This window comes from Chiloscyllium plagiosum, unplaced genomic scaffold, assembly GCF_037043375.1.
Source record: "Chiloscyllium plagiosum isolate Xiang-an unplaced genomic scaffold, Cpla_swu_hap1 HiC_scaffold_39, whole genome shotgun sequence".
NCBI classification, from domain to species: Eukaryota; Metazoa; Chordata; class Chondrichthyes; order Orectolobiformes; family Hemiscylliidae; genus Chiloscyllium; species Chiloscyllium plagiosum.
In genome coordinates, this window is record NW_028270177.1 from 101660528 (window position 1) to 101729652 (window position 69125).

Genomic DNA, 69125 nt, shown 5'->3' on the forward strand with positions numbered 1-69125 from the left:
CTCACCCCTCTCTCTCACCCCCTCTCACACCCTTTCTCTCTTACCCGCGCTCTCTCTAACCCTTCCGACTCTCACCCCTCTCGCTCACACCCTCTCTCTCACCCACTCTCTCTCTTACCCCCTCCCCACTTTCTCTCTCTCAATCACCACTTGTCTCTCAACCCCTCTCTCTCACCCCTCTCTCACCCGCTCTCTCTTTATTACTCACACTCTCTCTTTCTCACTTAGACTCTCTCTCTTTCACTCACTCTCTCTCTTTCTCACTCCCTTTCTCTCTCACACCCCTCTCGCTCACCCTTTCTACCTCACCCCTCTCTCTTACTGCTCTCTCTAACCCCTCTCTCTCACACCCCCTCTCTATTCCCCACTCTCACTCACCCCCTTTCTCTTTCTCACCCCACTCTCTCTCCCCCACCCCAATCTTTCTCATCCTCCCTCTCTGTCTCACCCTCTCACCCTTCTCCTTCTTTCCCTCTCTCTCTCTTACCCCCTCTCTCTCACACCTCTCTCTCACCTTCTCTCTCTCACCCTCTCTTTCTCTGCCGTCTCTCTCACCCCTCTCTCTTACCCCTCTGTCTCTCTCACCCACCTGTCTCTCACCCCTCTCTCTCTCACCCTGTCTCTCTCACCCCCCTCTCTCACACCCTCTTTCTCTCACACCTCCCTCTCACACCCCTTGTCTCTCACCGCCTCTCTCACCCCTCCTCTCAGTCCCTCTCGTTCAGCCCCTCTCTCTCACAGCCCTCTCTCTCTCACCCCCTCTCTCTCACCCCTTCTACTCTTACACCCCTCTCTCTCACACCTCCTCTCTCTCTCACCCCTCTCTCTCTCAACCTTGTCTCTCTTTCCCCTCTATCTTACCCCGTCTCTCTCACGCCTCTCTCTCACCTTCTCTCTCTCACCCTCTCTTTCTCTGCCTGTCTCTCTCTCTCACCCCCCCTTCTCTCTTACCCCCCTCTCTCTCACACACCTCTCTCTCTCTCACCGCTTCTCTCTCACCCCTCTCTCTCACCCCAGTCTCTCCCACCCTGATCGCTCTCTCACACCTTCTCTCTCACATCTCTCTCTCTCAGCCCCTTCTCTCTCCCCAGTCTCTCCCACGTTGATCTCTCTCTCACACCTCTCTCTCTCACCCTCTCTCTGTTACCCCTCTCTCTTTCACTCCCCTCTCTCTCTTACGTCTCTCTCACCCTGTCTCTCTCCCCCTCTCTTACTCACCCCCTTTCTCTTTCGCACCCGCTCTCTCCCCCACCCCGATCTTTCTCATTCTCCCTCTCTCTCTCACCCTCTCACCCTTCTCTCTCTCATTCCCTCTCTCTCTCGCCCTCTCTCTCTCTCCACCCCCCTCTCTCCCACTCCCTCTCTCTCACCCCCTCACCTCCACTCTTTCTCTGACCCCCTCTCATTCTTTCCCCTCTCTCTTTCTCCCCCTCTCTCCCTTTTTCACCCACCTCTCTCTCTCTCACCCCCTTCTCTCTCTCACCCTCTCATCTCACCCTCTCTCTCACATCCCCTCATCCACTCTCTCTCTGAACCCTCTCTCCCCCTCTCTCTTTCCCCCCTCCCTTACACACCCTTTACTCTCCCCACCTCTCTGACACCCTCTCTCTCAAACCACTCTCTCACCCCCTCTCTCCCTATCCCCTCTCTCTGTCAGCCCCCTTTCTCTCTCAGCCCGTTCGTACTCTCACCCCGCTCTCTGACCCCCTCTCTCCCTACCCCCTCTCTCTCTCAGCCCCCCATTCTCTCTCAGCCCCCTTTCTCTCTCAGCCCACTCGCGCTCTCACCACGCTCTCTCTCAACCCCTCTCTCCCTATCCCCTCTCTCTCAGCCCCCTCCCTCTCTCAGCCCCCGTTCTCTCTCAGCCCACTCGCTCTCTCACCCCGCTCTCTCTCGCCCCCTCTCTCCCTACCCCCTCTCTCTCTCAGCCCCCTCTCTCTCTCAGCCCCCTTTCTCTCTCAGCACACTCGCTCTCTCACCCCGCTCTCTCTCACCCCCTCTCTGCCTACCCCCTCTCTCTCTCACCCCCTCTCTCAGCCGCCTTTCTCTCTCAGCCCACTCGCACTCTCACCCCGCTCTCTCTCACCCCCTCTCTCCCTAACCCCCATCTCTCAGGCCCTTTTCTCTCTCAGCCCGTTCACTCTCTCACCCCGCTCTCTCCCACCCCCTCTCTCCCTACCCCCTCTCTCTCAGCCCACTTTCTCTCTCAGCCCACTCGCGCTCTCACCCCGCTCTCTCTCACCCCCTCTCTCCCTACCCCCTCTCTCTCAGCCCCCTTTCTCTCTCAGCCCACTCGCTCTCTCACCCTGCTCTCTCTCACCCCCTCTCTCCATACCCCCTCTCTCTCAGCCCCCTTTCTCTCTCAGCCCGTTCAATCTCTCACCCCGCTCTCTCTCACCCCCTCTCTGCCTACCCCCTCTCTCTCTCTCACGCCCTCTCTCAGCCCCCTTTCTCTCTCAGCCCACTCGCTCTCTCACCCCGCTCTATCTCACCCCCTCTCTCCCTAACCCCCATCTCTCAGGCCCTTTTCTCTCTCAGCCCGTTCACTCTCTCACCCCGCTCTCTCCCATCCCCTCTCTCCCTACCCCCTCTCTCTCAGCTCCCTTTCTCTCTCAGCCCACTCGCGCTCTCACCCTGCTCTCTCTCACCCCCTCTCTCCCTACCCCCTCTCTCAGCCCCCTTTCTCTCTCAGCCCACTCGCTCTCTCACCCCGCTCTCTCTCACCCCCTCTCTCCCTAAACCCCATCTCTCAGGCCATTTTCTCTCTCAGCTCGTTCACTCTCTCACCCCGCTCTCTCCCACCCCCTCTCTCCCTACCCCGTCTCTCTCAGCCCCCTTTCTCTCTCAGCCCACTCGCGCTCTCACCCCGCTCTCTCTCACCCCCTCTCTCCCTACCCCCTCTCTCTCAGCCCCCTTTCTCTCTCAGCCCCCTCGCTCTCTCACCCCGCTCTCTCTCACCCCTCTCTCCCTACCCCCCCTCTCAGCCCCTTTTCTCTCTCAGCCCGTTCACTCTCTCACCCCGCTCTCTCTTATCCCCTCTCTCCATACCCCCTCTCTCTCAGCACCCTTTCTCTCTCAGCCCACTCGCTCTCTCACCCCGCTCTCTCTCTCCCCTCTCTCCCTACCCCCCTCTCTCAGCCCCTTTTCTCTCTCAGCCCGTTCACTCTCTCACCCCGCTCTCTCTCACCCCGCTCTCTCCATCCCCCCTCTCTCTCAGCCCCCTTTCTCTCTCAGCCCACCCGCTCTCTCACCCCGCTCTCTCTCACCCCCTCTCTCCCTACCCCCCTCTCGCAGCCCCCTTTCTCTCTCAGTCCGTTCACTCTCTCAACCCTCTCTCCCTCACCCCCTCTCTCTCAGCCTCCTTTCTCTCAGCGCCCTTTCTCTCTCACACCATGCTCTCTCTCTCATCTCACCCCTCTCTCACACCCTCTCTCTCTCACCCTCTTAACCTCTCACTCTCTCTCTCTGTTTCTCACACCCCCTCTCTCTCACACCCGCCTTTCTCTCTCACCCCCTTTCTCTCTCAACCACCTCTCTCTCACCCCGCTCTCTCTCTCATCTCCTCTCTCTGCCCCTCTCTCACACTCTCTCTTTTCCACTCACCCCCTCTCTCTCACCCCCTCTCTCTCACCCCCTCTCTCTCAGCCCCCTCTCACTCAGCCCACTTTCTCTCTCAACCCCCCTCACCCCACTCCCTCTCTCATCTCTCCCCTCTCTCTCACACACTCTCTCTCTCACCCCTCACTCTCTCTCTCACCCCCCTCAATCCCCCCTCTCTCTCCCCTCTCTCACACCCTCTCTCTCTCACTGCCTTCTCTCTCACCCCCCTCACCCCATCTCTCACCCCACCTCTCTCTCACACCCCTCTCTCTCTCCCTCTCCCTCCCACCCCCTCACCCCCACTCTCTCACCGACTCTCTCAAACCACCTCTCTCTCTCTCTCTCACGCCCTCTCTTCCACCCCCTCTCAGTCTCACCTCCACTCTTTCTCTCCCCCTTTGTCTCTCCCCCTTTGTCTCTCCCTCTTTCTCTCTCGACCCCCTCACATCACCCCCTCTCTCTCAATCACCCACGCGCTCTCTCTCACTCCACTCTCTCTCACACCCCCTCTCTCTCACCCCCTTCTCTCTCCCTCACCCTCTCATCTCACCCCTCTCTCACACACCTCTCATCCCCCCTCTCTCTCACCTGCTCTCTCGCTCTCTCAATCTATCTATCTCTTACCCCCCCATTCCTCTCTCTTTCACTCTCACCCCTCTCTCTTTCTCAGCATCACTATCTCACCCCTTCTCTCTCTCAACCCCCTTTCCCACTCCCCTCTCAACCCCTCACCCACATTCTCTCTCGCTCTCAAACCTCCTCTCTCTCTTACCCTTCTCTTTCTCACTCACTCGCACTCTCCCACTCAGTGTCTCTCTCTCTCTCACCCCATCTCACTCACACCGTCTCTCTCTCTCAACCCCTCTCTCTCCCACGCCCTCTCTCCCAGCCCCTCTCTATCTCACCTCCACTCTTTCTCTGACCCACTCTCACACCCCCTTTGTCTCTCCCCTTTTCTCTCTCACGCCCCTCACATCGCCCTCTCTCTCCCTCACCCTCTCTCACTCACCTGCTGTCTCTCCCACTCTACTCTGTCTCCCACCCCTCTCTCTCTCTCACCCACTCTCTCTCACCCCTCTCTCTCCCACCCACTCTCTCTCACCCTCTCTCTCTCTCATCCTTCTCTCTCTCTCTCACCCCTCTCTCTCCCATCCCCATCGCTCTCCCACCCTGTCTCTCTCGAATCCCTTTCTCTCTCACGCCCTCTCTCTCAAACCCCACCTCTCATCCCCCTCTCTCTCATCCCCCTCTCTCATCCCCCTCTCTCTCGATCCCTCTCTCTCAACCCCTCTCTCTCACTCCTCTCCCTCACTCTCTTCTCTCTCTCAACCCCTCACTCTCTCTCCCCCTCTCTCTCTCACCCCTTTCTCTCTCTCTCACCCCCTCTCTTTCTCACTCCATCTCTCTTTTACCCCTCTCTCTCCCCCCTCTCTCTCACGCCCCCTCTCTCCCCCTCTCTCCCTCTCTCGCACCCCCTCCCACCCCGTCTCGTTCACTTTCTCACCCCCACTCTCTCACTCTCTATCTCACCCTTCTCTCTCTCACCCTTCTCTCCCTCACCCCGTTCTCTCTCACCGCCCCTCTCTCTCACCGCCCTTTCTCTCACCCCCCTCTCTCTCATCCCCTCTCTCTCAGCCCCACTCTCTCACTCTCTCTCTCACCTCTCTCTCTCTCAGCCCTCTTTCTCACCCCACTCTCTCTCAACGCCCCTCTGTCTCAACCCCCTCTCTCTCTCTCACCCCCCCTCTCTCACCGCCCCTCTCTCTCGCTCCCCCTCTCTCACACTCCCTCTCTCACCCCCACTCTCTCTCACTCTCTCTCTCACCCTTCTCTATCTCACACCTCTCTCTCTCACCCCATTCTCTCTCACCGTCCCTCTCTCTCAACCCCCTCTCACACTCCCCTTGCTCTCACCCACCTCTCTCTCTCTCTCAATCCCCTCTCTCACCCCTCTCTCGCACCCTCTCTCTCTCACCCTCTTAACCTCACACTCTCTCTCTCTGTTTCTCACACCACCTCTCTCTCACACACCCACCTTTCTCTCTCACCCCCTTTCTCTCTCAACCACCTCTCTCTCACCCCGCTCTATCTCTCATCTCCTCTCTTTGCCCCTCTCACTCTCTCTTTTCCTCTCACCCCCTCTCTCTCACCCCCTCTCTCTCACCCCCTCTATCTCAGCCCCTCTCACTCAGCCCACTTTCTCTCAACCCCCCTCACACCACTCCCTCTCTCATCTCTCCCCTCTCTCTCACACACTCTCTCTCTCACCCCCTCACTCTCTCTCTCACCCCCCTCAATCCCCCCTCTCTCTCCCCTCTCTCACACCCTCTCTCTCTCACTGCCTTCTCTCTCTCACCCCCCTCACCCCATCTCTCACTCCACCTCTCTCTCACACCCCTCTCTCTCACCCTCTCCCTCCCACCCCCTCAGCCTCACTCTCTCACCTGCTCTCTCAAACCACCTCTCTCTCTCACCCTTCTCTCTCACACTCCTCTCTCTCACCCCACTCTCTCTCACCGTCCCTCTCTCTCAACCCCCTTTCACACTCCCCTTTCTCTCACCCAACTCTCTCTCACACACCCCTCTCTCACCCCGCTCTCTCACCGCCCCTCTATCTCACTGCCCCTCTCTCTCACCGCACCCCCCACACTCCCCTTTCTCTCACCCCCCTCTCTCTCTCATCCCCTATGTCTCACCCCCACTCTCTCTCTTTCACTCTCTCTCTCACCCTTCTCTCACTCCGCTCTCTCACCCCCTTTCTTTCTCACTCCCTCTCTCCACCCAATCTCTCTCACTGCCCCTCTCTCTCAACACCCCACTCACCCCTCTCTCACCCCTCTCTCTCTCACCGCCCCTCTGTCTCACCCGCTTTCTCTCGCACCCCCTCTCTCACCCCATCTGTCTCAGCCCATCTGTCTCAACACCTCCCTCTCTCATACCCCTCTCTCAACCCCCATCTCACAACCCCATCTCTCAACCTCCTCATTCTCTCCCACCTCACTCCCTCTCTCACCCTCTCACCCTCTCTCTCTGTCACCCTCTCTCTCTCGCACCCCAATCTCTCTTATTCTTATTCCCCTCTCTCTCACCTCCCTCTCTCACTCTCTCCCACACACTCACACACACCCTCCCTCTCTCCCACCCCTCTTTCTGTCTCTTTCTAATCCCCTCTCCATCCTTCTCACCCCGCTCGCTCTAACCCCCTCTCACTCTCACCGCTCTCCCTCACCCCTCTCATAACCCCCTCTCTCTCACTGGTTCTTTCTCATCCCCTCTCCCTCCTTCTCACCCCCTCTCTCTCTCCAAAACCCCTCTCTCACTTTCTCTTTCTCACTCCCCTCATCCTCCTCTCTCTCTCTCACCCGCTCTTACTCGCTCTCTCAAACCCCCTCTCTCTCGCAACCCCTCTCTCTCACCCTCTCTCTCTCACCCCCTCCTCCTCCTCTCTCTCTCTCACCCGCTCTCTCTCGCTCTCTCAAACACCCTCTCTCTCTCAACCCTTCTCTCTCACCCTCTCTCTCTCATCCCCATCCTCCTCTCTCCATCTCACCCGCTCTCTCTCGTTCTCTCAAAGCCCCTCTCTCTCTCAACCCCTCTCTCACACCCTCCCTCTCTCACGCCCCTCATCCTCCACTCTCTCACCTGCTCTCTCAAACCCCCCTCTCTCTCTAAAACCCCTCTCTCTCACCCTCTCTCGCTCACACCATCATCCTCCACTCTCTCTCACCCTCTCTCTCTCACCGCCCTCATCCTCCTCTCTCTCTCTCTCACCCGCTCTCTCTCGCTCTCTCAAACCCCCTCTCTCTCGCAATCCCTCTCTCTCACCCTCTCTCTCTCACCCCCCTCCTCCTCCTCTCTCTCTCACCCGTTCTCTCAAACCTCCTCTCTCTAAACCACTCTCTCTCATCCTCTCTTTCACCCCCTCATGATCCTCTCGCTCTCTCACACACTCTCTCTCACCCCCCATCCTCCTATCTCGATCTCACCCGCGCTCTCTCGCTCTCTCAAACCCCTCTCTCTCTCAACCCCTCTCTCACCCTCTCTCTCTCACGCCTCTCATCCTCCTCTCTCTCACCCGCTCTCTCAAGCCCCCTCTCTCTCGAAAACCCCTCTCTCTCACCCTCTCTCGCTCACACCATCCTCCTCCTCTCTCTCTCACCCTCTCTCTCTCACCCACCTCATTCTCCTCTCTCTCTCTCACCCGCACTCTCACAATCTATCAAACCCCCTCTCTCACTAAAACCCCTCTCTCTCACCCTCTCTCTCTCACCCCCCTCATCCTCCTCTCTCTCTCTCACCCGCTCTCTCTCGATCTCTCAAAACCCCTCTCTCTAAAATCCCTGCATCTCACCCTCTCTGTCTCTCACCCCCCTCATCCTCCTCTCTCTCCCTCACCTGCTCTCTCTCGCTCTCTCAAACCCCCCTCTCTCTAAAACCCCTCTCTCTCAACCTCTCTCTCTCACCCCCCTCATCCTCCTCTCTCTCTTACCCGCTCCCTCTCACCCCTCACATCCTCCCCTCTCTCTCTCACCCGCTCTCTCACGCTCTCTCAAACCCCGTCTCTCTCGATAACCCCTCTCTCGCACCCTCTCTCTCTCTCACCCCACTCATCCTCCTCTCTCTCCCTCACCCGTTCTCTCTCGCTCTCTCAAACCCCCTCTCCCTCTAAAACCCCACTCTCTCACCCTCTCTCTCTCAACCCCCTCATCCTCCTCTCTCCTCTCACCCGCTCTCTCTTGCTCTCTTAAACACCTTTTTTCACACCCTCTCTCACCCCCTCATCCTCGTCTCTCTCTCTCTCACCCGCTCTCTCTCGCTCTCTCAAATCCCCCCTCTCTCTAAAACCCCTCTCTCTCACCCTCTCTCTCTCACCCCCCCTCATCCTCCTCTCTCTCTCACCCGCTCTCTCTCACTCTCTCAAACCGTCTCTCTCTCTCAACCCCTCTCTCTCACCCTCTCTCTCTCACCCCCCTCATTCTCCTCCCTCTCTCTCACCCATTCTCTCTTGCTCTATCAAACACCTTCTCTCACACTCTCTCTTACCCCCCTCATCCTCGTCTCTCTCTCTCACCCGCTCTCATTCGCTCTCTCAAACTCCCTCTCTCTCTCAACCCCTCTCTCTCACCCTCTCTCTCTCAACCCCCTCATCCTCCTCCCGCGCTCTCACCCGCTCTCTCTTGCTCTCTCAAACCCTTTCTCTCTCTAATCCCCCTCTCTCTCACCCTCTCTCTCTCACCCCCTCATCCTCCTCTCTCTCTCTCTCACCCGCTCTCTCTCGCTCTCTCAAATCCCCTCTGTCTCTAAAATCCCTCTCTCTCAACCCCTCTCTCTCACCTCTCTCTCACACCCCCCTCATCCTCTCTCTCTCTCTCACCCGTTCTCTCTCACTCTCTCAAACACCCTCTCTCTCTAAACCCTTTCTCTCTCACCCTCTCTCTCCCAACCAACTCATCCTCCTCTCTCTCTCACCCCCTCTCTCTCACCCCCTCATCCTCCTTTCTCTCACACCCGCTCTCTCTCACTCTCTCAAACCCCCTCTCTCTAAAACCCCTCTATCTCACCCTCACTATCTCACCCCCCTCATCCTCCTCTCTCTCTCACCCGCTCTCTCTCGCTCTCTCAAACCCCCTCTCTCTCTAAAACCCCTCTCTCTCACCCTCTCTCTCTCACCCCCTCATCCTCCTCTCTCTATCTCTCACCAGCTCTCTCTCGTTCTCTCAAAGCTCCTCTCTCTCTCAACCCCTCTCTCTCACCCTCTCTCTCTCACTCCCCTCATCCTCCCCTCTCTCTCTCACCCGTGCTCTCTCGCTCTCTCAAACCCCCTCTCTCTCAACCCCTCTCTCTCACCCTCTCTCTCTCTCTCACACCCCGCTCATCCTCCTCTCTCTCTCACACGCTCTCTCTCTCGCTCTCTCAAACCCCTCTCTCTCTAAACACCCCTCTGTCAACGTCTCTCTCCCACCCCCCTCATCCTCCTCTATCTCTCTCACCCGCTCTCTCTCGATCTCTCAACTCCCTCTCTCTCTCACCCTCTCTCTCTCACCCCCCTCATTCTCCTCTCTCTCTCTCTCACCCTCTCTCTCTCACCCCCCTCATTCTCTTCTCTCTCTCTCACCCGCGCACTCTCGCTCTCTCAAACCCCCTCTCCCTCAACCCCTCTCTCTCACCCTCTCTCCCTCACCCCCTCATCCTCCTCTCTCTCTCACCCGCTCTCTCTCGCTCTCTCAAACCCCCTCTCTCTAAAACCCCTCTCTCACTCTTTCTCTCTCACCCCCTCATCGTCCTCACTCTCTCTCACCTGCTCTCTCTCGCTCTCTTAAACACCATTTCTCTCTCAACCCCTCTCTCTCACCCTCTCTTTCTCACCCCTCTCATCCTCCTCTCTCTCTCCCACCCGGTCTCTCTCGCTCTCTCAAACCCCCCTCTCTCTCTCGCAACCCCTCTCGCTCACCCTCTGTTTCTCACCCCCCTCATCCTCCTCTCTCTCTCACCCGCTCTCTCTCGCTCTCTCACACCGCCTCTCTCTCTCAACCCCTCTCTCTCACCCTCTTTCTCTCCCACCGCTCTCATACTCCTCTCTCTCTCTCACCCGCTCTGTCTCGCTCTCTCAAACACCCTCTCTCTCTCAACCCCGCTCGCTCACCCTCTCTCACCCGCCAACTCTCGCTCTCTCAAACCCCGTCTCTCTCTATAACCCCTCTTCTCTCTCTCTCTCACCCGCTCTCTCAACACCCCTCTCTCTCTCAACCCCTCTCTCTCAGCCTCTCTCTCTCATCCCCGTCATCATACTTTCTCTCTCACCCGCTCTCTCTCGCTCTCTCAAACCACCTCTCTCTCTAAACCCCTCTCTCTCACACTCTCTCTCTCACCCCCTCCTCCTCCTCTCTCTCTCTCTCACCCGCTCTCTCTCGCTCTCTGAAACCCCCTCTCTCTCTAAACCCCACTCTCTCACGCTCCCTCTCTCAACCCCTCCTCCTCCTCCTCTCTCTCTCACGCGCTCTCTCTCGCTCCCTCAAACCCCCCCTCTCTCTCAACCCCTCTTTCTCACCCTCTCTCTATCACCCCCCTTCTCCTCCTCTCTCTCTCACCCGCTCTCTCTCGCTCTCTCAACCCCCCTCTCTCTAAACCCGCTCTTTCTCACCCTCTCTCTCTCACCCCCTCATCCTCCTCCCGCTCTCTCACCCGCTCTCTCTTGCTATCTCAAACCCCTTCTCTCTCTAAACCCCCTCTCTCTCACCCTCTCTCTCTCACCCCCCCCATCCTCCTCTCTCACTCTCACCCGCTCTCTCAAACCCCTCTCTCTCTAAAACCCCTATCTCTCACCCTCTGTCTCTTACCCCCCTCATCCTCCACAATCTCTCTCACCTGCTCTCACTCACTCTCTCAAACCCCCCCTCTCTCTAAAACCCCTCTCTCACACCCTCTCTCTCTCACCCGTCTCATCCTCCTCTCTCTCTCTCACACGCTCTCTCTCGCTCTCTCCAATCCCGTCTCTCTCTATAACCCCTTTCTCTCAACCCCTCATCGTCTTCTCTCTCTCTCACCCGCTCTCCCTCGCTCTCTCAAAACCCCTCTCTCTCTCACCCCTCTCTCTCACCATCTATCTCTCACCCCCCTCCTCCTCCTCTTCTCTCTCTCTCTGTCACCCGCTCTCTCTCGCTCTCTGAAACCCCTCTCTCTCTAAACCCCTCTCTCTCACCCTCTCTCTCTCACCCCCCTCATCCTCCTCTCTCTCACTCTCACCCGCTCTCTCTCGCTGTCTCAAACCCCCCTCTCTCAACCCCTCCCTCTCACCCTCTCTTTCTCACCGCCCTCATCCTCCTCTCTCTCTCTCACCCGCTCTCTCTCGCTATCTCAAACCAACTCGCTCTCTAAAACCCCTCTCTCTCACACTCTCACTCTTACCTCCCTCATCCTCCTCTCTCTCTCTCACCCGCTCTCTCTCGCTCTCTCAAACCCCCCTCTCTCTCAACTCCTCTCTCTCACCCTCTCTCTCTCACCCCCCCATTCTCCTCCCTCTCTCTCACCCGCTCTCTCTTGCTCTCTCAAACACCTTCTCTCACACCCCCTCTCACCCCTTCATCCTCCTCTCTCTCTCTCACCCGCTCTCACTCGCTCTCTCAAACGCTCTCTCACTCACTCTCTCTCACCCCCTCATCCTCCTCCCGCTCTCTCACCCGCTCTCTCTCGCTCTCTCAAACACCTCTCTCTCTAAAACCCTCTCTCTCACCCTCTCTCTCACCCCCCCATCCTCCTCTCTCTCTATCACCCGCTCTCTCGCTCTCTCAAACTCCCTCTCTCTCTCAACCCCTCTCTCTCACCCCCCTCATCCTCTTTTCTCTCTCTCTCACCCGCTCTCTCTCGCTCTCTCAAACCCCCTCTCTCTCTCAACTCCTCTCTCTCACCCTCTCTCTCTCACCCCCCCATTCTCCTCCCTCTCTCTCACCCGCTCTCTCTTGCTCTCTCAACCACCTTCTCTCACACCCTCTCTCACCCCCTCATCCTCCTCTCTCTCACCCGCTCTCACTCGCTCTCTCAACCCCTCTCTCTCACCCTCTCTCTCTCATCCCCGTCATCATACTCTCTCTCTCACCCGCTCTCCCTCGTTCTCTTAAACCCCCTCTCTCTCTTAACCCCTCTCTCTCACCCTCTATCTCTCACCCCCCTCCTCCTCCTCTCTCTCTCTGTCACCCGCTCTCTCTCGCTCTCTGAAACCCCTCTCTCTCTAAACCCCTCTCTCTCACCCTCTCTCACTCACCCCCTCATCATCCTCTCTCTCTCTCTCACCCGCTCTCTCTCGCTGTCTCAAACCCCCCTCTCTCTCAACCCCTCTCTCTCACCCTCTCTTTCTCACCCCCTCATCCTCCTCTCTCTCTCTCACCCGCTCTCTCTCGCTCTCTCAAACCAACTCGCTCTCTAAAACCCCTCTCTCTCACCCTCTCACTCTTACCCCCCTCATCCTCCTCTCTCTCTCTCACCCGCTCTCTCTCGCTCTCTCAAACCCCCCTCTCTCTCTCAACTCCTCTCTCTCTCACCCTCTCTCTCTCACCCCCCCATTCTCCTCCCTCTCTCTCACCCGCTCTCTCTTGCTCTCTCAAACACCTTCTCTCACACCCTCTCTCACCCCCTCATCCTCCTCTCTCTCTCTCACCCGCTCTCACTCGCTCTCTCAAACGCTCTCTCACCCACTCTCTCTCACCCCCTCATCCTCCTCCCGCTCTCTCACCCGCTCTCTCTCGCTCTCTCAAACACCTCTCTCTCTAAAACCCCTCTCTCTCACCCTCTCTCTCTCACCCCCTCATCCTCCTCTCTGTAACTCACCCGCTCTCCCTTGCTATCTCAAACCCTTTCTCTCTCTAAACCTCCTTTCTCTCACCCTCTCTCTCTCAACGCCCTCATCCACCTCTCTCTCTCTCACCACCTCTCTCAAACTCCCTCTCTGTCTCTCAACCCCTCTCTCTCACCCCCCTCATCCTCCTCTCTCTCTCACCCGCTCTCTCGCTCTCTCAAACCCCCTCTCTCTCAACTCCTCTCTCTCACCCTCTCTCTCTCACCCCCCCATTCTCCTCCCTCTCTCTCACCCGCTCTCTCTTGCTCTCTCAACTACCTTCTCTCACACCCTCTCTCACCCCCTCATCCTCCTCTCTCTCACCCGCTCTCACTCGCTCTCTCAAACCCTCTCTCACCCACTCTCTCTCACCCCCTCATCCTCCTCCCGCTCTCTCACCCGCTCTCTCTCGCTCTCTCAAATACCTCTCTCTTTAAAACCCCTCTCTCTCCCCCTCTCTCTCACCCCCCTCATCCTCCTCTCTCTCTATCACACGCTCTTTCGCTCTCTCAAACTCCCTCTCTCTCTCAAACCCTCTCTCTCACACCCCCTCATTATCTCTCTCTATCACCCGCTCTCTCTCGCTCTCTTCAAAACCCCTCTCTCTCACCCTCTCTCTCACCTCCCTCATCCTCCTCTCTCTAACTCACCCTCTCTCTCTCAACGCCCTCATCCTTCTCCCCCTCTCTCACCTGCTCTTTCTCACTCTCTCAAACCCCCCCTCTCTCTCAACCCCTCTCTCTCACCCTCTCTCTATCACCCCCTCCTCCTACTCTCTCTCTCACTCGCTCTCTCTTGCTATCTCAAACCCCTTCTCTCTCTAAACCTCCTTTCTCTCACCCTCTCTCTCTCAACCCCCTCATCCACCTCTCTCTCTCTCACCACCTCTCTCAAACTCCCTCTCTCTCTCTCAACCCCTCTCTCTCACCCCCCTCCTCTCTCTCTCTCAGGCCCTGTCTCTCGCTCTCTGAAACCCCCTCTCTCTCTCTCAACCCCTCTCTCTCACCCTCTTTCTCTCACGCCCCTCATCCTGCTCTGTCTCACCCGCTCTCTCTCGCTCTCTCAAACCCTCTCTCTCTCCAAAACCCCTCCCCTCTCACCCTCTCTCTCTCACCCCCCTCATCCTCCTCTTTCTAACTCACCCTCTCTCTCTCAACGCCCTCATCCTTCTCCCCCTCTCTCACCCGTTCTTTCTCACTCTCTCAAACCCCCTCTCTCTCTCAACCCCTCTCTCTCACCCGCTCTCTATCACCCCCCTCTTACTCCTCTCTCTCTCTCACCCGCTCTCTCTCGCTCTCTCAAGCCCCCTCTCTCTCTAAACCCCCTCTCTCTCACTCTCTCTCTCTCACCCCCTCATCCTCTCTCTCTCTCTCACCCGCTCTCTCTCGCTCTCTCAAACCCTCTGTCTCTCCAAAACCCCTCTCTCTCACCCTCTCTCTCTCACCCACCTCATCCTCCTCTCTCTAACTCACCCTCTCTCTCTCTCACCGCCCTCATCCTTCTCCCTCTCTCTCACCCGTTCTCTCTCACTCTCTCAAACCCACTCTCTCTCGCAACCCCTCTCTCACCCCTCATCCTCCCCTCTCTCTCTCACCCATTCTCTATCGCTCTCTCAAAAAACCTCTCTCTCTAAACCCTTTCTCTCTCACCCTCTCTCTCTCAACCCCCTCATCCTCCTCTCTCTCTCTCACCCTCTCTCTCTCAACCCCCTCATCCTCCTCTCTCTCTCTCACCCTCACTATCTCACCCCCTCATCCTTCTCTCTCTCTCACCCGCTCTCTCTCGCTCTCTCAAACCCCCTCTCTCTCTAAAACCCCTCTCTCTCACCCTCTCTCTCTCACCCCCTCATCCTCCTCTCTCTATCTCTCACCAGCTCTCTCTCGTTCTCTCAAAGCTCCTCGCTCTCTCAACCCCTCTCTCACCCTCTCTCTCTCACTCCCCTCATCCTCCCCTCTCTCTCTCACCCGTGCTCTCTCGCTCTCTCAAACCCCCTCTCTCTCAACCCCTCTCTCTCACCCTCTCTCTCACTCTCTCACCCCGCTCATCCTCCTCTCTCTCTCACACGCTCTCTCTCGCTCTCTCAAACCCCTCTCTCTCTAAACACCCCTCTGTCACCCTCTCTCTCCCACCCCCCTCATCCTCCTCTCTCTCTCTCACCCGCTCTCTCTCGCTCTCTCAACCCCCTCTCTCTCTCACCCTCTCTCTCTCTCACCCCACCTCATTCTCCTCTCTCTCTCGCACCTTCTCTCTCTCACCCCCCTACACCTCTTCTCTCTCTCTCACCCGCGCTCTCTCGCTCTCTCAAACCCCCTCTCCCTCAACCCCTCTCTCTCACCCTCTCTCCATCATTCCCTCATCCTCCTCTCTCTCTCACCCGCTCTCTCTCGCTCTCTCAAACCCCCTCTCTCTAAAACCCCTCTCTCACCCCCTCATCGTCCTCACTCTCTCTCACCTGCTCTCTCTCGCTCTCTCAAACACCATTTCTCTCTCAACCCCTCTCTCTCACCCTCTCTTTCTCACCCCTCTCATCCTCCTCTCTCTCTCCCACCCGGTCTCTCTCGCTCTCTCAAACCCCCTCTCTCTCTCTCGCAACCCCTCTCGCTCACCCTCTGTTTCTCACCCCCCTCATCCTCCTCTCTCTCTCTCACCCGCTCTCTCTCTCGCTCTCTCACACCGCCTCTCTCTCTCAAATCCTCTCTCTCACCCTCTTTCTCTCCCACCGCTCTCATACTCCTCTCTCTCTCTCACCCGCTCTGTCTCGCTCTCTCAAACCCCCCCTCTCTCTCAACCCCGCTCGCTCACCCTCTCTCACCCGTCAACTCTCGCTCTCTCAAACCCCGTCTCTCTCTATAACCCCTCTTCTCTCTCTCTCTCACCCGCTCTCTCAACACCCCTCTCTCTCTCAACCCCTCTCTCTCACCCTCTCTCTCTCATTCCCGTCATCATACTCTCTCTCACCCGCTCTCTCTCGCTCTCTCAAACCACCTCTCTCTCTAAACCCCTCTCTCTCACACCCTCTCTCTCACCCCCTCCTCCTCCTCCTCTCTCTCTCACCCGCTCTCTCTCGCTCTCTGAAACCCCCTCTCTCTCTAAACCCCACTCTCTCACGCTCCCTCTCTCAACCCCCTCATCCTCCTCTCTCTCTCACACGCTCTCTCTCGCTCCCTCAAACCCCCTCTCTCTCAACCCCTCTTTCTCACCCTCTCTCTATCACGCCCCTTCTCCTCCTCTCTCTCTCACCCGCTCTCTCTCGCTCTCTCAAACCCCCTCTCTCTCTAAAATCTCTCTTTCTCACCCTCTCTCTCTCACCCCCTCATCCTCCTCCCGCTCTCTCACCCGCTCTCTCTTGCTATCTCAAACCCATTCTCTCTCTAAACCCCCTCTCTCTCACCCTCTCTCTCTCACCCCCCCATCCTCCTCTCTCACTCTCACCCGCTCTCTCAAACCCCTCTCTCTCTCTAAAACCCCTATCTCTCACCCTCTGTCTCTTACCCCCCTCATCCTCCACAATCTCTCTCACCTGCTCTCACTCACTCTCCCAAACCCCCTCTCTCTCTAAAACCGCTCTCTCACACCCTCTCTCTCTCACCCGTCTCATCCTCCTCTCTCTCTCTCACCCGCTCTCTCTCGCTCTCTCAAATCCCGTCTCTCTCTATAACCCCTTTCTCTCAACCCCTCATCGTCTTCTCTCTCTCTCACCCGCTCTCCCTCGCTCTCTCAAACCCCCTCTCTCTCTCAACCCCTCTCTCTCACCCTCTCTCTCTCACCCCCCTCCTCTTCCTCTCTCTCTCTGTCACCCGCTCTCTCTCGCTCTCTGAAATCCCTCTCTCTCTAAACCCCGCTCTCTCACCCTCTCTCTCTCACCATCATCCTCTCTCTCTCTCTCATCCGCTCTCTCTCACTGTCTCAAACCCCCCTCTCTCTCAACCCCTCTCTCTCACCCTCTCTTTCTCACCCCCCTCATCCTCCGCTCTCTCTCTCACCCGCTCTCTCTCGCTCTCTCAAACCAACTCGCTCTCTAAAACCCCTCTCTCTCACCCTCTCTCTCTTACCCCCTCATCCTCCTCTCTCTCTCAAACCCCCTCTCTCTCTCAACTCCTCTCTCTCACCCTCTCTCTCTCACCCCCCCATTCTCCTCCCTCTCTCTCACCCGCTCTCTCTTGCTCTCTCAACCACCTTCTCTCACACCCTCTCTCACCCCCTCATCCTCCTCTCTCTCACCCGCTCTCACTCGCTCTCTCAAACCCTCTCTCACCCACTCTCTCTCACCACCTCATCCTCCTCCCGCTCTCTCACCCGCTCTCTCTCGCTCTCTCAAATACCTCTCTCTTTAAAACCCCTCTCTCTCACCCTCTTTCTCACCCCCTCATCCTCCTCTCTCACTATCACACGCTCTTTCGCTCTCTCAAACTCCCTCTCTCTCTCAAACCCTCTCTCTCACACCCCCTCATCATCTCTCTCTATCACCCGCTCTCTCTCGCTCTCTTCAAAACCCCTCTCTCTCACCCTCTCTCTCTCACCTCCCTCATCCTCCTCTCTCTAACTCACCCTCTCTCTCTCAACGCCCTCATCCTTCTCCCCCTCTCTCACCTGCTCTTTCTCACTCTCTCAAACCCCCCTCTCTCTCAACCCCTCTCTCTCACCCTCTCTCTATCACCCCCCTCCTCCTCCTCTCTCTCTCACCCGCTCTCTCTTGCTATCTCAAACCCCTTCTCTCTCTAAACCTCCTTTCTCTCACCCTCTCTCTCTCAACCCCCTCATCCACCTCTCTCTCTCTCACCACCTCTCTCAAACTCCCTCTCTCTCTCTCAACCCCTCTCTCTCACCCCCCTCCTCTCTCTCTCTCACGCCCTGTCTCTCGCTCTCTGAAACCCCCTCTCTCTCTCTCAACCCCTCTCTCTCACCCTCTTTCTCTCACGCCCCTCATCCTGCTCTTTCTCACCCGCTCTCTCTCGCTCTCTCAAACCCTCTCTCTCTCCAAAACCCCTCTCTCTCACCCTCTCTCTCTCACACCCCTCATCCTCCTCTCTGTAACTCACCCGATCTCTCTTGCTATCTCAAACCCCTTCTCTCTCTAAACCTCCTTTCTCTCACCCTCTCTCTCTCAACGCCCTCATCCACCTCTCTCTCTCTCACCACCTCTCTCAAACTCCCTCTCTCTCTCTCAACCCCTCTCTCTCACCCCCTCATCCTCCTCTCTCTCTCACCCGCGCTCTCTCGCTCTCTCAAACCCCCTCTCTCTCTCAACTCCTCTCTCTCACCCTCTCTCTCTCACCCCCCCCCATTCTCCTCCCTCTCTCTCACCCGCTCTCTCTTGCTCTCTCAACCACCTTCTCTCACACCCTCTCTCACCCCCTCATCCTCCTCTCTCTCTCTCACCCGCTCTTACTCGCTCTCTCAAACCCTCTCTCACCCACTCTCTCACCCCCTCATCCTCCTCCCGCTCTCTCACCCGCTCTCTCTCGCTCTCTCAAACACCTCTCTCTTTAAAACCCCTCTCTCTCACCCTCTCTCTCACCCCCCTCATCCTCCTCTCTCTATCACCCGCTCTCTCGCTCTCTCAAACTCCCTCTCTCTCTCAACCCCTCTCTCTCACACCCCCTCATCATCTCTCTCTATCACCCGCTCTCTCTCGCTCTCTTCAAAACCCCTCTCTCTCACCCTCTCTCTCTCACCCCCCTCATCCTCCTCTCTGTAACTCACCCGCTCTGTCTTGCTATCTCAAACCCCTTCTCTCTCTAAACCTCCTTTCTCTCACCCTTTCTCTCTCTCAACGCCCTCATCCACCTCTCTCTCTAACCACCTCTCTCAAACTCCCTCTCTCTCTCTCTCAACCCCTCTCTCTCACCCCCCTCATCCTCCTCTCTCTCTCTCACCCGCGCACTCTCGCTCTCTCAAACCCCCTCTCTCTCTCAACTCCTCTCTCTCACCCTCTCTCTCTCACCCCCCCATTCTCCTCCCTCTCTCTCACCCGCTCTCTCTTGCTCTCTCAACCACCTTCTCTCACACCCTCTCTCACCCCCTCATCCTCCTCTCTCTCTCTCACCCGCTCTTACTCGCTCTCTCAAACCCTCTCTCACCCACTCTCTCTCACCCCCTCATCCTCCTCTCTCTCTATCACCCGCTCTCTCGCTCTCTCAAACTCCCTCTCTCTCTCAACCCCTCTCTCTCACACCCCCTCATCATCTCTCTCTATCACCCGCTCTCTCTCGCTCTCTTCAAAACCCCTCTCTCTCACCCTTTCTCACACCCCCTCATCCTCCTCTCTCTAACTCACCCTCTCTCTCTCACCGCCCTCATCCTTCTCCCCCTCTCTCACCTGCTCTTTCTCACTCTCTCAAACCCACCCTCTCTCTCACCTTCTCTCTATCACCCCCCTCCTCCTCCTCTCTCTCTCACCCGCTCTCTCTTGCTATCTCAAACCCCTTCTCTCTCTAAACCTCCTTTCTCTCACCCTCTCTCTCTCAACCCCCTCATCCACCTCTCTCTCTCTCACCACCTCTCTCAAACTCCCTCTCTCTCTCAACGCCTCTCTCTCACCCACCTCATCCTCCTCCTCTCTCTCTCACGCGCTGTCTCTCGCTCTCTCAAACCCCATCTCTCTCTCTCAAACCCTCTCTCTCACCCTCTTTCTCTCACGCCCCTCATCCTCCTCTTTCTCACCCGCTCTCTCTCGCTCTCTCAAACCCTCTCTCTCTCCAAAACCCCTCTCTCTCACCCTCTCTCTCTCACCCCCCTCATCCTCCTCTCTCTAACTCACCCTCTCTCTCTCAACGCCCTCATCCTTCTCCCCCTCTCTCACCCGTTCTTTCTCACTCTCTCAAACCCCCTCTCTCTCTCAACCCCTCTCTCTCACCCGCTCTCTATCACCCCCTCTTACTCCTCTCTCTCTCTCACCCGCTCTCTCTCGCTCTCTCAAACCCCCCCTCTCTCTAAACCCCCTCTCTCTCACTCTCTCTCTCTCACCCCCTCATCCTCTCTCTCTCTCTCACCCGCTCTCTCTCGCTCTCTCAAACCCTCTGTCTCTCCAAAACCCCTCTCTCTCACCCTCTCTCTCTCACCCACCTCATCCTCCTCTCTCTAACTCACCCTCTCTCTCTCTCACCGCCCTCATCCTTCTCCCTCTCTCTCACCCGTAATCTCTCTCACTCTCTCAAACCCACTCTCTCTCGCAACCCCTGTCTCACCCTCTCTCTCTCACCCCCCTCATCCTCCCCTCTCTCTCTCACCCATTCTCTATCGCTCTCTCAAAAAACCTCTCTCTCTAAACCCTTTCTCTCTCACCCTCTCTCTCTCAACCCCCTCATCCTCCTCTCTCTCTCTCACCCTCACTATCTCACCCCCTCATCCTCCTCTCTCTCTCACCCGCTCTCTCTCGCTCTCTCCATCACCCTCTCTCTCTAAAACCCCTTTCTCTCACCCTCTCTATCTCACCCCCTCATCCTCCTCTCTCTCTCACCCGCTCTCTCTCGCTCTCTCAAACCCCTCTCTCTCTAAAACCCCTCTCTCTCACCCTCTGTCTCTCACCCCCCTCATCCTCCTTTCTCTCTCTCTCTCTCTCTCTCTCTCTCTCTCTCTCTCTCTCTCCCGCTCTCTTGCGCTCTCTCAAACCCCCCTCTCTCAAAATCCCCACTCTCTTACCCTCTCTCTCTCACACGCCTCATCCTCCTCTCTCACTCTCTCAACAGCTCCCTCTCGCTCTCGCAAACCCCCTCTCTCTCAACCCCTCTTTCTCACCCGCTCTCTCTCCACCCCCTCCTCCTCTCTCTCTCTCACTCGCTCTCTCAAACCCCTCTCTCTCTAAACCCCTAGCTCTCTCACCCCCCTCATCCTCCTCTCTCTCTCTCTCACCCGCTCTCTCTCACTCTCTTAAACCCCCTCTCTCTCTAAAACCCCTCTATCTCACCCTCTCTATCTCATCCCCCTCATCATACTCTCTCTCTCACCCGCTCTTCTCGCTCTCTCAAACCACGTCGCTCTCTAAAACCCCCCTCTCTCACCCTCTCTCTCTTACCCCCCTCATCCTCCTCTCTCTCTCTCTCACCCGCTCTCCCTCGCTCTCTCAAACCCCCTCTCTCTAAAACCCCTTTCTCACACCCTCTCTATCTCACCCCCTCATCCTCCTCTCTCTCTCTCACCCTCTCTCTCTCACCCACTCTCTCTCGCTCTCTCAAACCCCCCCTCTCTTTGTCAGCCCCTCGCTTTCTCACCCCCGCTCTCTCAACCCCTTTCTCTCTTACCCCCTCACCCGCGCTCTTTCTCACCCCTCTCTCTCAAATCTCCTCTCTCATACCCTTCTCTCTTACTCACCTCTCTTGCACCCCTCCCGCTCTCTCACACACTTCTCTCTCTCTCTCTCTCACCCCCTCTCTCTCACCCCCTCCCTCTCTCCCAACCTCTCTCTCTCTCAACCCCCCTTTCTCATTCCCCATCTCTCACCAACCTCTCTCTCATCCCCCTCTCTCTCAGCCCCCCTTACCCCCTCTCACACACCTCTCTCTCTCCCAACCCCCTCACACCCCGTCTATCTTTCCCCCCACCTCCCTCACCCCCCTCCAAACCCCTTTCCCACCCCCATCCCCCACACACCCCCTCACCCACCTACCCCTCTCACCCCCCTCTCTCAACACCCTCTTACACCCCTTCTCTCTCTCAACCCCTCTCTGTCACCCCTCTCTTTCTCTCACCACTCTAACTTTCTTACCTTCTCTCCTCCATTCTCCCCTCTCTCTCCCCCGTCTCTCACTACTTTCTCTCACCCTCTCTCTCACACACCCCTCTCTCTCACGTCCTCCCTCTCTCATCCCATCCCTCTATCACACCCTTCCACTCTCACACCCTCCCTCTCTCCCCCTCTCTCTCCCCTCTCTCTCACCCCTCTCTCTCACACCCCTCTCTATCATCCTCCCTCTCTCATCCCGTCCCTCTTTCCCCCTCCCACTCACATCCCTCCTCTCTCACACTCTCCCTATCTCACCGCTCTCTCTCAGCCCATCTGTCTCTCAGCCCATCTCTCTCTCAGCCCCTCCCTCTCTCAGCCACTCTCTCTCTCAGCCCCTCCCCCTCTCACCCAACCTCTCTTGCACCCCTGTCTCCCTCAGCCGTTCTCTCTCACTGCCCCCCTCTCTCTCACCCCCTCTCTCATTCCACTCACTCTCCCCCTTTCTATTACACCCTCTCTCTCACACCCTACTAACTCTCTCGCCCTTTCACCCCCCTCTTCACCACCTCTCCCCCTCTCTCTCCCCCTCTCTCACCCCTCTCTCTCACGCCCTCTCTCTTACCCACTCTCTTTCTCACGGCCTCTCTCTCTCACCACTCACTATCTCTCTCGCCCCTCTCTCTCACTTCCTCTCTCTCAACACCCTCTCTCTCAGCCTCTCTCTCTCAGCCACTTTCTCTCACACCCCGTTTCTCTCTCACCTTGTTATCTCTCTCCCCCTCGCTCCATCTTACCCCCTCTCTCTCCACCCTGCTCTTTCACTCTCACCCCTTTCTCTCTGTCACCCCTCACCTTCTCTACCCTTTATACCCTCTCTCACTCCCTCTCTCGCTCACCCCTTCACTCTATCTCCCCCCTGTCTCTTACCCACCTCTCTGTGTCTCTCTCTCACACCCCTCTCTCTTGCATCCCTGTCTCTCTCCCGCCCTCTCTCTCGCTCTATTGCCTGCTGTCTCTTGCTCCCTTTTTCTCTCTCATTCCCCTTCCCTCCCGTGCTCTGTCTCACACCCCCGCTCTCTCTCTCTCTCTAAATATACCCCCTCTCTCGCGCCCTCTTTCTCTCATTCACCCCATTTCTCTCTCTCTTTTGACCCCTTTCTTCCTCCCTCCTCCTTGCTCTCATTCTGTCACTCTCTAGCGCGCACTCTCTCACTCCATCTCCCTCATACTCCTCTAACTCTCTCATCCATTCACTCGTTCTCTCTCTGTCTCTGTCTGTCTCTCTCTCTCTCAACCCATCATTCACTGTCTATCTCACCCCCTCTCTCACCCCTTTCTCTCTCTGTCTCACGTCCCATCTCTCTCATCCCTCTTTCGCTCGCTGTCCCCCTTTCTCTCTCACCCCTTCCCTATCTCTCCCCTTTCTCTTAATCCCTCTCTCTCACCCCCTCACTCCCACTCTCTCTCCCACGTCCTCTCTCTCACCCCCTCCCACACATTCACTCTTTCTCTTACCCCCTCTCTTTCTCTCCCCCTCTCTCATTCTCAGCCCCCTCTCTCTCCCTCTCTCTTTCTCCACTCTCTCCCTTTCTCAGCCCTCTCTCCCTTTCTCGCCCCACTCTCTCTCACCCCTTTCTCTCTCACGCCCTCTCTCTCAACCCCTCTCTCTCTCACCCTCTCTCTCTCACCCCTCATCCTCCTCTCTCTCTCTCACCCGCTCTCTCTCGCTCACTCAAACCCCCCCTCTCTAAATCCCCTCTCTCTCACCAATTGCTCTCTCTCTCTCTTATCCTTCTCTCTCTCACATCCCACTCTCTCACATCCTTCTCTCTCACCCCCTCACCTGCTCTCTCATTCCTCTCTCTTTCCCAAACTCTCTCTCTCTCTTACATCCTCACCCATACTCTCTCTCACACCCCCTCTTTCTCTTACCCCCTCTCTCTTTCACCCCCTCCCTCTCTCCAACTCCCTCCCTCTCTCCCACCCTCTCTCTGTCTCTTTCTCATACCCTCTCTCTCCTTCTCACTCCCTCTCTCTCTCACCCCATCTCACTCTCACTCCATTTCTCTCAAGCCCTCTCTCTCATGCCCTTTCTCCCAGCCCCTCTCCGTCTCACCTCCAATCTTTCTCTGACCCATTCTCACTCCCCCTTTGTCTCTCCCCCTTTCTCTCTCACCCCCCTCACATCGCCCTCTCTCACTCACCCCACTCCCTCACTCACCTCCCTCTCTCTCCCACTCCTCTCTCTCCCTCTCTCTAACCCCCTCTCTCATCCTCTCTCCCTCTCTCAACCCCTCTCTCTACCCCTTCTCTCTCACACTCCCCCACTCTCTCTCACCCCCTTCTCTCCCTCAACCCTCTCTCTCTCAACCCCTCTCTCTCTACCCCCCTCCCCCTCTCTCTCACCCTTCTCTCCCCCTCTCTCACCCCACTCTGTCTCACCACCCCCTCTCTCAACCCAGCTCACTCTCTCATCCCCTCAATCTCTCCAACCCTTACTCTCTCATCCCTCTCTCTCTCAACCCCTCTATCTCAGCCCTTCTCTCTCACCCCTCTCTCTCTCACCCCCTCACCCCTCACCCCTCTCGCTCAGCCTCTCTCGCCCATTCTCTCTCACACCCTCTCCTTCTCACTCCACTCTCTCTCTTATCCCCTCCCCACTTTCTTTCTCTCAATCACCCCTTCTCTCTCACACCCCTTACCCCCACCTCCTCTCTCTCACCCACCTCTCTCACCCGCGCTCTCTTTCTCACTCACTCTCTCTTTCTCACTTACACTCTCTCTCTTTTTTACTCACACTCTCTCTTTCTCAACCCCTCTCTCACCCGCGCTCTCAAACCCTCTCTCTCTTCCCCCCTCTTTCTCCCCTTCTCTCTCCCACTCTCTGCCCAATCTTTTCATCCCTTTTCTCCCTCTCTCCCCCTCTCTCTCTCCACTCTCTGTCTACCCCCTCGCTAGCCCCCCAATCTCTACCCCCTCTCTCCCCCTGTCTCTCACATCCCCTCTCTCTCGCTCCCATCTCACTCTCTCACCCCACTCTAACTCTCTCACCCCACTGTCTCTCTCTCTCACCCCGCATTTCACTCCCTCCCACCCCTTCTCTCTCCCACCCCTTCTCTCTCACACCCCTCTCTCTCACCCCCTCTCTCTCAACACCTTCCTCTCACCCTCTCTCTCCCCCTCTCTCTCACCCCCCTCTCTTCCTCTCCTCCACTCCTACCCCCTCACTCCCCTCCCCATCTCTCTCCCTTCTCTCTCTCCCCCTCTCTCTCCTCTTCTCTCTGACCCTTCTCTCCCCCTCTCTCTGCCCCCTCTCTCACCCCCTCTCCTCCGCTCTCTCCTCCTCACAACCCCTTCTCCCATCTCTCTCCCCCCTCTCTCCCCTTCTCTCTCACCCATCTCTCCCCCTCCCTCTCCCCCTCTCTCTCCTCCTCTCTCCCCTCCTCTCTCGCCTCCTTCTCTCTCCGCCCTCTCTCTCTCTCGCATCCTCTCTCTCTCTCACTCTTCCACTCGCTCTCTTCCTCTTGCTCTCTCTCACTCTCTCACCCTCTTCTCACACTCTCTCTTCTCCCTGGCTATTTCCCTCTCTCTTGCCTCCCTCTCTCTCTCATCTCACGGTCTCTCTCACTCGCTCTCTCTCTCTCTCTCTCTGTTGCTCATGCTCTCTGTCTGTCTGTCTGTCTCCGTCTCTCTCAGTCCACCCTACTTCTCTCACTCTTGCTCTATCATTTCTCTGTCTGTTGCTCTCTCTCTCTCTCCGTCTCTCTCTCTCAGTCCTCCCCTGCACCTCTTCTCTCTCGCAACCCATCTTTCTCAAACCCTCTCTCTCCCCCTCTCTCTCTCAACCTCTCTCTCCCCCTCTCTCTCACAACCACTCTCTCACTCATCTCTCTCACCCCCCTCTCTCTCACTCCCCTCTCTCTCTCACCCCCTTCTCTCTCACTCACCCCATCTCTCTCTCAACCCCTCACTCTCATATCCCCTCTCTCTCACCCCTCCTCCCTCTCGCACCCCCTCACCCCTCTCCCTCTCTCACACCCTTTCTCTCTTACCCCGTGCTCTCTCACTCACCACCCACCCTCTCTCTCTCAACCCCTCTCTCTCACCCCTCGCTCTCTTACTCCTCTCTCTCACACACTCCCTCTCTCTCACTGCCCCCTCTCTCATTCCCATCTCACTCTCTCACCCCTCTCTCTCACCACAATCTTTCTCTCTCTGTCCCACCCCCTCTGTATCTCACACCTTCTCGCTCATCTCCCTCTCACCCCACCCCTCTCTCTCACCCCTTCTCTCTCACCCACCTCTCACCCCTACCCCCTCTCTCTCACCCCCCTCTCTCTCACCCGCGCTCTCTTTTTCACTCACTCTCTCTCTTTCTCACCCCCTCTCTCTCACCCCTTCTCTCTCAACTCCTCTCACTCCCGCCCCCTCTCTCTCTCTTCCCTCTCTCCCCCTCTCTCTCTCCCCTCTCTTGCCCCCCACTCTCTACCCCCTCTCTCTCACTCCCATCTTACTCTCTTACCCCACTCTCACTCTCTCCCCCACTCTCTCTCTCTTGGCCCACGTCTCACTCTCTCCCCCCACTCTCTGTCTCTTAGCCCACGTCTCTCTCTCTCACTCACATCTCACTCTCTCACCCCACTCTCACTCTCTCCCCACGTCTCTCTTTCGCACACCCTCTCTATCTCCTACCCTTTCTCTCTCACACCCCTTCTCTCTCTCACAGCCCTGTTTCTCACCCCCTCTCTCTCAATTCCTCTCTCTCACCCCCTCTCTCTCAACACCTCTCTCACCCCCCTCTCTCCTTCTCTCTCTCACCCCCTCTCTCCCCTTCTCCTGTCTGTCGCTCTCACTCTCTGTCTCCCTCTCTCTCAGTCCACATCTTCTCTCTCACTCTTGCTCTATCGTTCTCTCTGTTCTGTTGCTCTCTCTCTCCGTCTCTCTCTCAGTCCTCCCCCTCACCTCCTCTCTCTCTCAACCCATCTTTCTCAACTCCTCTCTCTCCCCTCTCTCTCTAACCCTCTCTCTCTCACCCCCTCTTTCCCCCGTCTCTTTCTCAACCCCCTTTCTGTCAGCCCCTCTCTCTCAATCTCTCTCTCCCCCTCTCTCTCAACCACGCTCTCTCACCCCCTTTCTCCCACTCCCCTTTCTCTCACGACCCTTCGTTCTCTCACCACCTTCTCTCTCTCAACCCCGCTCTCTCACCCCCCTCTCTCACCACTCCCGCTTTCCCTCTCACACCCATCTCCCTCTCACACCCCTCTCTCTCCATCACACCTCTCTCTCCCAGCCCAATCTCTTTCACATCCGCCCCTCTCTCTCACACACACTCTCACACACCCTCCCTCTCTCACCACCTCCCTCTCTCCCACCATCTCTCTGCATCTTTCTCATCCCCTCTCTCTCCTTCTCACTGCCTTTCTCTCACCCCCTTTCTCTCTCACCCCCTCTCTTCCATCTCCTCTCTGTCACTCACTCCCACCTCTCCCTCTCACCGCCCTCTCACACAGCTCTCTCTCTCTCTCACCACGTCTCTCTCACCCCCTCTCTCTCACCCCCTCTCTCTCACCCCTCGCTCTCTCACCACTCGCGCTCTCACCCCTCTCTCTCACCCACACTCTCTCACACCTTCTCCTTCTCACTCCACTCTCTCTCTTACCCCCTCCCCACTTTCTCTGTCTCAATCACCCCTTGTCTCTCACCCCCTCTCTCGCACACCTCTCTCTCACTCCCTGTGTATCTCACCACCCCTCTCGCACTATCCCATCTCTCAACCCCCTCACTCTTTCACCCCTCTCTCTCTCTCACCACAGTCTCTCTCTCTCTGTCCCATCACCTCTGTCTCTCACCCCTTCTCTCTCAACCTCTTCTCACCCCACCCCCTCTATCTCACCCCTCGCTCTCTCACCTGGTCTCTCTTTCTCACTCAGTCTTTCTCTTTCTAACTTACAATCTCTCTCTTTTTCACTCACTCTCTTTCTCTTTTTCACCTCCTCTCTCTCACGCCCTCTCTCTCAACTCCTCTCTCTCCCTCAACTCCTCTCTCTCCTCTCTCTCACTTCTCTCTACTCCCTCTCTTGCCACCCACTCTCTACTCCCCTCTCTGCCCCTGTCTCTCACACCCCCTCTCTCTCACTCCCATCTCACACTCTCACCCCACTCACTCTCTCACCCCACACTCACTCTCTCACCCCACTCTCTCTCTCTAAGCCCGCGTCTCTCTCTCTCACCCTTTATTTCCCCCATCTCTCTCAACCCCTCTCTCTCAACCCCTCTCTCTCAACCACGCTCTCTCACCCTCTTTCTCCCACTCCCCTTTCTCTCACGACCCTTCGTTCTCTCACCACCTTCTCTCTCTCAACCCCGCTCTCTCACCCCTCTCTTTCTCACCCCCTCTCTCTCACCCCCTCCATCTCTCCCACCCTCTCTTTATCTCTTTCTCATCCCCTCACTCTCCTTCTCACTCCATCACTCTCACCCCTCTCTCTCTCTTCCCCTCTCTCTCTCACCCTCTCTCTCACTCCCATCTCTCTCTTTCTCAACCCCACTCTCTCTCATTCCCCATCTCTCACCAACCTCTCTCTCACACCCACTCTCTCTCTCACCTACCTCTTTTTCTCAACCCCCCTCACTCCCTCTCACCCAGGTCTCTCTCACACACCTCTCTCTCCCACCCCCTCTATCTCCCTCCCACCTCCCTCACCCTCCCACCCCCATCCCCCCCACACACCCTCACCTACCTACCCCTCTCACCCCCCCTCACCCCCCTTACACCTCCTCTCTCTCCCAAGCCCCTCTCTCTGTCACCCCTCTCTTTCTCTCACCACTCTAACTCTTTTACCTTCTCTCCCTCTCTCTTTACCCCTCTCTTCCCCTCTCTCACTCCTCTCTCTCCCCCCTCTCTCACTCCTCTCTCTCACCTCTCTCTCTCACACCCCTCTCTCTCCCACCCTTCCTCTCTCATCCCGTCCCTCTCTCACCCCCTTCCACTCTCACACCCTCCCTCTCTCCCCCCTCTTTCTCCCCTCTCTCTCACCCCTCTCTATCACCCTCCCTCTCTCATCCCGTCCCTCTTTCCCCCTCCCACTCTCATCCCTCCTCTCTCACACACTCCCCATCTCACCCATCTCTCCCAGCACATTTCTCTCTCAGCCCCTCTCTCTCTCAGCCCCTCCTACTCTCACCCACCCTCTCTTGCACCCCATGTCTCTCTCAGCCCCTCTCTCTCACTGCACCCCTCTCTTACCCCCTCTCTTATTCCACTCTCTCTCACACCCTACTAACTCTCTCTCACCCCTCTCAACCCCTCTCTCTCACCCCCAGTCGTTTTCTCAACCCCTTCCCTCTCTCAACCCCTCTTTATCTCAACCCCGCTCTTTCACTCCTCTCTCACACCCCTCACCAACCCCTCTCTCAACACCCCCTCACACTCTCATCCACTCACTCTCTCACCCCCTCACTCACCCCTCTCTCTCTTCCCCTCTCTCTCTCACTCCCCTCTCTTTCTTTCTCAACCCGTCTCTCTCACCACTCTCTGTCACACCCTCTCTCTCAACCCTCTCTTTCTCTGTCAAGCCCTCTCTCTGACCCCTCTCTCACTCCCTCTCTGTCTCTCACTCCCTCTCTGTCTCACACCCCACTCTCCCACCACCCCCTCTCTCAACACCCTTCAATCTCCTATCCCCTCACTTTCTCACCCCCTCAGTCTCTCACCCCCTCTCTCTCAATCCCTCTCTCTCACACCTCTCTCTCGCCCCCTCTCACCCCGTCCCTCTCTCACCCCCTCTCACACCCTTTCTCTCTTACCCCGCGCTCTCACTGTAACCTCTCCCCCTCTCGCTCAACCCCTCTCTCTCACTCACTCTCTCAATCACACTCTCTCCTTCTCACTCCACTCCCTCTCTTACCACCTCTCCACTTTCTCTCTCTCAATCACCCCTTGTCTCTCTCATCCTCTCTCTCACCCCTCTCTCTCATTCCCTGTGTCTCTCCCCCCACCACCCCCTCTCTCAACCCTCCTCACTCTCTCATCCCCTTTCACTCTTATCCTGCGCTCTCTCTAACCCCTCCCCCTCACCCCACTCGCTCACTCACTCTCTCTTCCCCTCTCGCGCACCCCTCTCTCTCTCTCTCACATCCCTCGCTTTCTCTATCAACCCCTCTCTCACCCCCCTCTCTCACCACTCCCTCTTTCTCTCTCACACCCATCTCCCTCTCACACCCCTCTCTCTCCATCACCCCTCTCTCTCCCAGCCCAATCTCTTTCACATCCGCCCCTCTCTTTCAAACACATTCTCACACACCCTCCCTCTCTCAAAACCTCCCTCTCTCCCACCATCTCTCTGCCTCTTTCTCATCCCCTCTTTCTCCTTCTCACTGCCTTTCTCTCACCCCCTCTCTCTCCAACCCCTCTGTCTCCCATCCCCTCTCTGTCACTCACTCCCACCTCTCCCTCTCACCGCCCTCTCACCCAGCTCTCTCTCTCTCTCTCACCCACTCTCTCTCACCCCCTCTCTCTCACCCACTCTCTCTCACCACCTCTCTCTCACCCCCTCTCTCTCACCCCCTCTCTCTCACCCCTCGCTCTCTCACCCCTCGCTCTCTCACCCCTCTCTCTCACCCACACTCTCTCACACCTTCTCCTTCTCACTCCACTCTCTCTCTTACTCCCTCCCCACTTTCTCTCTCTCATTCACCACTTGTCTCTCACCCCCTCTCTCGCACACCTCTCTCTCACTCCCTGTGTCTCTCACCAACCCTCTCTCATTATCCCCTCTCTCAACCCCCTCACTCTTTCACCCCTCTCTCTCACTCTCTCATCCCCTTTCTCATCCCCTCTCTCTCCTTCTCACTCCTTCACTCTCACCCCTCTCTCTCACACCCTCTCTCTCACCCCGCTCTCTCTCTCTCATTTCTCGCTTTCTCTATCAACCCCTCTCTCACCCCCCTCTCTCTCCCCCTCTCTCTCACCCCCTCTCTCTCACCCCTCGCTCTCTCACCCCTCGCTCTCTCACCCCTCTCTCTCACCCACACTCTCTCACACCTTTTCCTCTCTCAACTCCCTCACTCTTTCACCCCTCTCTCTCTCACCACAGTCTCTCTCTCTCTCTGTCCCATCACCTCTGTCTCTCACCCCTTCTCTCTCAACATCTTCTCACCCCACCCCCTCTATCTCACCCCACGCTCTCTCACCTGGTCTCTCTTTCTCACTCACTCTTTCTCTTTCTAACTTACACTCTCTCTCTTTTTCACTCACTCTCTTTCTCTTTCTCACCCCCTCTCTCTCACGCCCTCTCTCTCAACTCCTCTCTCTCTCTCAACTCCTCTCTCCTCTCCCGCACTTCTCTCTACCCCCTCTCTTGCCCCCCACTCTCTACCCCCTCTCTGCCCCTGTCTCTCACATCCCCTCTCTCTCACTCCCATCTCACTCTCTCACCCCACTCACTCTCTCACCCCACACTCAGTCTCTCACCCCACTCTCTCTCTCTAAGCCCGAGTCTCTCTCTCTCACCCCTTATTTCCCCATCTGTCTCAACCCCTCTCTCTCAACCCCTCTCTCAACCCCCTCTCTCAACCGCGCTCTCTCAACTTCTCTGTCTGTCAATTCCTCACTCTCCCCTCTCTCTTGCCCCAACCCTCTAACCCCTCTTTCCCGTGTCTCTCACATCCCCTCTCTCTCACTCCCATCTCACTCTCTCACCCCACTCTCACTCTCTCCCCCTATGTCTCTCTCTCTCCCGCCCCCTCTGTCTCCCACCCTTTCTCTCTCACACCCGTTCTCTCTCTCACACCCCTGTTTCTCACCTCCCCTTCAATTCCTCTCTTTCACCCCCCCTCTCTCAACACCTCTCTCTCTCACCCTCTCTCTCCCCCTCTCTCCCCCTCTCTCCCCCTCTCCTCCACTCTCTCCCCCTCTATCCACCATCTCTCTGCCCCCTCTCTCTCCCCTCCCCCTCTCCCTCCTCCTCCCCCGTCCCCTCTCTCTCTCCTCCTGTCTCCCCTCCTCTTTCGCCCCTCTCTCTCACACCCCTCTCTTACGTCTCCCTCTCTCTCACACTTCAGCTCGCTCTCTTCCCCTGCGGTCTCTCTCACTCTCTCATCCTCTTCTCACATTATCTCTCTCTCCCTGCCTCTCTTCCTCTCTCTTGCCTCCCTCTCTCTCTTATCTCACGGTCTCTCATTCGCTCTCTCTTGCTCGTGCTCTCTCTCTCTCTCTCTCTCTCTCTCTCTCTCTCTCTCTCTCTGTCGCTCATGCTCTCTCTGACTGGCACTCTCACTCTCTTTCTACCTCTCTCTCAGTCCACCCTACCTCCCTCACCTCTTCTCTCTCACTCTTGTTTTATCTCTCTCTCTGTCTGTTGCTCTCTCTCCGTCTCTCTGTCAGTATCCCCCCTCACCTCCTCTCTCAACCCATCTTTCTCAACCCCTCAATCCCCCTCTCTCTCACCCCCCTTCTCTCTCACCCCCTTCTCTCTCTCAACCCCACTCTCTTTCAATCCCGCTCTCTCTCACCCCTTTCTCACCCCCCATCACCACCACCTCGCTCAAATCCCCTCACTCTCTGATCCCCTCACTCTCTCACCCCCTCACTCACCCCTCTCTCTTTTCCACTCTCTCTCTCAACCCTGTCTTTCTCTGTCAACCCCTCGCTCTCACCCCTCACTCTCTCACCCCATCAGTCTCTCACCCCTCTCTCTCAACCATCTCTCTCTCTCTCACATCCATCTCTCTCTCACTCCTCCTCTCTCTCCCCTCTTTCTCCGTCACCCCTCTCTCTCCCACCCCAATCTCTTTTACATCCCCCCTCTCTCTCACACACACTCTCACACACCCTCTCTCTCGCACCCCCTCTCTCTCGCCCCCTCTCCCACACCCTCTCTGTCACTCACTTAAACCTCTCCCTCTCACCGCCCTCTCACCCCTCTCTCTCTCACACCCCCTTTCTCTCAACCCTCTCTTTCTCCCACCTTCCTCTCTCTCAACCCCTCTCTCTCTCACCCCTCTCTCTCACACCCTCTCTCTCATCCCTCTCTCTAACCCCCCTCTCTCAACCCCCCCTCTCTCAACACTCCTCAAACTCTCATCCCCTCACTCTCTAACCCCCTCAGTCTCTCACCCCCCACTCTCTCAACCCCTCTCTCACACATCCATCTCTCTCTCACCCCCCTCTATCTCCCCTCTGTCTCTGTCACCCCTTTCTCTCCCACCCCAATCTCTTTCACATCCCCATCTCTCTGCCTCTTTCTCCTCCCCTCTCTCTCCTTCTCGCTCCCTCTCTCTCACCCCCATTCTCTCTCACCCCTCTCTCTCCCACTCCCTCTGTGTCCCTCACTCCCACCTCTCCCTCTCACTGCCCTCTCACCCCATTCTCTCTCTTACCCACTCCCCACTTTCTCACTTTCAATCACCCCTTGTCTCTCAACCCTCTCTCTCACACCTCTCTCTCACTCCCTGTGTCTCTCACCACCCCTCTCTCACCACCCCCTCTCTCAACCCCCCTCACTGTCTCACCCCCTCTCTCTCACCCCTCTCTCTGTCACCCCCTCTCACCCCTCCTCTATCTCTCACCCCCTCACCCCACTCCCTTTCTCTCTTACCCTGCGCTCTCTCTCTCTCTAACCCCTCCCCCTCTCACCCATCTTGGTCACCCCTCTCTCTAACCCCCTCTTTCACCCCTCTCTTTCTCTCTCAACCCCCCTCTCTCTCACCACTTTCTCTCACACCCCTCTCTCTCACCCCTCTCTCTCTCACACCTCTCTTTCTCTGTCAACCCCTCTCTCTCACCGCTCTCTTTCTCACTCCCTCTCTCGCTCACTGCCCCCCTCTCACCACACCCTCTCTCAACAACCCTCACTCTCTCACATCCTCTCTCTCAACCCCTCTCTCTCTCACACATCCATCTCTCTCTCACCCCTCTTTCTCTCCTCTCTCTCTCTCTCCGTTATCCTTCTCTCTTCCACCCCAATCTCTTTCACATCCCCCCTATCTCTCACACACACTCTCACACACACTCGCTCTCACTCCCCGCCCTCTCTCCCGCCATCTCTCTGCCTTTTTCTCACCCCCCTCTCTCCTTCTCACTCCCTCTCTCTCACCCCCTCTCTCTCTTAATGCCTCTCTCTCCCACCCCCTCTCTGTCACTCACTCCCACCTCCTCCTCTCACCCAGCTCTCTCTCTCACCCCCTCTCTCTCCCACCCCCTCTCTCACCTCTCGCTCTCTCACCCCTCTCTCTCTCACCCTGTCCTTCTAACTCCACTCTCTCTCTTACCCCTTCCCCACTTTCTCTCTCAATCACCCCTTGTCTATCACCCCCCTCTCTCTCCCACCTCCCTCTCTCACACCCCTTCTCACTCCCATCTCACTCTCTCACCCCTCTCTCTCTCTCTCTCACCACAGTCTCTCTCTGTCACATCACCTCTGTCTCTCACCCCTTCTCTCTCAACCCCTTCTCACCCCACCCCCTCTCTTCACCCCTCACACTCTCACCCCCTCTCTCTTTCTCACTTACACTCTCTCTCTTTTTCACTCACTCTCTCTTTCTCACCCCTCTCTCTCACACCCTCTCTCTCAACTCCTCTCTCTCCCCCCACTCTCCCCTCTCACTACCCCCTCTCTTGCCCCCCAGTCTCTATCCCCTCTCTCCCCTGTCTCTCACAACCCCTCTCTCTCACTCCCGTCTCACTATCTCACCCCACTCACTCCCTCACCCCACGCTCACTCTCTCACCCCACTCTCTCTCTCTTAGCCCACATCTCTCTCTTTCTCACCCCTTATTCCCCCATCTCTCTCAACCCCTCTCTCACCCCCTCTCTCGCTCAACCCCCTCTCTCAACCGCGCTCTCTCACCCCTCTCTCTCACTCCCCTCTCTCTCACTCCACTCTGTCTCTGATTCCCCTTCTCTCTCTCTCTTGCCCCCTTCTCTCTCTCAACCAGCAGACAAGGGAGGCGCGGTAGTAGTTTGGCGCACCGACCTCTACACCGCTGAGGCCAAACGCCAGCTCGCAGATACCTCCTCCTACTGCCCCCTTGACCATGACCCCACCCCCCACCACCAAACCATCATCTCCCAGACCGTCCATAACCTCATCACCTCGGAGGATCTCCCATCCACCGCCTCCAACCTCATAGTCCCACAACCCCGCACCTCCCGCTTCTACCTCCTGCCCAAAATCCACAAACCTGACTGCCCCGGCCGACCCATTGTCTCAGCCTGCTCCTGCCCCACCGAACTCATCTCTGCATACCTTGACACCGTCCTGTCCCCCTTAGTCCAAGAACTCCCCACCTACGTTCGGGACACCACCCATTCCCTCTACCTCCTCCATGATTTTCGCTTCCCCGGTCCCCAACGCCTTATCTGCACCATGGACATCCAGTCCCTGTACACCTCCTTCCCCCATCACGAAGGACTCAAAGCCCTCCGCTTCTCTCTTTCCCGCCGTACCGACTAGTACCCTTCCACTGACACCCTCCTTCGACTGACTGAACTGGTCCTCACCCGGAACAACTTCTCTTTCCAATCCTCCCACTTCCTCCAAACGAAAGGAGTAGCCAGGGGCACCCGCATGGGCCCCAGCTATGCCTGCCTCTTCGTAGGATATGTGGAACAATCCTTCTTCCGCAACTACACTGGCCCCACCCCCCAGCTTTTCCTCCGCTACATCGAGGACTGTATCGGCGCCGCCTCGTGCTCCCATGAGGAGGTTGAATAGTTCAACCACTTCACCAACACCTTCCACTCCGACCTCAAATTCACCTGGACAGTCTCAGATACCTCCCTCCCCTTCCTCGACCTTTCTATTTCTATCTCAGGCGACCGAATCAACACGGACATCTACTACAAACCGACCGACTCCCACAGCTACCTGGACTACACCTCCTCCCACCCTGCCCCCTGTCAAAACGCCATCCCATTCTCCCAATTCCTTCGACTCCGCCGCATCTGCTCCCAGGAGAACCAGTTCCAAAAACACACATTCCAGATGGCCTCCCTCTTCAAGGACCGCATTTTCCCCCCCGACGTGGTCGACAATGCCCTCCACCGCATCTCTTCCACTTCCCGCTCCTCCAACCTTGAGCCCCGCCCCTCCAACCGCCACCAGGACAGAACCCCACTGGTCCTCACCTACCACCCCACCAATCTCCATGTACAGCGCATCATCCACCGTCATTTCGCTACCTCCAAACGGACCCCACCACCAAGGATATATTTCCCTCCCCTCCCCTATCAGCATTCCGTAAAGGCCACTCCCTCCGTGACTCCCTCGTCAGATCCACACCCCCCACCAACCCAACCTCCACTCCCGGCACCTTCCCCTGCAACCGCAGGAGGTGCAAGACTTGCGCCCACACCTCCCCCCTCACCTCCCTCCAAGGCCCCAAAGGAAACTTCCATATCCGCCACAGAATCACCTGCACCTCCACACACATCATCTATTGCATCCTCTGCACCCGATGTGGCCTCCTCTATATTGGGGAGACAGGCCAGCTACTTGCGGAGCGTTTCAGAGAACACCTCTGGGACACCCGGACCAACCAACCCAACCACCCTGTGACTCAACATTTCAATTCCCCTTCCCACTCCACCAAGGATATGCAGGTCTTTGGACTCCTCCATCGCCAGACCATAACAAAACGACAGTTGGGGGAAGAGCACCTCATCTTCCGCCTAGGAACCCTCCAACCACAAGGGATGAACTCGGATTTCACCAGTTTCCTCATTTCCCCTCCCCCCACCCTGTCTCAGTCAAATCCATCAAATTCAGCACCGCCTTCCTAACCTGCAATCTTCTTCCCGACCTCTTCGCCCCCACCCCAGTCTGACCTATCACCCTCACCTTGACCTCTTTCCACCTATCACATTTACGACGCCCCTCCCCCAAGTCCCTCCTCCCTACCTTTTATCTTAGCCTGCTGGACAAACGGTCCTCATTCCTGAAGAAGGGCTTATGCCCGAAACGTCGATTCTCCTGTTCCCTGGATGCTGCCTGACCTGCTGCGCTTTTCCAGCAACGCATTTCCAGCTCTGATCTGCAGCATCTGCAGACCTCACTTTCTCCTCCAACCCTCTCTATCTCAACTTCGCTCTCTCTCACTCCTGTCTCTCTCTCTGACCGTCCTCTCGCCCAGCTCTCTCTCTCAACCCCCTCTCTCTCCCACACCCCTCTCTCTCAACCCCCTCTCTCTCACTCCCTCTCTCTCACCCCTCACTCTCACCCCCCTCTCTCTCACCCCTCACTCTCTCACCCCTCTCTCTCACCCCTCTCTCTCTCACACCCTCTCTTTCTCAATCCTCTCTCTCTCTTACCGTCTCCCCACTTTTTCTCTCAATCACCCCTTATCTCTCAACCCGTCTCTCTCTCCCACCTCCCTCTCTCACACTCCCTCTCTCTCTCTCTTAGCCCTCTCTCACACCCCCTCTCATTCCCATCTCACTCTCTCCCCCCTCTCTCACCACAGTCTCTCTCTCTCTGTCCCATCCCCTCTGTCTCTCACCCCTTCTCTCTCACGCCTTCTCACCCTGCACTTCTCTCTCACCCCTCGCTCTCTCACCCCTCGCTCTCTCACCCCTCGCTCTCTCACCCCCTCTCTCTTTCACACTAACGCTCTCTCTTTCTCACTTACACTCTCTTTTTCACTCACTGTCTCTCTTTCTCACCCCTCTCTCTCTCACACCCTCTCTCTCAACTCCTCTCTCTCTCCCCCTCTCTCTCCCTTCTCTCTACCCCCTGTCTTGCCCCCACTCTCTACCCCCTCTCTCCCCTGTCTCTCACACCCCTCTCTCTCACTCCCATCTCACTCTCTCACCCCACTCTCTTTCTCTTAGCCCACGTCTCTCTCTCACTCACCCCTTTTCCCCATCTCTTTCAACCCCTGTCTCTCACCCCCTCTTTCTTTCAACTCCCTCTCTCAACCTCTCTCTCTCAACCTCTCTCTCTAAACCTCTCTCTTTCAACACCTCTCTCTCACCCCCCCCTCTCCCACACCCCTCTCTCCCACCCCCTCTCTCTCCCACCCCCCTCTCTCTCACCCCCCTCTCTCTCACCCCTCTCTCTCACCCCTCGCTCTCTCACCCGTCTCTCTCACCCACTCTCTCTCTCACACCCTCTCCTTCTCACTCCACTCTCTCTCCTACCCCCTCCCCACTTTCTCTCTCTCAATCACTCCTTGTCTCTCACCTCCTCTCTCTCCCACCTCCCTCTCTCTCAACCCCCCTCTCAACCCCCTCTCTCTCTCCCCCCTCTCTCTCTCAACCCTTCTCCCTAACCTCTCGCTCTCTCACCCCTCTCTCTCACATTCCCTCGCTCTCTCTCACCATCCCCTCTCAAACCGCCTCACTCTCTCATCCCCTCACCCTCTCACGCCCTCACTCTCTCACCCCCCTCACACCCCTCTCTCTCACATCCTCTCTCTCCCACCCCCCTCTCTCTCACCACCGCCTCTCTCAACCCCCCTCACTCTCTCATCCCATCACTCTCTCACACCATCAATCTCTCACGCCCTCTCTCTTTCTCAAACCCTTTCTCTCGACCCACTCTCTCTCTCACCCCTCTCTCTCACCCCTCTCTCTCACTCCCTCTCACACACTTTCTCTCTTACCACGCGCGCTCTCTAACCCCTCACCTTCTCACCCCTCTCGCTCACCCCTCTCTCTCACCCACTCTTTTAATCACACCCTCCCCTTCTCACTCCACTCTCTCTCTTACCCCCTAACCTTTCTCTCCCTCAATCACCCCCTCACTCTCGCCACCTCATCCCCTCTCTCTCACCCCGTCTCTCTCACCCGCTCTCTTTCTCACTCACACTGTCTTTCTCACTTACACTCTCTCTTTTTCACTCACTCTCTCTTTCTCACCCCCTCTCGCTCACACCCCCACTCTCTTTCAACTCCTCTCTCTCCCCCTCTCTCTCCCCTCTCTCTCCCCTCTCTCCCCCTCTCTTGCCCCCCACTCTCTATCCCCTCTCCCCTGTCTCTCACACCCCCTCTCTCACTCCCATCTCACTCTCTCTCACCCCTCGCTCTCTCTCCCCTCTCTCACCCACTCTCTCACACACCCTCTCCTTCTCACGCCATTCTCTCTCTTACCCACTCCCCGCTTTCTCTCTCTCAAACACCCCTTGTCTCTCACCCCTCTCTCTCACACCTCTCTCTCACTCCCTACATCTCTCACCACCCCTCTCTCACCACCCCCTCTCTCAACCCCCCTCACTCTTTCATCCGCTCTCTCTCTCACCCCTCTCTCTGTCACCCCCTCTCACCCTCCTCCCTCTCTCACCCCCTCACCCCTTTCCCTTTATCTCTTACCCCGCGCTCTCTCTCGAACCCCTCTCCCTCTCACCCCTCTTGCTCACCCCCTCTCTCTCTTCCTGTCTCTCTCTCACACACTCTCTTTCTCTGTCAACCTCTCTCTCTAACCCCTCTCTCACTCCCTCTCTCTCTAAACGCCCCCCTCTCACCACCCGCTCTCTCAACACCCCTCAATCTCTCATCCCCTCGCTCTCTCACACCCTCAGTCTCTCACCCCCCTCTCTCTCAACCCCTCTCTCTCACATCTACCTCTCTCTCACCCCCCTCTCTCTTCAAACCCTCTCTCACCCCCCTCAATCTCTCGTCCCCTTACTCTCTCACCTCATCAGTCTCTCACACATCCCTCTCTCTCACCCCCCTCTCCCACCTTCCTCTCTCTCACCCCCCTCTCTCATCACCCCTCAAACATCTCCCTCTCTCCCCCCTCTCCCCTCTCTCTGTGTCACCCCTTTCTCCCCCACCCCAATCTCTTTCACATCCCGCCTCTCTCTCACACACACTCTCAAACACTCTCCCTCTCTCCCACCATCTCTCTGCCTCTTTCTCTCCCCTCTCTCTCCTTCTTGCTTCCTCTCTCTCACCCCCTCTCTCTCACCCCCTCTCTCTCCCACCCCCTCTCTGTCACTCACTCCCACCTCTCCCTCAGCACCCTCTCACCCAGCTCTCTCTCTCTCACCCCCCCTCTCTCTCCCACACCCCCTCTCTTCCTCCCTCTCACTCTTTCACCCTCTCTCTCTCTCCCCGCACCCCTCTCACTCTCAAACCCCCTCTCTCTCTCACCCCATCTCTCTGAACCCCTCTTTCTCACTCCCTGTGTCTCTCACCACCCCTCTCTCACCACCCCCACTCTCATCCCCTCTCTCTCACCCCTCCCTCTGTCACCCCTTCTCATCCCTCCTCCCTCTCTCACCCCCTCACGCCTCTCCCTTTCTCTCTTACCCCGCTCTCTCTCTAACCCCTTCCCCTCTCACCCCTCTCGGTCACCCCCTCTCTCTCTTACCCTCTCTCTCTCTCACCCCTCTCTTTCTTTCTCAACCCTTCTCTCTCTCTCACACTCTCTCACACCCCTCCCTCTCTGAACTCGCTTTCTCTGTCAACCCCTCTCTCTCACTCCCTCTCTCGCTCACCGTCCCCCTCTCACCACCCCCTCTCTCGCTCACCGTCCCCCTCTCACCGCCCCTGTCTCACCACCCCCTCTCTCAACACCCCTCAGTCTCTCACCCCCTCTCTCTCAACCCCTCTCTCTCACATCCATCTCTCTCTCACTCCCCTCTCTCTCACCCCTCTCTCTCCGTCACCCCTCTCTCTCCCACCCCAATCCCATTCACATCTCTCACCCCTTCCTCTCTCCAACCATTTCTCTGCCTCTTTCTCTTCCCCTCTCTCTCCTTCTCGCTCCCTCTCTCTCAACCCTCTCTCTCACCCCTCTCTCTCTCCCACCTCCCTCTCTCTCTCTCCCACCTCCCTCTCTCTCAAGCCTCTGTCTTACACCTCCCACCCCCTCTCTCTTACACACCCCACCCCCTCTCCCTCTCAACGCCTCTCTCTCAACCCCTCACTCTCACCCCTTGCTCTCACCCCTCTCCCACACTCCCTCTCTCTCACTCCCTCTCTCTCTCACCACCCCCTGTCTCAAACCCCCTCACTCTCTCATCCCCTCACTCTCTCACCCCCTTTCTCTCACCCCTCTCTCTCAACCCCTCTCTCTCTCACCCCCCTCTCTCTCACCCCCTCTCTCTCTCTCACGTCTCTCTCTCACTTCCTCTCTCTTTCACCCCCTTGTCTCTCACCACCCCCTCTCTCAACCCCCTTCACTCTCTCACACCCCCAATCTCTCATGCCCTCTCTCTTTCTCAAACCCTCTCTCTCTCACCCCCTCTCTCATTCCCTCTCTCACCCCCCTCTCTCACGCCCTCTCACACCCTTTCGCTTTTACCCCGCGCTCTCTCTAATCCCTCCCCCACTCTCTCACCCCACTCTCACCACCCCTCTCTCAACCCCCCTCTCTCTCTCACCCCCTCTCACCTCTCCTCCCTCTCTCGCCCCCTCACCCCCTCCCTCTCTCACACCCTTTCTCTCTTACCCCGCCCTCTCTCTCTCTAACCCCTCCCCCTCTCACCCCACTCGCTCATCCCCTCTCTCACCCACTCTCTCTCACCCCTCGCTCTCTCACCACTCTCTCTCACCCACTCTCTCTCTCACACCCTCTCCTTCTTACTCCACTCTCTCTCTTACCCCCCACTTTTTCTCTCTCAATCAACCCTTCTCTCTCAACCCCTTCTCACCCCCAGCCCCCTCTCTCTCCACCTCTCTCTGCCCCCTTTCTCTCCCCTCTCTCTGCCCCCTCTCTCTCCCCCTCTATTTCCCTCTGTCTCTCACACCCCCTCTCTCTCCATCCCATCTCACGCTCTCACCCCACTTTCTCGCTCTCACCCCACGTCTCTCTCTCTCCACCTCCTATTCCTTACACCCCTTCTCTCTCACACCACTTCTCTCTCTCACACCCCTTCTCTCTCACACCTCTTCTCGCTCTCACACCCCTTCTCTCTCACTCCATCTCTCTCTCACCACCCCTTTCTCAACCCCCCTCACTCTCTCATCCCCTCACTCTCTCACACCCTCAATCTCTCACGCCCTCTCTCTTTCTCAACCCCTCTCTCTCACTCCTCTCTCTCATCCCCTCTCTCACCCCTCTCTCTTACTCCCTCTCACATCCTTTCTCTCTTACCCCACGCGCTCTCTCTAACCCCTCCCCCTCTCAACCCTCTCGCTCACCACTCTCTCTCACCCACTCTCTCAATCACACTCTCTCCTTCTAACTCCATTCTCTCTCTTACTCCCTCCCCACTTTCTCTCTCTCAATCACCCCTTGTCTCTCAACCTCTCTCTCTTGAACCCTCTCTTTCACCCACTCTCTCTTTCTCACTCAAGCTCTCTCTTTCTCACTTATACGCTCTCTTTTTCACCCACACTCTCTCTTTCTCATCCCCTCTCTTTCACCCCCTCTCTCTCACCCCCTGTCTCTCTCACCCTCTCTCTCTCCCCCCCCTCTCACTCCCCTCTCTCTCCCTTTCTCTCTACCCCCTCTCTTGCCTCCCACTCTCTACCCTTTCTCTCCCCCTGTCTCTCACAACCCCTCTCTCTCACTCCCATCTCACTCTCTCACCCCACTGTCTCTCTCTTAGCCCACGTCGCTCTCTCTTTCCCACCCCCTCTGCCTCACACACCTTCTCTCTCACATCCCTTCCCTCTCACACCCCTTCTCTCTCACACCCCTGTTTCTCACCCCCCTCTCACTTCCTCTCTCTCATCCCCTCTCTCTCTCATCACCTCTCTCTCAGCCCCCTCTCTCCCCCTCTCTCTCCACCCCTCTCTCTCCCCCTCTCTCACCCCCTCTCTCTTTCCCCCGCTCTCTCTCCCCCTCCCCCTCTCGCTCCACCTCTCTCTCCTCCTCTCTCTCACCCCTCTCTCTCAAACACTCTCTCTCTCACACCCTCTTTCTCACTCCACTCTCTCTCTTATGCCCTCCCCACTTTCTCTCTCTCAATCACCCTTTGTCTCTCACACCCTCTCTCTCACACCTCTCTCACTCCCTTTGTGTCTAACCGCCCCCTCTCACCACCCCCTCTCTCAACCCCCTCACACTGTCATCCCCTCTCGCTTATCCCTCTCTCTGTCTCCCCTCTCACCCCTACTGCCTCTCACCCCCTTACCCCCTCCTTCTCTCACCCACTTTCTCTCTCTTACCCCATGCTCTCTCTCTAACCCTCCCCCCTCACCCCTCTCGCTCACCCTCTCTCTCACCCATTCTCTCTCTCACACCCTCTCCTTCTCACTCCACTCTCTCTCTTAACCCCCACTTTTTCTCTCTCAATCAACCCTTCTCTCTAAACCCCTTCTCACCCCCACCCCCCCTCTCTCCACCTCTCTCTGCCCCCCCTCTCCCCTCCATCTCCCTCTGTCTCTCTCACCCCCACTTTCTCCATCCCATCTCACTCTCTCACCCAACTCTCTCGTTCTCACCCCACGTCTCTCTCTCCCTCTCTTCTCCTATTTCTCACACCCCTTCTCTCACACCCCTTCTCTCTCTCTCACCTCTTCTCGCTCTCACACCCCTTCTCTCTCACACCCCTTCTCTCTCTCTCACCCATCTCTCTCATCGCTCTCTCTCTCACACCGACTCTCTCTCAAACACACCCTCTATCTCACACCAACTCCTTCACCCCCTCTTTCTTATCCTTCTCTCACTCCCCTCTCTCTCTCCTCCCCTCTCTCTCCCCTCTTCCCCCCACCCTCTCTCTCCCCTGTCTCTCCACCCTCTCTACACGCTTTCTCTCCAGCCCCTCTCTCCCACTCTTTCTCCCCCCCTTTTTCTCCACCTATCTCTCCCCACTCTCACACCCTCTCTTACCATCCCCTCTCTCACCCCCCCTCTCTCATCCCCCTCTCTCCCCCCTCTCTTTCTCTATCCCGCTATCTGTCTCCCCTATCTCTCTGTCGCCCTCTCTCTGCCCCTCTCTGTCACGGTCCCTCTGTCTCCCCTCCATCTGTCCCCCTCTCTCTGTCCCCATCTCTCGGTCCCCCCCTCTGTCTCCATCTCTCTGCCCTCCTCTCTCTTTCGCACTCTCTCTGCCCCTTCTCTCTCCCCCGCTCTCTGACCCCCTCTATCTGTCGCCCTCTCTCTGCCCACTCTCTGTCACCGTCTCTCAGTCGCCCCTCCCTCTGCCCCCTCCCTCTGTATCACTCTTTCTGTCCCCCCTCACTGTCCCCTCTCATTGTCGTCCTCTCTATGCCCCCTCACTGTCAAAGTCTCTCTGCACCCCTCTCTCTGTCCCCGTTTCTCTGTCCCCCTGCTCTCTGTCCCCTTCTCTCTGCCCCCTCTCTGTCACCACCTCTCTGCACCCTCTCTCTGTCGCCCCTCTCTCTGTCCCCGTTTCTCTGTCCCCCTGCTCTCTGTCCCCTTCTCTCTGCCCGCTCTCTGTCACCGTCTCTCTGTCCCTCCTCCCTCTGTTCCCCTCCCTCTGTCCCCCTCCCTCTGTCCCCGTCTCCCTGTCCCCTCTCTCTGTCCCCCTCTCTCTGCCCCCCTCTCTCTGTCCCCTCTCCCTCTGTCCCCCTCTCTCTTTCACCCTCTCTCTGCCCCCCTCTCTCTGTCCCCCTCTCTCTGCACCCCTCTCTCTGCCCTCTCTCCCTTTTGTCCCCTCTCTCTTTCACCCATCTCTGCCCCCCTCTCTCTGTCCCCCTCTCTCTGTCCCCCTCTCTCTGCCCCCTCTCTCTGCCCCCTCTCCCTCTGTCCCCCTCTCTCTTTCACCCTCTCTCTGCACCCCCTCTGCCCCCCTCTCTCTGTCCCCCTCTCTCTGCCCCCCTCTCTCTGCCCCCTCTCCCTCTGTCCCCCTCTCTCTTTCACCCTCTCTCTGCCCCCCTCTGCCCCCCTCTCTCTGTCCCCCTCTCCCTGTCACCCTCTCTCTGTCCCCACTCTGTCACGATCTCTCTGCCCCCTCCCTCTGCCCCCCTCCCTCTGTACCCCCTTCTCTGTACCCCCTCACTGTCCCCCCTCTCTGACCCCCTCTCTGCCCCCCCCCGCTCTGTCTCCCCTCTCTGTCCCCCTCTCACTCTGTACCCACTCTCTCTGTCCCCCCTCTCTCTGTTCCCCCTCTCTCTGTTCCCCTCTCTCTGTCCCTCCTCTCTCTGCCCCCCCGTCACCCTCTCTCTGCCCCCACTCTGTCACCATCTGTCTGTCCCCTCTCCCTCTGTCACCTCTCGCTCTGTCCCCTCCCTCTGTCCCCCCTCCCTCTGTCCCCCTCTCTCTCTGTCCTGCCCTGACTGTCCCCTCTCTTTGTCGCCCTCTCACTGCCTCCTCTTTGTCCCCTCTCACTCTGGACCCCCTCTTTCTGCCCTCTCTCTGTTGCCCCTCACTCTGTCCCACCTCTCTCTGGCCCCCTCTCTCTGTTCCCCCCTCAATCCCCCCATCCCTCCCTCTGACCCCTCTCTCCCTGTCACCCTCTCTCTCTGTGCCCACTCTCTCAGTCCCCCTCTCTCTGTTCCCCCCTGTTCCCCCCCCCACTGTGTCCCCCCTCTGTCCCCTCTCTCTGTCCCCCTCTCTCTGTCCCCCTCTCTCAGTTCCCCTCACTCTGTTCCACCCTCTGTTCCCCTCCTCTGTGTCCCCCCTCTGTCCCCTCTGTCTGTCCCCCTCTCTCTCTGTCCCCCCCTCTCTCTGTCCCACTCTCTCTCTGCCCCCTCTCTCTGCCCCCTCGCACTGTTCCCTGCTCTCTCTGTCCCCATCTCTAACTGTCCCCCCTCTCCCTCCACTCTCTGTCCTCTCCCCCTCTGTACCGCACGACCCCATCTGTCCCCCTCTCTCTGACCCTCTCTCTGTCCGCCTCTCTCTGTCCCCGCTCTCTGTCCCCCACTCTCTGTCCCCCTCTCTCTCTGTCCCTCTCTCTCTGCCCCCTCTCTCTCCCCAACTCTCTGTCTCACTCTCCCTGTTGCCCACTCTCTGCCCACTCTGTCCCACTCTCTCTGACCCCCACTCTCTGGCCACCACTCTCTGTCCCCACTCTCTGTCCCCCTCTCTCTAACCCCCAATTTCTGTCCCCCATTCTCTGTCCCCTCCCCTCTCTGACCCCCTCGAACTTCCTCACTCTCTGTGACCCTCTCTATGTCCCCCACTCTCTGCCCCCTCTCTCTCTGTCCCCGCGTCCCTCTGTCCCCCTCTCACTGCCCCCTCTCTCTGACCCCCCACTCTCTGTCCCCCTCTCTCTGTCCGCCTCTCTCTCTGTCCCCCCCGTCCCCCTCTCTCTGTCCCCCTTTCTCTCTCTGTCCCCCTCTCTCTCTGTCCCTCTCTCTGTCCCTCCTCTCTCTGTCCATCTCTCTCTGTCCCCCTCTCTTTGTCCCCCTCTCTCTCTCCGTCCCCCTCTCTCTGACCCCCCCTCTCTCTCTCCCCCCGTCTCTGTCCCCCTCTCTCTGTCCCTCCTCTCTCTGTCCCCCTCTCTCTGTCCCCCTCTCTCTGTCCCCCTCTTTCTGCCCCCTTTCTGCTCCCCCTGTCCCCGTCTCTCTGTCCCCATGCTCTCTCTGTCCCCATCTCTTACTGTCCCCCCTCTCCCTCCACTCTCTGACCTCTCCCCCTCTGTACCGCACGGCCCCATCTGTTCCCCGCTCTCTGTCCCCCGCTCTCTGTCCCCGTCTCTCTGTCCCCCACTCTCTGTCCCCTCCCTCTGTACACCTCTCTCTCTGGCCCTTCTCTCTCTGCCCCCCCCTCTTCCCCCCTCTCTCTGTCCCCGCCTCTCTCTGCCCCCTCTCTCTGTCCCACTCTCTCTCTGCCCCCTCTCTCTGCCCCCTCGCACTGTTCCCTGCTCTCTCTGTCCCCATCTCTAACTGTCCCCCCTCTCCCTCCACTCTCTGTCCTCTCCCCCTCTGTACCGCACGACCCCATCTGTCCCCCTCTCTCTGACCCTCTCTCTGTCCGCCTCTCTCTGTCCCCGCTCTCTGTCCCCCACTCTCTGTCCCCCTCTCTCTCTGTCCCTCTCTCTCTGCCCCCTCTCTCTCCACAACTCTCTGTCCCACTCTCCCTGTTGCCCACTCTCTGCCCACTCTGTCCCACTCTCTCTGACCCCCACTCTCTGGCCACCACTCTCTGTCCCCACTCTCTGTCCCCCTCCCTCTAACCCCCAATTTCTGTCCCCCACTCTCTGTCCCCTCCCCTCTCTGACCCCCTCGAACTTCCTCACTCTCTGTGACCCTCTCTATGTCCCCCACTCTCTGCCCCCTCTCTCTCTGTCCCCGCGTCCCTCTGTCCCCCTCTCACTGCCCCCTCTCTCTGACCCCCCACTCTCTGCCCCCCTCTCTCTGTCCGCCTCTCTCTCTGTCCCCCCCCGTCCCCCTCTCTCTGTCCCCCTCTCTCTCTCTGTCCCCCTCTCTCTCTGTCCCTCTCTCTGTCCCTCCTCTCTCTGTCCATCTCTCTCTGTCCCCCTCTCTTTGTCCCCCTCTCTCTCTCCGTCCCCCTCTCTCTGTCCCCCCCTCTCTCTCTCCCCCCTGTCTCTGTCCCCCTCTCTCTGTCCCTCCTCTCTCTGTCCCCCTCTCTCTGTCCCCCTCCCTCTGTCCCCCTCTTTCTGCCCCCTTTCTGCTCCCCCTGTCCCCGTCTCTCTGTCCCCATGCTCTCTCTGTCCCCATCTCTTACTGTCCCCCCTCTCCCTCCACTCTCTGACCTCTCCCCCTCTGTACCGCACGACCCCATCTGTTCCCCGCTCTCTGTCCCCGTCTCTCTGTCCCCCACTCTCTGTCCCCCTCCCTCTGTACACCTCTCTCTCTGGCCCTTCTCTCTCTGCCCCCCCTCTTCCCCCCTCTCTCTGTCCCCGACTCTCTCTGCCCCCTCTCTCTGTCCCGCCCCTTTCCCCATCTCTCTCTCTGTCCACCTCTCTCTGTCCCCCTCGCTCTCTGTACCCGCTCTCTCTGTCCCCCTCTCTCTGTCCCCGTCTCTCTGTCCCTCCTCTCTCTGTCCCCCTCTCTCTGTCCCCCTCTCTCTGTCCCTCCTCTCTCTGCCCCCACTCTGTCACCATCTCTCTGTCCCCTCCCCCCTCTGTCCTCTCTCTCTCTGTCCACTCTCTCTCTAACCCTCTCTCTCTCTGACCCCCTCTCTCTGCCCCCTCGCTCTGTTCCCCGCTCTCTGTTCCCCCATCTACATCACCCTCTCTCTGCCCCCTCTCTGTCTCCGTCTCTCTGCCCTCTCTCAGTCACCGCCTCTCTTTTCGCCCCGCCGTCCCCCCTCTCTCTATCGCCCGCTCTCTGCCTCCTCTCTGGCACAGTTTCTCTGACCCCCTCTCTCTGTCCCCCTTGTATCCCCCACTCTGTGTTGTCCCCCCTCACTGTTCCCTCTCTGCCCCCCCTCTCTCTGTGCCCCCCTCACTGTCCCCTCTCAGTCACCGTCTCTCTGTTCGACCCCTGTTCCCCCCTCTCTCAGTCCCCCCCTCACTGTCCGCTCTCTTTCTTGGCCTCTCTCTGCCCCTCTCTGTCACCGTCTCTCTGCCCCTACTCTCTCTGCCCCCCTCTCTCTCTGTCCCCTCGCTCTCTCTATCCCCATCTCTCTGTTCCCTCTCTGGTCCCCCCTCTGCCCCCCCCTCTCTGTTCACCTCTCTCTCTGTACCCCCTCTCTCTCTGACCCCCTCTCTCTCTGACCCCCTCTCTCTCTGTCCCCCTCTCTCTCTGACCCCCTCTCTGACACTGTCTCTCTGTCCCCCCTCTCTCTGTCCCCGTCTGTCTGCCCCCCCAGTCCATCCTCTCTGTCCCAAACCTCTGTCCCCCCTCTCTGTAACCCTCTCTCTGCCCCCTCTCAGTCACCATCTCTCTGTTCCCCCCCGTCCACGCCTCTATGTCTCCCGCTCTCTGCCCCCTCTGTGTCACAGTTTCTCTGTCCCCCCTCTCTCTGTCCCCCTCTCTCTGTCCCCCCTCTCTGTCCCCCCTATCTGTAGCCCTCTCTCTGCCCCCTCTCAGTCACCATCTCTTTGTTCCCCCCGTCCACCCTTCTCTGTCCTTCTGTCTCTGTCGCCCTCTCTGTTCCCCTCTCTCTGTCCCCCCTCCATCTGTCCCCCTCCTTCTGTCCCCCTCTCTCTGTCGCCCTCTTTCTGACCCCCTTTCTCTGTCCCCCTCTCTCTGTTCCCCCTCTCTCTGTCGCCCTCTATCTGACCCCCTCTCTCTCTGTCCCCTCCTCTCTGTCCCCCTCTCTATACCCCCTCCCAGTCACCATCTCTCTGTCCCCCTCCCTCTGTCCCCCTCTCTCTGTCCCCCTCTCTCTTTCCCCCCTCTCTGACCCCCCCTGTCCCCCTCTCTCTGTCCTCCTCTCTCTGTCCCCCTCTCTCTGTTGCCATATCTGTCACCGTCTCTCTGTCCCCCACTCTCTGTCCCCCTTCTCTCTGACCCCCTCTATCTCCCTCACTCTCTGTGACCCTCTCTCTGTCACCAACTCTCTGCCCCCCTCTCCCTCCCCGCCTCTCTCTGTCCCCCTCTCTCTCTGTCCCCATCTCTCTCTGTCCCCCTCTCTCTGTCCCACCCACTCTGCTTCCTCTCTCTGTCCCCCCTCTCTGTCCCCCTCTCTCTCTGTCCCCCTCTCTCTCTGTCTCTCTCTCTCTGTCCCCCTCTCTGTCCCTCTCTCTCTGTCCCCCTCTCTGTCCCCCATTTCTCTGTCCCCCTCTCTCTCCCACCTGCCTCTCTCTGTCGTCCTCTCTCTGCCCCTCTTTCTCTGACACCCTCACTTTCCCCCACACTGTAATCCACTCTCTGTCCCCACTCCCTCTGACCCCCTCTATCTTCCCTACTCTCTGTGCCCCACTCTCTGTCCCGCGCTCTCTGTCCCTCGCTCTCTGTCCCCCACTCTCTGTCCCTCTCTCTGTCCCTCCTCTCTCTGTCCATCTCTCTCTGACCCCCTCTCTTTGTCCCCCTCTCTCTCTCCGTCCCCCTCTCTCTGTCCCCCCCTCTCTCTCTCCCCCCTGTCTCTGTCCCCCTCTCTCTGTCCCTCCTCTCTCTGTCCCCCTCTCTCTGTCCCCCTCTTTCTGTCCCCCCTCTCTCTCTCTGTCCCCCTCTCTCTGTCCCACTCTCTCTGTTCGCTCTCTCTCTCTGTCCCGGTGCTCTCTCTGTCCGCATCTCTTTCTGGCCCCACTCTCTATCCCTCCTCTCTCTGTCCACTCCCTCTCCGTCCACCCCTCCCTCCTGTTCCCCACTCAGTCCATCCCCCTCTCTCTGTCCCCCAGTCTCTGTCCCCGGCTCACTGTCCCCCTCTCTCTGACGGACTCTCTCTCCCCAACTCTGTACCCCTCTCTCAGTCCCCCACTCTCTGTCCCCCCTCCCTCTGTCCCGCTCTCTCTGTCCCCCCTCTCTCTGCCCCATCTCTCTCTGTCCCCCCTCTCTGTCCCACTCTCTCTGCCCCCTCTCTGTCCCCGTCTCTTTGTCCCCGCTCACTCTGTCCCCCTCTTTCTGGCCCAATCTCTCTATCCCCGTCTTTCTGTCCCCCTCTCTCTGTCCCTCTCTCTCTCTGTCCCCCTCTCTTTCTGTCCCTCTCTCTCTCTGTCCCCGCTCACTCTGTCCCCTTCTCTCTGCCCCCGCGTCCCTCTGTCCCCCTCTTTCTGTCCCACTCTCTCTGTCCCCCCTCTCTGTCCCCCTCTCTCTGTCCCCCTCTCTATCTGTCCCCCTCTCTCTGTCCCCCTCTCTCTGTCCCCCTCTCTCTCTGTCCCCCTCTCTCTGTCCCCCTCTCTCTCTGTGCCCCTCTTTCTGCCCCCTCTCTCTGTCCCCCCTCTCTCTGTCCCCCCTCTCTCTGTCCCCCTCTCTCTGTCCCCCTCTCTCTGTCCCGCTCTCTCTCTGTCCCCCTCTCTCTCTGTCCCCATCTCTCTCTGTCCCCCTCTCTCTCTGTCCCACCCACTCTGCTTCCTCTCTCTGTCCCCCCTCTCTGTCCCCCTCTCTCTCTGTCCCCCTCTCTCTCTGTCCCTCTCTCTCTGTCCCCCTCTCTGTCCCCCATTTCTCTGTCCCCCTCTCTCTCCCACCTGCCTCTCTCTGTCCTCCTCTCTCTGCCCCCCTTTCTCTGACACCCTCTCTTTCCCCCACACTGTAATCCTCTCTCTGTCCCCACTCCCTCTGACCCCCTCTATCTTCCCCACTCTCTGTGCCCCACTCTCTGTCCCGCGCTCTCTGTCCCTCGCTCTCTGTCCCCCACTCTCTGTCCCCCTCTCTCTGTCCCGCGCTCTCTGTCCCTCGCTCTCTGTCCCCCATTCTCTGTCCCCCTGTCTCTGTCTCCCAGCTCTCTGTCTCCCCCGCTCTCTGTCCCCTCTCTCTCTCTCTTTCCCGCCCTCTCTCTGTCCCCCCTCTCTTTCCCCCTCTCTCTCTGTCCTGCTCTCTCTCTGTCCCCCTCTCTCTGTCCCCCTCGCTCTCTGTCCCCCCTCTCTGTCCCCCTCTCTCTCTTTGTCCCCCTCTCTCTGTCCCCCTTCTCTGTCCCGCTCTCTCTCTGTCCCCCTCTCTCTCTCTGTCCCCCTCTCTCTGCCCCCTCTCTCTGCCCCGGTCTCTGTCCCCCTCTCTCTGTTGCCCTCTCTCTGCCCACTCTCTGTCCCCCTCGCTCTGCCCCCTCACTCTCTCTCACTCTGTACCCCTCCCTCTAACCCCCACTCTCTGTCCCCCCTCTCTCTGTACCCCTCTCTCTGTCACCAGTCTCTCTGCTCCCCTCTCTTCCCCCCTCTCTCTGACCCCCCTCTCTCTGACCCCTCTCTCTGCACTCCCCCCTCTCTCTGCCCCCCTCTCTTTGTCTCCCCTCTCTCACTGTCCCCCTCTCTCTGTCCCCCTCTCTCTCTGTCCCCCCTCTCTCTGTCCCCCTCTCTCTGTCCCTCCTCTCTCTGTCCCCCTCTCTCTGTCCCCCTCTCTCTGTCCCACTCTCTCTGTTCGCTCTCTCTCTCTGTCCCGGTGCTCTCTCTGTCCGCATCTCTTTCTGACCCCCTCTCTATCCCTCCTCTCTCTGTCCTCTCCCTCTCCGTCCACCCCTCCCCACCCCCCGTTCCCCACTCAGTCCATCCCCCTCTCTCTGTCCCCCAGTCTCTGTCCCCGGCTCACTGTCCCTCTCTCTCTGACGGACTCTCTCTCCCCAAACCTGTACCCCTCTCTCAGTCCCCCACGCTCTGTCCCCCCTCCCTCTGTCCCACTCTCTCTGTTCGCTCTCTCTCTCTGTCCCGGTGCTCTCTCTGTCCGCATCTCTTTCTGACCCCCTCTCTATCACTCCTCTCTCTGTCCACTCCCTCTCCGTCCACCCCTCCCCACCCCCCGTTCCCCACTCAGTCCATCCCCCTCTCTCTGTCCCCCAGTCTCTGTCCCCGGCTCACTGTCCCTCTCTCTCTGACGGACTCTCTCTCCCCAAACCTGTACCCCTCTCTCAGTCCCCCACGCTCTGTCCCCCCTCCCTCTGTCCCGCTCTCTCTGTCCCCCCTCTCTCTGCCCCATCTCTCTCTGTCCCCCCTCTCTGTCCCACTCTCTCTGCCCCCTCTCTGTCACCGTCTCTCTGTCCCCGCTCACTCTGTCCCCCTATTTCTGGCCCACTCTCTCTATCCCCCTCTCTCTGACCCCTCTCTCTGTCCCTCTCTCTCTCTGTCCCCCTCTCTCTGTCCACGCTCACTCTGTCCCCTTCTCTCTGTCCCCGCGTCCCTCTGTCCCCCTCTTTCTGTCGCACTCTGTCTGTCCCCCCTCTCTTTCCCCCTCTCTCTGTCCCCCTCTCTCTCTGGCCCCCTCTCCCTGTCCCCCTCTCTCGCTCTCCCCCTCTCTCTGTCCCCCTCTCTCTCTGTCCACCTCACTCTGTCCCCCTCTCTCTGTCCCCCTCTCTCTCTGTCCCCCTCTCTCTCTGTCCCCCTCTCTCTGTCCCCTCTCTCTGTCCCACTCTCTCTGTCGCCATCCCTCTGCCCCTCCCTCTCCCCTACTCTGTCCCCCACTCTCTGTGCCCTCACTCTCTGTCCCCCCTCCCTATGACCCCCTCTATCTCCCGCTCTCTCGGTCCCCCCTCCCTCTGTCCTCCTCTTTCTGCCCCCATTCTGCCCCCCTGTCCCCGACTCTCTGTCCCCATGCTTTCTCTGTCCCCATCTCTTACTGTCCCCCTCTCCCTCCACTCTCTGTCCTCTCCCCCTCTGTACCGCACGACCCCATCTCTCTATGACCCTCTCTCTGTCCCCCGCTCTCTGCCCCCCTCTCTCTGTCCCCCCTCTCTCTGTCCCCCCTCTCTGTCCCCCTCTCTCTCTCTATCCCCTCTCTCTCTCTGTCACCCTCTCTCTGCGCCCTCTCTCCCACCCGATCTCTGTCCCCCTCTCTCTGTTGCTCTATCTCTGCCCACTCTCTGTCTCCCTCTCTCTGACCCCCCTCTCTCTCCCACTCTGTACCCCTCTCTCTGTCCCCCACTCTCTGTCCCCCTCTCTATGTACACATCTCTCTCTCTGTCCCCCTCTCTCTCTACACCCCCCTACCCCCCTCTCTCTGTCCCCCCTCTCTCTGTCCCCCTCTCTCTCTGTCCCCCTCTCTCTCTGTCCCCCTCTCTCTGTCCCCTCTCTCTGTCCCCCTCTCTCTGTCCCCGTCTCTCTGTCCCTCCTCTCTTTGTCCCCCTCTCTCTGTCCCCCTCTCTCTGTCCCCCTCTCTCTGTCCCTCCTCTCTCTGCCCCCACTCTGTCACCATCTCTCTGTCCCCTCTCCCTCTGTTCCCTCTCGCTCTGTCCCCCTCTCTCTGCCCCCCCCCACTCTGGTCTCCCCCGTCCCCCCTCTGACCTCTCTCTCTCTGTCCCCCCTCTCTCTGTCCCCCACTCTCTCTAACCCTCTCTCTCTCTGACCCCCTCTCTCTGCCCCCTCGCTCTGTTCCCCGCTCTCTGTTCCCCCATCTCCATCGCCCTCTCTCTGCCCCCTCTCTGTCTCCGTCTCTCTGCCCTCTCTCAGTCACCGTCTCTCTGTTCGCCCCGCCGTCCACCCCTCTCTGTCGCCCGTTCTCTGCCACCTCTCTGTCACAGTTTCTCTGTCCCCCTCTCTCTGTCCCCCTTGTCCCCCCCTCTCTCTGTTGTCCCCCCTCACATTTCCCTCTCTGTCCCCCCTCTCTCTGTCCCCCCCTCACTGTCCCCTCTCAGTCACCGTCTCTCTGTTCGCCCCTCCCGTCCCCCCTCTCTCTGTCCCCACCTCACTGTCCCCTCTCTTTCTTGGCCTTTCTCTGCCCCTCTCTGTCACCGTCTCTCTGCCCCTTCTCTCTCTGCCCCCCTCTCTCTCTGTCCCCTCGCTCTCTCTGTCCCCACTCTTTCTGCCCCCTCTCTCTATCCCCATCTCTCTGTTCCCTCTCTGGTCCCCCCCCCTCTGCCCCCCCTCTCTGTTCACCTCTCTCTCTGTACCCCATCTCTCTCTGACCCCCTCTCTCTCTGACCCCCTCTCTCTCTGTCCCCCTCTCTCTCTGACCCCCTCTCTCTCTGTCCCTCTCTCTCTCTGCCCCCTCTCTCTCTGCCCCCTCGCTCTGCTCCCCTCTCTCTGTCCCCCCTCTCTGTCCCCTTCTCTCTGTCCCTCTCTGTCCCCCTCTCTCTCTGCCCCCCCCCCTCTGTCCCCCTCTCTCTGTCCTCCTCTCTCTGTCCCCCCTCTCTGTCCCTCTCTCTCTCTCTCTATCTCCCTCTCTCTCTCTGTCACCCTCTCTCTGCGCCCTCTCTCCCACCCGATCTCTGCCCCCCTCTCTCTGTTGCCCTCTCTCTGTCCACTCTCTGTCCCCCTCTCTCTGCCCCCCTCTCTCTCTCCCACTCTGTACCCCTCTCTCTGTCCCCCACTCTCTGTCCCCCTCTCTCTGTACACCTCTCTCTCTGTTCCCCTCTCTCTCTGCCCCCCCTTCCCCTCTCTCTGACCCCGCCTCTCTCTGTCCCCCTCTCTCTGCCCCCCCGTCCCCCTCTCTCTCTCTGTACCCCCTCTCTCTGTCCCCGTCTCTCTGTCCCTCCTCTCTCTGTCCCCCTCTCTCTGTCCCCCTCTCTCTGTCCCCCTCTCTCTGTCCCTCCTCTCTCTGCCCCCACTCTGTCAAAAATCTCTCTGTCCCCTCTCCCTCTGTTCCCTCTCACTCTGTCCCCCTCTCTCTGCCCCCGCCACTCTGGTCTGCCCCGTCCCCCCTCTGTCCTCTCTCTCTCTGTCCCCCCTCTCTCTGTCCCCCCCCTCTCTACCCCTCTCTTTCTCTGACCCCCTCTCTCTGCCCCCTCGCTCTGTTCCCCGCTCTCTGTTCCCCCATCTCCATCGCCCTCTCTCTGCTCCCTCTCTGTCTCCGTGTCTCTGCCCTCTCTCAGTCACCGTCTCGCTGTTCGCCCCGCCGTCCACCCCTCTCTGTCGCCCGCTCACTGCCCCCTCTCTGTCACAGTTTCTCTGTCCCCCCTCTCTCTGTCTCTCTTGTCCCCCCCTCTCTCTGTTGTCCCACCTCACTTTTCCCTCTCTGTCCCCCCTCTCTCTGTCCCCCCTCACTGTCCCCTCTCAGTCACTGTCTCTCTGTTCGCTCCCCCCCCCCCCCGTCCCCCCTCTCTCATCTGTGGGATTATGACTGAACGCCTCCAAGTCAGAATCCTGCCTAAATGTTCACTGACCCCCTCTCTCTCTGTCCCCCTCTCTCTCTGACCCCCCCTCTCTGTCCCTCTCTCTCTCTGCCCCCCCTCTCTGCCCCCTCGCTCTGTTCCCCGCTCTCTGTCCCCCCAACTCTACGGCCCTCTCTCTGCCCCCTCTCTGACACTGTCTCTCTGTCCCCCCTCTCTCTGTCCCCGTTTCTCTGCACGCCCCCCCTCAGTCCATACTCTCTCTGTCCCAAACCTCTGTACCCCCTCTCTGTAGCCGTCTCTCTGCCCCCTCTCAGTCACCATCTCTCTGTTCACCCCCCGTCCACGCCTCTCTGTCGCCCGCTCTCTACTTCCTCTCTGTCACAGTTTCTCTGTCCCCCCTCTCTCTGTCCCCCTCTCTCTGTCCCCCCTCTCTGTCCCCCCTCTCTGTAGCCCTATCTCTGCCCCCTCTCAGTCACCATCTCTCTGTTCACCCCCCGTCCGCGCCTCTCTGTCGCCCGCTCTCGGCCCCCTCTCTGTCACAGTTTCTCTGTCCCCCCTCTCTCTGTCCCTCTCTCTCTGTCTCCCCTCTCTGTCTCCCCCGCTCTGTCCCCCCCTCTCTGTAGCCCTCTCTCTGCCCCCTCTCAGTCACCGTCTCTTTGTTCCCCCCCGTCCACCCTTTTCTGTCCGCCTCTCTCTGTCGCCCTCTCTGTCCCCCTCTCTCTGTGTCCCCTCCCTCTGTACCCCTCCTTCTGTCCCCCTCTCTCTGTCGCCCTCTTTCTGACCCCCTTTTTCTGCCCCCTCTCTCTGTCGCCCTCTTTCTGACCGCCTCTCTCTCTGTCCCCTCATCTCTGTCCCCCTCTCTATGCCCCCTCCCAATCACCATTTCTCTGTCCCTCCTCCCTCTGTACCCCTCCCTCTGTCCCCCTTTCTCTGTCCCCCTCTCTCTGTGCCCCCCTCTCTGCCCCCCATCCCCCTCTCTCTGTCTCCACTTCCTCTGACCCCCTCTATCTTCCCCACTCTCTGTGCCCCTCTCTCTGTCCCCCCTCTCTGTCCCCTTCTCTCTGTCCCCTCTCTGTCCCCCTCTCTCTCTGTCCCCCTCTCTCTCTCTGTCCCCCTCTCTCTGTCCTCCTCTCTCTGTCCCCCCTCTCTGTCCCCCTCTCTCTCTCTATCCCCTCTCTCTCTGTCACGCTATCTCTTCGCCCTCTCTCCCACCCGATCTCTGTCCCCCTCTCTCTGTTGCCCTCTCTCTGCCCACTCTCTGTCCCCCTCTCTCTGCCCCCCTCTCTCTCTCCCACTCTGCACCCCTCTCTCTGTCCTTCACTCTCTGTCCCCCTCTCTCTGTACACCTCTCTCTCTGTCCCTCTCTCTCAGCCCCCCCTCTTCCCCCCTCTCTCAGACCACCTCTCTCTGTCCCCGTCTCTCTCTGTACCCCCTCTCTCTCTGTCCCCCTCTCTCTGTCCCTCCTCTCTCTGTCCCTCCTCTCTCTGTCCCCCTCTCTCTGTCCCCCTCTCTCTGTCCCCCTCTCTCTGTCCCTCCTCTCTCTGCCCCCACTCTGTCACCATCTCTCTGTCCCCTCTCCCTCTGTTCCCTCTCGCTCTGTCCCCCTCTCTCTGCCCCCCCAACTCTGGTCTCCCCCGTCCCCCCTCTGTCCTCTCTTTCTCTGTCCCCCCTCTCTCTTTTGCCCTCTCTCTCTAACCCTCTCTCTCTGACCCTCTCTCTCTGCCCCCTCGCTCTGTTCCCCGCTCTCTGTTCCCCCATCTCCATCGCCCTCTCTCTGCCCCCTCACTGTCTCCGTCTCTCTGCCCTCTCTCAGTCACCGTCTCTCTGTTCGCCCCGCGTCCATCCCTCTCTGTCGCCCGCTCTCTGTCCCCTCTCTGTCACAGTTTCTCTGTCCCCCCTCTCTCTGTCCCCCTTGTCCCCCTCTCTCTCTTTTCCCCCCTCACTGTTCCCTCTCTGTCCCCCCTCTCTCTGTCCCCCCCTCACTGTCCCCTCTCAGTCACCGTCTCTCTGTTCGCCCCCCCCGTCCCCCTCTCTCTGCCCCCTCTCTCTCTGCCCCCCTCTCTGTCCCCCTCTCTCTCTGTCTCCCCCTTTCTCTCTGTCCCCCTCTCTCTCTGACCCCCTCTCTCTCTGTCCCCGTCTCTCTCTGCCCCCCCCCTCTGCCCCCTCGCTCTGTTCCCCGTTCTCTGTACCCCCATATCTACGGCCCTCTCTCTGCCCCCTCTCTGACACTGTCTCTCTGTCCCCCCCTCAGTCCATCCTCTCTCTGTCCCCTCTCTCTGTCCCCCCTCCCTCTGTACCCCTCCTTCTGTCCCCCTCTCTCTGTCGCCCTCTTTCTGACCCCTTTCTCTGCCCCCCTCCCTCTTTCCCCCCTCTCTCTGTCGCCCTCTTTCTGACCGCCTCTCTCTCTGTCCCCTCCTCTCTGTCCCCCTCTCTATGCCCCCTCCCAGTCACCATCTCTCTGTCCCTCCTCCCTCTGTCCCCCTCTCTCTGTCCCCCTCTCTCTGTGCCCCCCTCTCTGCCCCCCGTCCCTCTCTCTCTGTCCCCACTCCCTCTGACCCCCTCTATCTTCCCCTCTCTCTGTCCTCCTCTCTCTGTCCCCCCTCTCTGTCCCCCTCTCTCTCTATCCCCATCTCTCTCTCTGTCACCCTCTCTCTTCGCCCTCTCTCCCACCCGATCTCTGTCCCCCTCTCTCTGTTGCCCTCTCTCTGCCCACTCTCTGTCCCCCTCTCTCTGCCCCCTCTCTCTCTCCCACTCTGCACCTCTCTCTCTGTCCCCCACTCTCTGTCCCCCTCTCTCTGTACACCTCTCTCTCTGTTTCTCTCTCTCTGCCCCCCCTCTTCCCCCCTCTCTCTGTCCACCTCTCTCTGTCCCCCTCTCTCTATGTACCCCCTCTCTCTGTCCCCCTCTCTCTGTCCCTCCTCTCTCTGTCCCTCCTCTCTCTGTCCCCCTCTCTCTGTCCCCCTCTCTCTGTCCCCCTCTCTCTGTCCCTCCTCTCTCTGCCCCCACTCTGTCACCATCTCTCTGTCCCCTCTCCCTCTGTTCCCTCTCGCTCTGTCCCCCTCTCTCTGCCCCCCCAACTCTGGTCTCCCCCGTCCCCCGTCTGTCCTCTCTCTCTGTCCCCCCTCTCTCTGTCCCCCTCTCTATCTAACCCTCTCTCTCTGACCCCCTCTCTCTGCCCCCTCGCTCTGTTCCCCGCTCTCTGTTCCCCCATCTCCATCGCTCTCTCTCTGCCCCCTCACTGTCTCCGTCTCTCTGCCCTCTCTCAGGCACCGTCTCTCTGTTCGCCCCGCGACCACCCCTCTCTGTCGCCCGCTCTCTGCCCCCTCTCTGTCACAGTTTCTCTGTCCCCCCTCTCTCTGTCCCCTTTGTCCCCCTCTCTCTCTGTTCCCCCCTCACTGTCCCCTCTCAGTCACCGTCTCTCTCTTCTCCCCCCACCGTCCCCTTCTCTCTGTCCCCCCCTCACTGTCCCCTCTCTTTCTTGGCCTCTCTCTGTCCCTCTCTATCACCGTCTCTCTGCCCCTTCTCTCTCTGCCCCCTCTCTCTGTCCCCCTCTCTCTCCATCCGCCCACTCTCTGTCCCCCTCTCTCTGATTCCCCCTCTCTCCCCCACGTTGTACCCCTCTCTCTCTCCCTCTGCCCCCTCTCTCTGTCACCGTCTCTCTATTCCCCCCTTTTCTCTGTCCCACCTTTCTCTGTTCCCCCTCTCTTTGCCCACCCCACTCTCTGTCCCCCCCTCTCTCTGTCTCCCCTCTCTGACCCCCTCTCTCTCTGTCCTCCTCTCTCTCTGTCCCCCTCTCTCTGTCTCCTCTTTCTGCCCCCTTCTGTCTCTGTCCCCTCTCTCTCACTGACCTCCTCTCTCTCTGACCCCCTCTATCTCTCCCACTCTCTGTCCCCCTCTCTCTGTCGCCCTCTCTCTGAGCCCACTCTCTCACATCCGCCTCTCCCTGTACCACCTCTCTGCCACCCTCTCTCTGTCGCCCCTCTCCCTGTCGCCGTCTCTTTGCCCCCTCTCTCTCAGCCCCCTCTCTCTCTGCCCCCTCTCTCTCTGTCGCCCTCTCTCTGGCCCCATCTCTCTGACCCCTGTCTCTCCACTGCTCTCTGACCCCCTCTTTTTCGCCCTCTCTGTGCCCCCTCTCTCTCTGCCCCCCTCTCTGTCCCCCTCTCTCTGTCCCCCTCTCTCTGACGCCCCCTCTCTCCCCCACACGGTAACCCTCTCTCTCTCCCTCTGCCCCCTCTCTGTCACCGTCTCTCTATCCCCCCTTCTCTCTGTCCCACCTTTCTCTGTCCCCCCCTCTCACTGACCCCTTCTCTCTCTGTCCTCCTCTCTCTCTGTCCCCCTCTCTCTGTCTCCTCTTTCTGCCCGCTTCTCTCTCTGACCCCCTCTATCTCCCCCACTCTGTGTCCCCCTCTCTCTGACGCCGTCTCTCTGTCCCGCTCTCTCTCTCTGTCCCCTCTCTCTCTGTCCCCCTCTATCTGTCCCCTCTCTCTCCCACCCTCTCTGGCCGCCTCTCTTCCCGCTCTCTGACCCGCTCTCTGTTGCCTTCTCTCTGCCCGCGCTCTCTCTGCCCCCCCCCCGACCCCTCTCTCTGTCCCCCTGTCTCTTTTCCCCTCACTCCTGTCCCCCTCACTCTGTCCCCTCTCTCTCCCCCGCTCTTTGACCCCCTCCCTGTCGCCCTCTCTCTCTCTGCCCCCCTCTCTCTGTCCCCCTCTCTCTATCCCCCTCTCACTGCCCCCTCTCTCTCTCTCCCGCTCTCTGACCCCCTCTCTGTTACCCTTTCTCTCTGCCCCCTCTCTCTCTGCCCGCACTCTCTCTGCCCCCTCTCTGACCCCCCCACTCTTTGTCCCCCTGTCTCTGAACCCCCCTCTCTCCCCCGCTCTGTACCCCTCTCTCTGTCTCCCTCTCTCTGCCCCCCCTCTCTGTCACCGTCTTTCTATCCCCCTTCTCTCTGTTCCCCCTTTCTCTGTTCCCCCTCTCTCTGTCCCCCTCTCCCTGTCCCCCCTCTCTCTGTCCCCCCTCTCTCTGTCCCCCCCCTCTCTCTCTGACCCCCTCTATCTCCCCCACTCTCTGTCCTCTGCTCTCTGTCGCCCTCTCTCTGACCCCCACTCTCTCTGGCCCCCTCTCTCTCTCTGACCCCCTCTCTCTCTCTGACCCCCTCTCTCTCTCTGACCCCTCTATCTCCCCCGCTCCCTGTCTCCCCTCTCTCTGTTGCCCTCTCTCGCTGTCGCCCTCTCTCTGTCGCCCTCTCTCTGACCCCTCTCTCACACCCGCCTCTCCCTTTACGACCTCACTGTCCCCCTCTCTCGCTGTCGCCCCTCTCTCTGTCCCACTCTCTCTGCCCCCCCGACCCCTCTCTCTGTCCCTTCTCTCTCGCTGTTCCCCTCTCTCTATCCCCCTCTCTCTGTCCCCTCTCTCTCTCCCCCGTTCTTTGACCCCCTCTCTATCACCCTCTCTCCCTGCCCCCTCTCTCTCTGTCCCCCTCTCTCTATCCCCATCTCACTGCCCCTCTCTGTATCTCCCGCTCTCTAACCCCTTCTCTGTCATCCTTCTTTCTGCCCCCTTTCTCTGCCCCCTCTCTCTCTGCCCCCTCTGTCTGAACCCCGTCCCCGTCTCTGTCCCCCTCTCTCTCTGTCCCCCTCTCTCTGTTCCCCTCTCTCTGTTTCCCTCTCTCTGTCCCCCTCACTCTGTCCCCCCTCACTTTGTCGCCATCTCTCTGTCCCCTTCTCTCTGTCTCCCTCTCTCTATCCCCCTCTCTCTGCCCCTCTCTTTCTCCCCCGCTCTTTGACCCGCTCTCTGTCGCCCTCTCTCTCTGCCCCCTCTCACTCTTCCCCCTCTCTCACTGCCCCTCTCTCTGTCCCCCTCTCACAGTCCCCTCTCTCTCTCGCTCTCTGACCCCCTCTCTGTTGCCCTCTTTCTGCTCCCATCTCTCTGCCCCCCTCTCTGTCCCTCCTCTCTCTGTCCCCCTCTCTCTCTCTGTCCCCCTCTCTCTATCCCCTTCTCACTGTCCCCTCTCTCTCTCTCTTCCACTCTCTGTCCCCCTCTCTCTGTCCTCCTCTCTCTGTACCCCCTCTCTCTGTCCCCCCCTCTCTGTCCCCCCCTCTCTGTCCCCCCCCCTCTCGGTTCCCCCTCTCTCTGTCCGCACTCTCTCTGCCCCTCCCTCTCTCTGTTCCCCCTCTCTCTGTCCACCGTCTCTCTGCCCCTCCTCTCTGTCCCCCCTCTCTCTGTCCCCCTCTCTCTGTGTACTCTCTCTCTCCCCGCTCTCTGACCCTCTCTCTGTCGCCCGCTCTCTCTGTCGCCCCTCTCTCTGTTGCCGTCTCTCTGTCCCCCTCTCTCTGCCCCCTCTCTCTCAGCCCCCTCTCTCTCTTCCCCCACTCTTCTGCCCCACATCTCTCTGCCCCCTCTCTCTCTGTCGCCCTCTCTCTGTCCCCATCTCTCTGTCCCCTCTCTCTCCCGCGCTCTCTGACCCCCTCTCTGTCGCCCTCTCTCTGCCCCGTCTCTCTCTGCCCCCTCTCTGTCCCCCTCTCTCTCTGTCCCCCTCTCTCTCTCTATCCCCCACTCTTTGCATCCGCCCACTCTCTGTCCCCTCTCTCTGACACCCCCTCTCTCCCGCACACTGTACCCCCCTCTCTCTCCCTCTGCCCCCTCTCTCTGTCACCGTCTCTCTATCCCCCCTTCTCTCTGTCCCACCTTTCTCTGTTCCCCCTCTCTATGCCCCCCCCTCTCTGTCCCCCCCTCTCTCTGTCCCCCCTCTCTGACCCCTTCTCTCTCTGTCCTCCTCTCTCTCTATCCCCCTCTCTCTGTCTCCTCTTTCTGCCACTTTCTCTCTGTCCCCCTCTCTCTCACTGACCTCCTCTCTCTCTGACCCCCTCTATCTCGCCCACTCTCTGTCCCCCTCTCTCTGTCGCCGTCTCTCTGTCCTCCTCTCTCTCTGTCCCCTCTCTCTCTGTCCCCCTCTATCTGTCCCCTCTCTCTCCCACGCCCTCTGACCCCCTCTCTCCCCCGCTCTCTGACCCCCTCTCTGTTTCCCACTCTCTGCCCCCGCTCTCTCTGCCCCCCGACCCCTCTCTCTGCCCCCCTCTCTCTGTTTCCCTCTCTCTGTTCTCCTCTCTCTGTCCCCCTCTTTCTGTCCCCCTCACTCCTGTCCCCCTCACTCTGTCCCCTCTCACTGCCCCCCCCCACTCTCTATCCCCATCTCTCTGTCCCCTCTCTCTCCCGCGCTCTCTGACCCCCTCTCTGTCGCCCTCTCTCTGCCCCCTCTCTCTCTGCCCCCTCTCTGTCCCCCTCTCTCTCTGCCCCCCTCTCTCTCTCTATCCTCCACTCTCTGCATCCGCCCACTCTCTGTCCCCTCTCTCTGACACCCCCTCTCTCCCGCACACTGTACCCCTCTCTCTCTCTCCCTCTGCCCCCTCTGTCACTGTCTCTCCATCCCCCCTTCTCTCTGTCCCACCTTTCTCTGTTCCCCCTCTCTATGCCCCCTACTCTCTGTCCCCCCCTCTCTCTGTCCCCCCTCTCTGACCCCTTCTCTCTCTGTCCTCCTCTCTCTCTATCCCCCTCTCTCTGTCTCCTCTTTCTGCCCCTTTCTCTCTCTGTCCCCCTCTCTCTCACTGACCTCCTCTCTCTCTGACCCCCTCTATCTCGCCCACTCTCTGTCCCCCTCTCTCTGTCGCCGTCTCTCTGTCCCCCTCTCTCTCTGTCCCCTCTCTCTCTCTGTCCCCCTCTATCTGTCCCCTCTCTCTCCCACGCTCTCTGACCCCCTCTCTCCCCGGCTCTCTGACCCCCTCTCTGTTGCCCACTCTCTGTCCCCCTCTCTCTCTGCCCCCTCTCTCTCTCTATCCTCCACTCTCTGCATCCGCCCACTCTCTGTCCCCTCTCTCTGACACCCCCTCTCTCCCGCACACTGTACCCCTCTCTCTCTCTCCCTCTGCCCCCTCTGTCACTGTCTCTCCATCCCCCCTTCTCTCTGTCCCACCTTTCTCTGTTCCCCCTCTCTATGCCCCCCCCTCTCTGTCCCCCCCTCTCTCTGTCCCCCCTCTCTGACACCTTCTCTCTCTGTCCTCCTCTCTCTCTATCCCCCTCTCTCTGTCTCCTCTTTCTGCCACTTTCTCTCTGTCCCCCTCTCTCTCACTGACCTCCTCTCTCTCTGACCCCCTCTATCTCGCCCACTCTCTGTCCCCCTCTCTCTGTCGCCGTCTCTCTGTCCTCCTCTCTCTCTGTCCCCTCTCTCTCTGTCCCCCTCTATCTGTCCCCTCTCTCTCCCACGCCCTCTGACCCCCTCTCTCCCCCGCTCTCTGACCCCCTCTCTGTTTCCCACTCTCTGCCCCCGCTCTCTCTGCCCCCCGACCCCTCTCTCTGCCCCCCTCTCTCTGTTTCCCTCTCTCTGTTCTCCTCTCTCTGTCCCCCTCTTTCTGTCCCCCTCACTCCTGTCCCCCTCACTCTGTCCCCTCTCACTGCCCCCCCCCACTCTCTATCCCCATCTCTCTGTCCCCTCTCTCTCCCGCGCTCTCTGACCCCCTCTCTGTCGCCCTCTCTCTGCCCCCTCTCTCTCTGCCCCCTCTCTGTCCCCCTCTCTCTCTGCCCCCCTCTCTCTCTCTATCCTCCACTCTCTGCATCCGCCCACTCTCTGTCCCCTCTTTCTGACACCCCCTCTCTCCCGCACACTGTACCCCTCTCTCTCTCTCCCTCTGCCCCCTCTGTCACTGTCTCTCCATCCCCCCTTCTCTCTGTCCCACCTTTCTCTGTTCCCCCTCTCTATGCCCCCCTCTCTCTGTCCCCCCCTCTCTCTGTCCCCCCTCTCTGACCCCTTCTCTCTCTGTCCTCCTCTCTCTCTATCCCCCTCTCTCTGTCTCCTCTTTCTGCCCCTTTCTCTCTCTGTCCCCCTCTCTCTCACTGACCTCCTCTCTCTCTGACCCCCTCTATCTCGCCCACTCTCTGTCCCCCTCTCTTTGTCGCCGTCTCTCTGTCCCCCTCTCTCTCTGTCCCCTCTCTCTCTCTGTCCCCCTCTATCTGTCCCCTCTCTCTCCCACGCTCTCTGACCCCCTCTCTCCCCGGCTCTCTGGCCCCCTCTCTGTTGCCCACTCTCTGCCCCCGCTCTCTCTGCCCCCCGACCCCTCTCTCTGTCCCCCTCTCTCTGTTTCCCTCTCTCTGTTCTCCTCTCTCTGTCCCCCTCTTTCTGTCCCCCTCACTCCTGTGCCCCTCACTCTGTCCCCTCTCTCTGCCCCCCCCACTCTCTATCCCCCTCTCTCTGCCCCCTCTCTCTCTCCCGCTCTCTGACCCCCTCTCTGTCACCCTTTCTCTCTGCCCCCTCTCTCCCTGCCCCCACTCTCTCTGCCCCCCTCTGTGCCCGCCCCACTCTCTGTCCCCCTCTCTCTGACCCCCTCTCTCTCCCCCACTCTGTACCCCTCTCTCTGTCTCCCTCTCTCTGCCCCCTCTCTCTGTCACCGTCTTTCTATCCCCCTTCTCTCTGTTCCCCCTTTCTGTGTTCCCCCTCTCTCTGTCCCCCTCTCTCTGTCCCCCCCTCTCTCTGTCCCCCCTCTCTCTGTCCCCCTCTCTCTGTCCCCCCTCTCTCTTTCCCCCCTCTCTCTCTGTCCCTCTCTATCTCCCCCACTCTCTGTCCCCCGCTCTCTCTGTCCCCTCTCTCTCTCTGTCCCCCTCTCTCTCTGATCCCCTCTATCTCCCCCGATCCCTGTCCCCCCTCTCTCTGGCACCCTCTCTCGCTGTCGCCCTCTCTCTGTCGCCCTCTCTCTGACCCCCTCTCTCACTCCCGCCTCTCCCTGTACCACCTCACTGCCCCCCTCTCTCGCTGTCGCCCCTCTCTCTGTCGCCGTCTCTATGTCCCCCTCTCTCTGTCCCCTCTCTCTCTCCCGCGCTCTCTGACCCCCTCTCTGACCCCCTCTCTCTGCCCCTACTCTCTCTGCCCCCTACCTCTCTCTGCCCCCCTCTCTCTCTGTCCCCCTCTCTCTGTCTCCCTCTCTCTGCCCCCCCCCCCGTCACCGTCTCTCTATCCCCCCTTCTCTCTGTTCCCCCTTTCTCTGTTCCCCCTCTCTCTGTCCCCATCTCTCTGTCCACCTCTCTCTCTGCCACTCTCTCTCTGACCCCCTCTGTCTCTGACCCCCTCTCTCTCTGCCCCTCTCTCTCGGTACCCTCTCTTTCTGTCCCCCTCTCTGTCTGTACCCTCTCTCGGTCCCCCTCTCTCTCTCTGTACCCTCTCTCTCTGTCCCCCTCTCTCTTTGTCCTGCTCTCTCTGTTCCCCCCCTCTCTGTCGCCCTCTCTCTGACCTCCCTCTCTCTTCCCACTCTCTCTGTCCCACTCTCTCTCTCTGTCCCCCCTCTCTCTCTGTCCCTCTCTCTCTACACCTCTCTCTCTCTGTCCCCTCTCTCCCTCTGTCCCCTCTCTCTCTGCCCCCTCTCTCTCTCTGCCCCCTCTCTCTCTGCCCCCTCTCTCTCTGCCCCCATCCTTCTGCCCCCTCTCTCTCTGTCGCCCTCTCTCTGTCCCCATCTCTCTGTCCCCCCCTCTCTGACCCCTTCTCTCTCTGTCCTCCTCTCTCACTGTCCCCCTCTCTCTCACTGACCCCCTCTCTCTCTGACACCCTCTATCTCCCCCACTCTCTGTCCCCCTCTCTCTGTCGCCGTCTCTCTGTCCCCCTCTCTCTCTGTCCCCTCTCACTCTGTCCCCCTCTATCTGTCCCCTCTCTCTCCCACGCTCTCTGACCCCCTCTCTGTTGCCCTCTCTCTACCACCGCTCTCTCTGCCCCCCCCCGCGACCCCTCTCTCTGTCCCCCCTCTCTGTTTCCCTCTCTCTGTTCTCCTCTCTCTGTCCCCCTCTCTCTGTCCCCCTCACTCCTGTCCCCCTCACTCTGTCCCCTCTCTCTCTCCCCCGCACTTTGACCCCCTCTCTGTCGCCCTCTCTCTCTTCCCCTCTCTCTCTGCCCACCTTTCTCTGTCCCCTCTCTCTCTTTCCCCCTCACTGACCCCTCTCTCTCTCCCGCTCTCTGATCACCTCTCTGTCACCCTTTCTCTCTGCCCCCTCTCTCTCTGCCCGCACTCTCTCTGCCCACCCCCACTCTCTGTCCCCCTCTCTCTGACCCCCTCTCTGCCCCCCCACTCTCTGTCCCCCTCTCTCTGACCCCCTCTCTCTCCCCCACCCTGTACCCCTCTCTCTGTCTCCCTCTCTCTGCCCCCCCTCTCTGTCACCGTCTTTCTATCCCCCCTTCTCTCTGTTCCCCCTTTCTCTGTTCCCCCTCTCTCTGTCCCCCTCTCTCTGTCCCCCCTCTCTCTGTCCCCCCATCTCTGTTCCCCCTCTCTCTGTCCCCCCTCTCTCTGTCCCCCCTCTCTCTCTGGCCCCCTCTATCTCCCCCACTCTCTGTCCCCCGCTCTCTGTCGCCCTCTTTCTGACCCCCACTCTCTCTGTCCCCCTCTCTCTTTCTGACCCCCTCTCTCTCTGACCCCCTCTATCTCCCCCGCTCCCTGTCCCCCCTCTCTCTCTTGCCCTCTCTCACTGTCGCCCTCTCTCTGTCGCCCTCTCTCTGACCCCCTCTCTCACACCCGCCTCTCCCTGTACCACCTCACTGTCCCCCTCTCTCGTTGTCGGCCCTCTCTCTGTCGCCGTCTCTCTGTCCCCCCCTCTCTCTGTCCTCCCCTCTCTCTGTCCCCCTCTCTCTCTGTTCCCCTCTCTGTCTCCCCTCTCTCTCTGTCCCCCTCTCTCTGTCCTCTCTCTCTCTCCCCGCTCTCTGACCCCCTCTCTGTTGCCCTCTCTCTGCCCCCTCTCTCTCTGCCTCCCGACCCCTCTCTCTGTCCCCCTCTCTCTGTCCCCCTCTCTCTGTCTCCCTCTCTCTGCCCCCCCGTCACCGTCTCTCTATCCCCCCTTCTCTCTGTTCCTCCTTTCTCTGTTCCCCCTCTCTCTGTCCTCCTCTCTCTGTCCCCCTCTCTCTCTTTCCCCCTCTCTCTGTTGCCTCTTTCTGCCCCCTCTCTCTCTGTCCCCCTCTCTCTCTGTCCCCTCCTCTGCCCCCTCTCTCTCTCTGCCCCTCTCTCTGTCCCCCACTCTCTCTGTTTCCCCCCTCTGCCCCCCTCTCTCTCTGCCCCTCTCTCTCTGTCCCCCTCTCTCTCTGTCCCCCTCTCTCACTGCCCCTCTCTCTATGACCCCCTCTGTCTCTGACCCCCTCTCTCTCTGCCCCCCTCTCTCTCGGTACCCTCTCTTTCTGTCCCCCTCTCTCTCGGTACCCTCTCTTTCTGTCCCCCTCTCTCTCTGTACCCTGTCTCTCTCTGTCCCCCTCTCTCTCTGACCCCCTCTCTCTCTGTCCCCCTCTCTCTCTGACCCCCTCTCTCTCTGTCCCTCTCTCTCTCTGCCCCCTCTCTCTCTGCCCCCTCGCTCTGCTCCCCTCTCTCTGTCCCCCCTCTCTGTCCCCTTCTCTCTGTCCCCTCTCTGTCCCCCTCTCTCTCTGCCCCCCCCTCTCTGTCCCCCTCTCTCTGTCCTCCTCTCTCTGTACCCCCTCTCTGTCCCTCTCTCTCTCTCTCTCTATCTCCCTCTCTCTCTCTGTCACCCTCTCTCTGCGCCCTCTCTCCCACCCGATCTCTGCCCCCCTCTCTCTGTTGCCCTCTCTCTGTCCACTCTCTGTCCCCCTCTCTCTGCCCCCCTCTCTCTCTCCCACTCTGTACCCCTCTCTCTGTCCCCCACTCTCTGTCCCCCTCTCTCTGTACACCTCTCTCTCTGTTCCCCTCTCTCTCTGCCCCCCCTTCCCCCTCTCTCTGACCCCGCCTCTCTCTGTCCCCCTCTCTCTGCCCCCCCGTCCCCCTCTCTCTCTCTGTACCCCCTCTCTCTGTCCCCGTCTCTCTGTCCCTCCTCTCTCTGTCCCCCTCTCTCTGTCCCCCTCTCTCTGTCCCCCTCTCTCTGTCCCTCCTCTCTCTGCCCCCACTCTGTCAAAAATCTCTCTGTCCCCTCTCCCTCTGTTCCCTCTCACTCTGTCCCCCTCTCTCTGCCCCCGCCACTCTGGTCTGCCCCGTCCCCCCTCTGTCCTCTCTCTCTCTGTCCCCCCTCTCTCTGTCCCCCCTCTCTCTACCCCTCTCTTTCTCTGACCCCCTCTCTCTGCCCCCTCGCTCTGTTCCCCGCTCTCTGTTCCCCCATCTCCATCGCCCTCTCTCTGCTCCCTCTCTGTCTCCGTGTCTCTGCCCTCTCTCAGTCACCGTCTCGCTGTTCGCCCCGCCGTCCACCCCTCTCTGTCGCCCGCTCACTGCCCCCTCTCTGTCACAGTTTCTCTGTCCCCCCTCTCTCTGTCTCTCTTGTCCCCCCCTCTCTCTGTTGTCCCACCTCACTTTTCCCTCTCTGTCCCCCCTCTCTCTGTCCCCCCCTCACTGTCCCCTCTCAGTCACTGTCTCTCTGTTCGCCCCCCCCCCGTCCCCCCTCTCTCATCTGTGGGATTATGACTGAACGCCTCCAAGTCAGAATCCTGCCTAAATGTTCACTGACCCCCTCTCTCTCTGTCCCCCTCTCTCTCTGACCCCCCCTCTCTGTCCCTCTCTCTCTCTGCCCCCCCTCTCTGCCCCCTCGCTCTGTTCCCCGCTCTCTGTCCCCCCAACTCTACGGCCCTCTCTCTGCCCCCTCTCTGACACTGTCTCTCTGTCCCCCCTCTCTCTGTCCCCGTTTCTCTGCACGCCCCCCCTCAGTCCATACTCTCTCTGTCCCAAACCTCTGTACCCCCTCTCTGTAGCCGTCTCTCTGCCCCCTCTCAGTCACCATCTCTCTGTTCACCCCCCGTCCACGCCTCTCTGTCGCCCGCTCTCTACTTCCTCTCTGTCACAGTTTCTCTGTCCCCCCTCTCTCTGTCCCCCTCTCTCTGTCCCCCCTCTCTGTCCCCCCTCTCTGTAGCCCTATCTCTGCCCCCTCTCAGTCACCATCTCTCTGTTCACCCCCCGTCCGCGCCTCTCTGTCGCCCGCTCTCGGCCCCCTCTCTGTCACAGTTTCTCTGTCCCCCCTCTCTCTGTCCCTCTCTCTCTGTCTCCCCTCTCTGTCTCCCCCGCTCTGTCCCCCCCTCTCTGTAGCCCTCTCTCTGCCCCCTCTCAGTCACCGTCTCTTTGTTCCCCCCCGTCCACCCTTTTCTGTCCGCCTCTCTCTGTCGCCCTCTCTGTCCCCCTCTCTCTGTGTCCCCTCCCTCTGTACCCCTCCTTCTGTCCCCCTCTCTCTGTCGCCCTCTTTCTGACCCCCTTTTTCT